The sequence below is a fragment of the Hylobates moloch genome, unplaced genomic scaffold, assembly GCF_009828535.3.
Source record: "Hylobates moloch isolate HMO894 unplaced genomic scaffold, HMol_V3 SCAFFOLD_1, whole genome shotgun sequence".
NCBI lineage: Eukaryota > Metazoa > Chordata > Mammalia > Primates > Hylobatidae > Hylobates > Hylobates moloch.
This window is the reverse complement of record NW_026652276.1, coordinates 133,643-202,377: the sequence shown is the minus strand read 5'-3', so window position 1 is coordinate 202,377 and position 68,735 is coordinate 133,643. Positions and strand designations below refer to the sequence as shown.

Below are 68,735 nucleotides of genomic sequence, written 5' to 3'. Positions count from 1 at the left end.
CTTAGTAACTCAGTGGCCAGTTGAAATGCTGGATGTTTCCTAGAACAAGAACCCACCAAACCCTGTTCGCACAGAAGGGCGACCTTGCGGGGACTCGCCACCGCGACGTTAGTGTGGCTTTTACAGGACTTCCCCCGAGTGTCAGCAGGGAGCCCCGGCGGACGTGGGCGGGCGCTCTGAGCTCGGGCTGCCCGGCCAGGCGTGCGGGCGGGGACGTGGTAACCTGGTCCACGGCAACCTGGTCCACGGCCGCCGCTCTGCAGCGTGCAGCGCCACCGTCGCATAGCTTTCCTGTGGTTTTCTAGGACTGTTTGGTACAGCCCGGGCTCCGCGTGCCCCAACCGCTGGAGCACACCTGCCACTGAGAGGCGCGTGTGGGGCCATTGCCGTGGCGGCCGGCTGCCCTCCTCACACTCAGCTCCGTGGCGCATCCGGCCACCATGCACTCCTGCGTGGGGCGCCTCTGACAGGCCCAGGAGGGCTGGGGGCTCTTCCCCGGAGGAAGTGGTCTCCGCCTCACTGTGCGCTGCCTTTTTAGCTTGGACTTCAGTCCTCCCTCGGGGGATTCACCTCTGGAGTAAACGGCTCTTCATTAGCTTGGAGTAGCTGTGGGTCCTGTGACCAGCGCCCACAAGACCCTGTGCAAAAGCTGGGCTGATGTTCCGTTTCTCTGGGAATTGGTGACGTTTTTACTGTGAAGATGAAATTATCGTAATAGCATGAAGATCGTGGGTCTGTGTGTCTGTGAAGTGAGTCCCGTCTGCCAGGAGCTGACGAACCACGGATGCGTCTGCCTGTGCTGTGCATTCCCAGGCCCGCGGCTCCCGTTCAAGGGGACTCCGATGTGAATTTGTTGTGAATTTATTGTGCCACAATAGCAGTTCTGGAATGAAGCTAGGAAACTCGAGTGTGCTTTTTGTTTAATTAGCGTTCACCAAGCTGAGCCGGAGCCATCCTTTCGGTGGTAGTTGGGGAAGGCCGTGCAGATTTGCTCTGCTGAGATGCATTGGTGATGGTGCCCAGCCTGCGGTTCCCGACAGCATCGCAGGCTCTCGGAAATCCTCTCCTGTGCCTTTAGAGGAAGGAGAGGATTCCTGAGGAATGCAGGGAAGCCTGTTTCTGTCCTCACACCACAGAAAGAAACCTGAGGGAAAACTGAGACGTGAGGTTCCCAATTTAAGAAAAGCCTGGTTTTCTTCATGGTGGGGGGCCATTTGGAATGACAGTCTCACTTCCTTCTGATGGCTACAGCTATATCTTTTCCTCCTGTGTTTAATGTTTCACTAGGGAGAGGAAATAAAGCGGAAGGAACGTGTGAAGCTCGGTGTCTCAGACGGGGCCCCCCCCTCGAGAAGGTAGTCAGTGAGTGAGAACGAGAACAAGAACATCCTGAACAGTCCTGGTTGGGATGGTGTCCACATTCATGTTCTGCGGTTCTTGAACACACGGATGTCTCTGGGCCGCCTGTCCTTTTCCGAGGGTGTGGGTGGGAGTGGATCCTCCGGCGCAGGTGCCAGGCAGGTGCAGGCGGGCGGTCGGCCACTGCTGCTGCTCGTCCCTGCCAGTGTCTGGGGCCTGAAGGGGCTCCCTCCAAGCGGTGCCTTCCTGCGGCTTAGAAGGGAAAGCGCCAGAGAGGGCAGGCTACAGTGCTTCACACCCTCAGCCACGGCTGTGAAACTGGAGATGGGCGGGTTTTGTATGTTAATTTTTTTTTTTTCTGAGATGGAGTTTTGCTCTGTCGCCCAGGCTGGAGTACAGTGGCATGATCTTGGCTCACTGCAAGCTCCGCCTCCCGGGTTCACGCCATTCTCCTGCCTCAGCCTCCCGAGTAGCTGGGACTACAGGCACCCGCCAACACGCCCGGCTGATTTTTTTAATATTTTTAGTAGAGATCGGGTTTCATCATGTTAGCCAGGATGGTCTCCATCTTCTAACCTCGTGATTTGCCCGCCTTGGCCTCCCAAAGTGCTGGGATTACAGGCGTGAGCCACCGCGCCCGGCCACCCAGCTAAGTTTTGTATTTTTGTTGGAGACGGGGTTTCACCATGTTGGCCAGACTGGTCTCAAACTCCTGGGGTCAAATGATCTACCTGCGTCGGCCTCCCAAAGTGCTGGGATTACAGGTGTGAGCCACTGCACTCAGCTGGGAGATGAATTTTCATTTAATGACAACTTTTTGTTAACACAGGTTTTGTGTGTGTGTGTGTCTTTTTTTGTTTGTTTTTTGTTTTGTGTTTTTGAGACGGAGTTTTACTTTTGTCACCCAGGCTGGAATGCAATGGCACCATCTTGGCTCACTGCAACCTCCGCTTCCTGGGTTCAAGTGATTCTCTTGCCTTAGCCTCCTGAGTAGCTGGGATTATAGGCGCCCACCACCACGCCCGGCTAATTTTTGTATTTTTAGTAGAAATGGGGTTTCACCATGTGTGGCCAGGCTGGTCTCGAACTCCTGACCTGAAGTGATCCACCTGCCTCGGCCTCCCAAAGTGCTGGGATGACGGGCATGAGCCACCGCACCCGGCCAACACAGATGTTTAATGATGGTGGAGGATACATTGTGGAAAACGTTTTTCTCTCTTTTACCATTTTTGGGAAGAGGGATGGGTAAGTGCAGGGAGTTCGTGCTGAAACAGTGCCTGGCAGCTTTTCAGAAATGAATTTGATATTGCGCTCCACCTTTGAGCTGTTCACGCCCGTGGCCACCCCTGGAAAGCGCTGGGGTTGTTGGTGCTTTCGGCTGCCCGGCTTCCTGAGGTCTCGCTGCTTTCTGGGGAAAGATGACTGGCTTCCATGTGGGAAGCTTTTGTCTGACACGTGGCGATGTGGGCCTGCCTGCCACTGTGCACCATCCCAGGTATTGAATTTTGACCTTTTCTTTTCAAGTTTCTGTGCTTAGGTGTTTTTAATGTTTACTTTTGCCACTTACAATAATATCACCAAAATAATATGCATAGAGTTTTGGAAGAAACACAGAAAACATGAGCAGAATGAGACAATTCCTTGGGCTGTAGTTTGGACCCAACTGAATCCTGGGTGCTCTGTGGCCGATGCTGTCTACCCGTGGGAGAGACACACTCAGGAGTGGCCATTTGGCCAGAAAAGAAGGTCATGGCCCCTGGCCTGGCCCCAGCCCTGCAGGGACACAGGAGCCACACCGTTTGCACCATCCACGCCTTGCTTCAGAAGGCCTGGCCGTCTTCTCCCTGGGGGTGATTCAGGGATTTAGTCTTGGACCAGACCCCCCTCCACAGCTGCCCGGCCCCAGACCCATCTCTTGGATTGAGGGTGTGTGGGCTGGACCCAGTGGGTCACTCTGGAGCTTCATCTGAGCCGAAGGTGTGGGTCCTCTGTGGTTGTGCGATTGGCCTCTATGGGAGGGAGCGTTCTGCCCATTTTCTTGCTTTCAGTGCTGCAGTATCAGTCAGTAATCTGAGGGAATCCTTCAGGGAAGGCAGGCTGCAGTGAAAACAGGAGCTGGTGAAACTGAGCCCTCTGCATCTGCGAATGTGCCCCAGGTGCTGCTGCTGGGGACACGGATGCCGAGCGGAGGCCTGTGTGGCCTCCTGAGCGGCAGCTGACCGCCCGTCTCACTGTTGGCCAGGGCTCTGTGGCGTGGGTGTTTTCCAGTCCACCTGGAGCAGCGAGAAGCAGCTGTGCAGACCGGTGGCGGTGGGAGGGTTTGCTGGGACGGATGGGGACACCGGCCAGCTTGTCTTCTGTCCAGCAGCCCCGTCGGACTTGGCCTCCTGTCCTGTCGTTGGGAGCCCTGGCTGGGGCTGCTTTCAGCAATGACGCTGGCCCAGAGCAGCTTCCCACGTGACCATAGAGCCGAGGGTCTGTCCTGTCCTAGGTTAGGTCTTCATGGTTTAGAATAAAACCGTGAGGGATGTTAATTATGGGCATTGAAGACTTAAGGTTTTCCTAAATTTTTAGTGAGCAGTGATTGGCCTTCAATACTTGTGCTGAGAGGAATTTTAAGCCAGGGGAAGTGTAAGAAAATGTTCCCATTCAGGAGAGATTGTATTGGAGTTTCTTTCTTCCTCTGTATGTATTTTGTGGTGTTCACCTTTAACCACATTTCATCCAAAAAGATGATGCAGCTTTAACATGAATGTTACATTTTTATTTTCAAGGAATTATTATCTGTGTTCCCTTTGTAAAGGAAAGATAATATTGTAAATCTTTTTATTAGATAATGTAAAGATGTATATCAGTATTTTTGGATCATGTTATAGATTATGGATATATTGTTTAATAAATAAAGTATTTTTTGGAACAAACAATTGAAAGTGCATCTGTATTAGCCCGTTTTCACACTGCTGATAAAGACATACCCGAGACTGGGTAATTTATAAAGAAAAAGAGGTTTTTTAAAGAAAAATTTTTCTTTTCTTTTTTTGAGACGGAGTCTTGCTCTGTCACCCAGTCTGGAGTGCAATGGCACTGCGTGATTTCGGCTCACTGTAACGTCTGCCTCCTGGGTTCAAGCGATTCTCCTGCCTCCGCCTCCTGAGTAGCTGGGATGACAGGCATGTGCCACCACGCCCTGCTAATTTTTGTATTTTTAATAGAGATGGGGTTTCGCCATGTTGGCCAGGCTGGTCTTGAACTCCAGACCTCAGGTGATCTGCCTGCGTCGGCCTCCCAAAGTGTTGGGATTACAGGCGTGAGCCACCGCGCCTGACAGAAAAAGAGGTCTAGTGGACCCTCAGTTCCACACGGCTGGGGAGGCCTCACAATCGTGGCGGGAGGCGAAAGGCACATCTTACGTGGCGGCAGACGAGAGAACGAGAGCCGAGTGAAAGGGGCTTCCCCTTATAAAACCGTTGGATCTCATGAGACTTACTACCACGAGAGAAGCATGGGGGGACCACCCCATGATTCAGCATCATTTTGGGAAACAGGTGTAAAATGTCAGTGTTGTGCCCAGAGGCAGGTGTGTGAAGTGGAATTCTGAAGGGGTATACAGTGATTGGAGCGTGGTTTGCGGCGCTTGCTGGCTGGGGGTCTGGGGAGGACCCCGTGCCTTACCTTGGGTGGTTGCTCAGGAAGCTCAGTGGCCAGTGCTGGGGCTCAAGTTGACTTCCGAGGAAGACGTGTGAGAATGCTGCAGTTGCTTTTTTTCTTTTTTCTTTTTTTTTTTTTTTTTGAGACGGAGTCTTGCTCTGTTGCCCAGGCTGGAGTGCAGTGGCACAATCTCTGCTCACTGCAAGCTCCGTCTCCCAGGTTCACGGCATTCTCCTGCCTCAGCGTCCCGAGTAGCTGGGACTACAGGCACCCGCCACCACACCCGGCTAATATTTTGTATTTTTAGTAGAGACGGGGTTTCACCATGTTAGCCAGGATGGTCTCGATCTCCTGACCTCGTGATCCGCCCACCTCAGCCTCCCAAAGTGCTGGGATTACAGGCGTGAGCCACCGCGCCCGGCCGCTGCAGTTGCTTTCTAAAGGAGTACTGTGCTTGCTCTGGAAAGGCAAGACTTACTGTGTTGCACTTGCCCTTTGGAAGCTGCTGGAGTCAGCTTGGGCTCTGTATTAGTCCATTCTTGTATTGCTATAAAGAACGACCTGAGACTGTGTAATTTATAAAGAAATGAGGTTTAATTGACTCACAGTTCTGCAGGCTGTACAGGAAGCGTGGTGCAGAGGCCTCAGGAAACTTACATCATGGCAGAAGGCGAGGGGGAAGCAAGCACGTTTTACCATGGTGGACCAGGAGAGAGAGGGAGCAAAGGGGAAAGGAGCCACACTTTTAAACAAGCAAGTCTCCTGAGAGTTCACTCACTTTCACAAGAACAGCAAGGGGGAAATCTGCCCCCATGAGCCAATCACCTCCTACTAGGCCCCTCCCCCAACACTGAGGATTATAATTCAACATAAGATTTGGGCAGGGACACAAATCCAAACCATATCAGGCTGTTATCACAATACCACAGACTGGGAGGCTTAACAAAAATGTCTCGTATTTCTGGAGATTGGAAGTCCAAGATTAAGGCGCTGGTGTTGTCTAGTGCCTGTCCAGGGCTCTTCCCTTGGGTTGCAAACGCTGCCTTCTCATGTGTGCCTACATGACTGACTGGGAGAGGGAGCTCTCTGGTGTCTTTTTTACGGATGCCTGTCCTGTCGGATCAGGACCCCACCCTTGTGACTGACTTTAACCTTAATTACTTCTTCACAAGTCCCATCTCCAAATACGGCCATATTGGGGGTTACAGCTTCCGCATACGAATTCTGGGGGACACAAACATAACAGGAGCTGATGGGTCTCAAGATGTTGCCTTGAGGAGTGCATTAACAGAACCTGGGAAGAGCTTGGTCATCACGAGGTACAGTCGGCCTCTCACCCACCGTCCAGGTGAAAACCAATCTGCAGACCGGAGTCCTTGCTGGAAGAGGAGACTGAGATGCTGGGGGAAGGGCCCCACAACGTCGAAACCAGCACATGCCGTATTTTCCTCCAAGCATTCTCCGAGGGTACATGTGGGCTTTGCTAGGGTGACTGTGCCCTGGGAAAAAGAAAAATCAGTTGTTATTATTTTTTGAGACAGTTTTTTTTTTTTTTTTTTTTTTTTTGAGACAGAGTCTCGCTCTGTCGCCAGGCTGGAGTGCAGTGGCATGATCTCAGCTCACTGCAACCTCTGCCTCCCAGGTTCAAGCCATTCTCTTCCCTCAGTCTCCCAAGTAGCTGGGATTATAGGCGCCGACCACCATGCCCAGCTAATTTTTGTATTGTTGGTAGAGACAGGGTTTCACCACGTTGGCCAGGTTGGTGTAGGGACCAGCCCCACAGGGTCGGTGGGTCCCTCCCCATGTGTGGAGACGAGAGAGTGTAGAAATAAAGACACAAGGCAAAGAAATAAAAGGCAGCTGGGCCCAGGGGACCACTACCACCAAGTTGCAGAGACTGGTAGTGGCCCCGAATGCCAAGCTGCACTGATATTTATTGGATACAAGACAAAGGGGCAGGATAAGGAGAGTGAGCCATCTCCAATGATAGGTAAGGCCACGTGGGTCACGTGTCCATTGGACGGGGGCCCTTCCCTGCCTGGCAGCCGAGGTAGAGAGAGAGGAGACAGAGAGACAGCTTACGCCATTATTTCTGCTTATTAGAGACTTTTAGTACTTTCACTAATTTTGCTACTGCTATCTAAAAGGCAGAGCCAGGTGTACAGGATGGAACATGAAGGCGGATTAGGAGGGTGACCACTGAAGCACAGCATCACAGGGAGACGGTTAGGCCTCCGGATAACTGCGGGAAAGCCTGACTGGTGTCACGCCCTCCATAAGAGGTGGAGGAGCAGAGTCTTCTCTAAACTCCCCCAGGGAAAAGGAGACTCCCTTTCCCGGTCTGCTAAGTAGCCGATGTTTTTCCTTAACACTTAACGCTGGCTGCCGCTAGACCACGTTCCGCTTGGCAACGGGCGTCTTCCCAGATGCTAGCGTCACCGCTAGACCAAGGAGCCCTCTGGTGGCCCTGTCCGGGCATAACAGAAGGCTCTCACTCCTGTCTTCTGGTCACACCTCACTATGTCCCCTCAGCTCCTATCTCTGTATGGCCTGGTTTTTCCTAGGTTATGATTATAGAGCGAGGATTATAATAATATTGGAATAAAGGGTAATTGCTACCAACTAATGATTAATGATATTCATATCTAATCATATCTAAGATCTATATCTGGTATAACTATTCTTGTTTTATATTTTATTATCTTGGAACAGCTCGTGTCCTCGGTCTCTTGCCTCGGCGCCTGGGTGGCTTGGCGCCCACAGTTGGTCTTGAACTCCTGACCTCAGGTGATCCACCTGCCTCAGCCTCCCAAAGTGCTGGGATTACGGGCATGAGCCACCGTGCCTGCCAGAAAATCAGTTATTTTAGGGGATGGTATGGGTGGTAAACTTTATGGGTTCTGAATCATTCCTAATCCCAGGGGTCCAAGATGCCACTGGCCTGCTAGTCAAAGGGAGGGCGTGTGGAGGTCAGGTGGTAAGGGGGTCCACAAACCTCATCTGTGGTCGTCTTTCCAGTTCCTGAATATGTAATTGAAACTGTTACACTTGACAATGGGCAAACTCCCACACTTATCTGCAGATCAAGGGCCAGCCAGGTAGGAAGGGCCAGGTGGACGTCTCCTTTCCAGGGTTGTAGTCCAAAGGCAAAACGCATTGCTGACTTGGAAGAGTCTTGCATGGGTGATTCACCTGGGAAGAAGGTGAGTGGCCCCTGGGGATGTGGTTAAGGAGGACAGGAATGACTCCATGCAACTGCTGCTCCAGAGCCTCATCACCAGGACACATCCAGCTCGCCGGTTTTCTGTGTGACTACCAGGACCCATCTGCTGTCACGGGCGTAGCCTCCACCTCCTGCACAGCTCCGCAGTCCTGCCTCGGGCCGAGTGTGGGTTCCTGCTCTCTGCCCTCATCTGCTCAGAGATCTGCATCGTCTGCACCCCCTAGGGTTCTATGGAATTGGGTGAGCTGAAGTAACAAGTGCTTTGGGAGGCCGAGGCGGGCGGATCGCTTGAGTCCAGGAGTTCGAGACCAGCCTGGGCAGAACATGAGACCCCCCCCATCTCTACCAAATTACAACAACAACAAAAAATTAGCCGGGCGTGGTGGCGCACGCCCGTAGTCCCAGCTACTTGGGTGGCTGAGGTGGGAGGATGGTTTGAGCTCGGGAGGCAGAGGTTGCAGTGAGCTGAGATCACCCCCGGAACTCCAGCCTGGGCAACAGAGCTAGACCCTGTCTCAAAAAACCACAAAACAAGTGCTGGCGATGCCTCAGGCAGGGGAGCCCAGGCCGGGAGGCTCCTCGGGACAGCAGTTACTGCGTCAGGAGGATAGGAGCTCCCCAGGTGTGCAAAGGGTTTGAGGGCACGGAGGGCTGAACAGGCAGAAGGGGACACGGAGGCAAGAAAACACCTGCAGGAGGCAGCTGCCCCCTAAGCTAAGGCTGGGGACCCAGGAGGGGTGGTCCGTGCAGGAGCTGGGGGAGGCCGCTGGGGAAAGGGGCGCCCCCGGGTTCGGCCTCGGAGGAGCGGGCTGGCCCCCAGGTCCCTCGGCCAAGCCCCCGTCCCGGGCCTCGTTCTGAGGAACGCTCCAGTTGCTGCTTGGGCGTCTTGGGCTGCGCTCAGCCTAGTCCCTTCTCTACCTGGAGGGATGCGCCCGACAGCCGGGGCGCCGGAGGCCCTCAGGGAACGCAGGACGAGGGAGTGGCCGTCGACCCTCCAGTGCCAGTCGGGGCGGGGCTTGGACGGCGGGGCGGGGACTGTAGGCGCGCGGGGCGGGGCTTGGACGGCGGGCGGGGACTGTAGGCGCGCGGGGCGGGGCTTCGGCCGCGGGGCGGAGCCGTCAATGCGCAGGCGCGGCGTCTCCCCGCCCACTCCTGCTCGGCGGCTCTGGGCCTGCCGCGGACGCTGCGGGTTGGAGCCCGGGACGTGGTCGTGGGTGGGTGCGCGCGGCCGCGCGGAGCGCTGGGCTGGGGGTCCCGGGCTGCGGTTCAGCCGCGGGTCGGGGTGGCGGGGCGCGATCTCGGGCGCCGTCAGCCAGTCGGTGCCTGTGGGGGGAAGGGGACGGCGCTGCAGCTCGTCACGTGACCGCGTGGAACACGCGCGCGTCCGCGGGGTCCAGTCGGGGGCGAGCGTGGCGGATCGGGGTCCTGGGCAAGGTCCCGGCGAGGCCGCCCCGAGCCTGCGCGTTGCTAGGTCCAGGCCGGCTGCGTGGGGCTTCGCGCGCTCGCGGGGTTCCGGCCCGCGCTGGGGGAGGGCCCGGGTGCTCGGAGCCTTCGCTGCCCTCCTGCCCCCTCCCTGCTTCTGCAAGCGTGTTTCAATTTGTACAACGTGCATAAAACGTGAAATTCCCTTGGCCACTTCCAGGCGCGCAGCCAGCGGCTCCCGGCCCTTCGCCTCCGGGCCCCGAGTACCAGCCCCCCCCAAGGAGGAGCCCGAGGTCTCCGTCCCGGCGGCGATGCTGCCCCGTCGGCCGCTGGCGTGGCCCGCGTGGCTGTTGCGGGGTGTCCCGGGAGCCGCGGGTTTTTGGGGTCGGCCGGTTGGCCCCCTGGCCCGCAGGGGCTGCTGCTCCGCCCCTGGGACCCCCGAGGTGCCGCTGACCCGGGAGCGCTACCCCGTGCGGCGCTTGCCGTTCTCCACGGTGTCTAAGCAGGACCTGGCCGCCTTTGAGCGCATCGTGCCCGGCGGGGTCGTCACGGACCCGGAGGCGCTGCAGGCTCCCAACGTGGACTGGCTGCGGACGCTGCGAGGTGGGTGAGGCTTGGGAAGCTGCGGCGGGGCCGCGTCCCTGCTCCCCTGCTCCCCTGCGCCTTCCCGTGGAGGCTTCAAAGCGGGCTGAGAACAAGCTGGGTGCGGGTGCCAGCCTTGCGAAGAGAGGGGCGTGGGCACCGCCACAGGCTGCTGGAATAAATGACCACGAACGAGTCGCTTAGAACAACCCAAGTTTTGTTGTTGTTTTGTTTTTTTCTTTTTTTTTGAGATGGAGTCTCACTCTGTCGCCAGGCCGGAGTGCAGTGGCGCGATGTCGGCTCACTGCAACCTCTGCCCCCAGGGTTCAAGCGATTTGCCTGCCTCAGCCTCCCTAGTAGCTGCGACTACAGGCGCCCGCCACCATGTCCCGCTAATTTTTGTATTTTTAGTAGAGACAGGGTGTCACCATGTTGGCCAGGATGGTCTCGATCTGTTGACCTCGTGATCCGTCCGCCTCGGCCTCCCAAATTGCTGGGATTACAGGCGTGAGCCACCCCGCCCTGCCAACAACCCAAGTTTGCCTGGCGCAGTGGCTCTGCCTGTAATCTCGGCTGCCCTGGAGGCTGAAGCCAGAAGTTTAAGACCAGCCTGGGCAGCATAGCCAGAACCCCCGCCCCCCTCACCTCTAAAAATAAAAATAAATAAATAAAATTAGTCGGCCCAGGATTAAAAAAACAAAAAGTAAAAAAGTTACTCCAGCCCAGGAGTTCAAGAGTGGACTGTGATCTCACCACTGCATTCCAGCCTGGGCAACAGAGCAAGACTACATCTCTAAAACAAAACAGAATTCCCCTCCCCACCAAACCCCACAAGTTCATTCTCTAAGCTCTGGAGGCCAAAAGTGTGAAATCAGGGTATCACAGGGCTGCGCTCCCTCCACTGCCTCCAAAGCCTCCAGAGGAGGCTCCTTCCTGCCTCTTCTAGCTCTAGCTCCTGGTGGCCCCAGGTACGAAATTACTCCAGTCTCTGCCTCTGTTTTTCATACAGGTTTCTCTTCTCTGTGACTCTTCTCCAGTTATATAAAGACACTTCTTATTGGATTGAGGGCCCACCCTGATCCAGGATGATCGCATCTCAGTACTGTCAACTTAATTATATCTGCAAAGACCGTTTTTCCTTTTTTTTTTTTTTTTTTTGAGTTGAAGTCTCCCTCTTGTTGCCCAAGCTGGAGTGCAATGGTGCGATCTTGGCTCACTGCAACCTTCCCCTCCTGGGTGCAAGCAATTCTCCTGCTTTAGCCTCCCAAGTAACTGGGATTACAGGTGCCCGCCACCATGCCTGGCTAATTTTTATATTTTTAGTAGAGACAGAGTTTCACCATGTTGACCAGGCTGGTCTCGAACTCCTGACCAGGTGATCAGGTGATCCACTCACACTGGCCTCCCAAAGTGCTGAGATGACAGGCATGAGCCACTGCACTTAGCTGGACCGTTTTTTCTTTTTGTTTTTTTGAGATGGAGTCTTGCTCTGTCGCCCAGGCTGGAGTGCAATGGCGTGATCTCGGCTTACTGCAAGCTCTGCCTCCTGGCTTCACGCCTTTCTCCTGCCTCCGCCTCCCGAGTAGCTGGGACTACAGGCGCCCACCACCTTGCCCGGCTAATTGTTTTTGTATGTTTAGTAGAGACAGGGTTTCACCGTGTTAGCCAGAGTGGTCTCAATCTCCTGACCTTGTGATCCACCTGCCTCGGCCTCCCAAAGTGCTGGGATTACAGGCATGAGCCACCGTGCCCAGCAGCCCCGTTTTTTCAAATAAGGTCCCATTCACAGGTCTTGGGGCATTGGGAAGCGGACGTATCTTTTTGGAGCCCATCAGATAAGATGCAGGGCTCCTGGCCAGCCATGCCTGCTCCTCTCCTCCCACTGCACTCCTGCCCACTGGCATACAAGTCTGTGCACGAATGAAGGACTTCTCAGCCTCTGGGGCTGGCACTTCCTTTTGGTAACAGTGCCCAGTTTTCTCTTATTTTATTTATTTATTTTTTTGAGACAGAGTCTTGCCCTGTCACTCAGGGTGGAGTGCAGTGGCACCATCTCCCCTTACTGCAACCTCCACCTCCTGGGGTCAAGCGATTTTCCTGTCTCAGCCTCCTGAGTAGCTGGGACTACAGCTGGGTTACACGCCTGTAACCCAGTTCTGTGGGAGATCGCTTGAGCCCAGGAGTTCAAGACCAGCCTGGGCAACGTGGAGAAACTCTATCTCTACCAAAAATTAAAAATTAGCCGGGTGTGGTGGCATGTGTCTGTGGTCTCAGCTACTTGGGAGGCTGAGGTGGGAGGACAGCTTGAGCCTGGGAGGTTGAGGCTGCGGTAACTGTGATAGTGCCACAGCTCTCTAGCCTGGGTGACAGAAAAAGAAAATGATTTCTGAGATAACCTACGTGCTTACACAACTTGAAAAAATCCACCTGGTGTTCTTGCTAAAATAGTAAAGTGAGGTAGAAGAGAATCGGTTGACTCTGAATTTACAACAAAATGATGTATTTAAACCTGTAGCACTGGCACCAGGTCCTGGGGCTAAATGTAGGGTGTGCTGTCATTGGGAAGATCTGGAATTGTTTTTATCTTTTTTGTTGGCCCTTGTAGAAGATTGAAATTATTAAGAACACTCAGAAGGTTTCCAGACCGTGTAATCTGGGAGTGCAGTGTATGTTAAAACAGTTCAGAAAGTTAGCAAGTTGAACTGGGGTCTAGGCTCAGCTAATGGAAGCAGCTCTTTCTCTGCAGAAAGCCTGGGAGTCACTGGAAATCGCTGGACCAATGGTCACTGTGTAGGAGCTGTCTTGAGTGGAAGGGCCCCCACCCTCACCCTGCCCCTAAGTAAGGGCCCCTCTGGGGCGATCTCAAGCTGCCGCCTTGAGCGCCCACCATGGCCCAGGGCCTGCGGGCTCACGAATGTTGTCCCCGGAGGCAGGTGAGGATGGACGCCCACCCTGGGCTTGGCTAAGTCGGGCCCCAGTCCTGGCTCAGCACTGCTGTCTGGGTGGCCCTAGGCAGATGACCCTCAGTGCATGCCCTACAAAATGGGACTTGGAGTCACTGCCTCAGGAACGCCGTGTGGGTAAGTGGGGCAGGAACCTAGCATGAGCTCTGAGCACAAGGCTTGGGTTCCCGTGCTCCCGTCCTGCTCGGAGGCCGGTACCCTGGGCTATGCCGCTGCTGCCCTAGTGGGCAAGGGGGCCCCCCCGGGGCTTGCAGGAGCAGGGAGGAAGCTGTAACTGAGATTGAGGGGTGACCATACTCTTCCTCTCCTCTGCCTTGCCTGAGCCTGACTGGGCAAGAACTGGCTGTCCCCCTGGGTCCCCTCTCTCTGGTCAGCACCTTTCTGGGAATCCGTGGACATGGACACCCTGTCCTGCTGCAGGGCCGCCCCTTGGTGTCTCTGTGCGCCTGTGGGAGGGCGCCTTCCTCTGCGTCCTGCTGCCCTGAGTTTGGTGAGGGCAAGGCCGAATTTCACTCATCTTTTGAGTCCACAGGTTTGGTCCTGAATGTCTGCTCAGTAGGTGTTTGCTGATGTGAGGCTTAGTTGTTGAATTTTAGATGAATTATCCCTTCATGTGGCTTGCTTTTGGAGAGAGAGCTTGTCTAGACTTTTGAAAACTCATTAAGCATCATATTAAAAAATCTAGACCATTGCTCAGGATGGATACTGCAGACGTTTAGTGAGCACGCCTGCACTGGCGGGAAGGTGGGAGCTTCGCGGTGTGAAAACAGGCTGGGCCCTTGCGTCACCTCTGGCGGCTCTGCCCCCACGGCCCCCTCTCTCTTTGTGGGGCTCCCATCGTTAACACTGGACAACCGGGAGGGAGCCCTCCTTTTCATCTTTCCCGTTAGAAGGTAAACATCACAGGAGTGGGAAATTCTGTCCTCATTCTGTGTCTGGAACGCGGCCTGGCCTGCATTCTTGGGGGGTACTCATGTTTGTGTTGAGAACCCTGCCACAGGCGCGTCACAAGTGTGCCCGAGTCGAAAGCTTTGCCATGAGTCCTGGGGCCCCTGAGCCCACTCGGGGACAGGGACACCGTGAGCTCAGGTGCCAGAGTTCCCTCAGGTGCCGTGCTGAAGTGTTGGGCCGAGGCCCAGGCGCCCAGCAGGCCCCTCTGCAAAAATTGCTCGTTTGATGAAAGAGAGATAAGTGGCTTTCCAATCAGAAAAGTTAGGTGGACACCACAGCCTGGTTCTCAGAGCTCCATGAAGAGGTGACAGGTACCTGTGACTGCACCTGCTGCCTCTCTGCAGCCCCCATCACCTGGGAAAGTCGTCTCAAGGAAACCCAAAGGCAGAAAGACGCCTGCTCACTTGGGGCAGCAGTGGTTAGCAGCACCGGCCAACTAACTTAGACGGCTCTTGCTGGTCACATCCAGGCATTCAGCAAATAAGGCAGCCAAGACTTATAGTCCAGTAAATAAAATGAGAAGCCGAGAGCCCACATCACTGTGAATAAGCAGCTACATAAACACGTCAGTGGGAGTGAGGGGAAAGCCCTCCCTCGTGGCAGAGTCAGCTAAGAGGCTGGGCGCGGCGACTCATGCGTGTAACCCCAGCCCTTAGGGAGGCTAAGTTGGGTGGATTGCTTGAGGCCATGAGTTCAAGACCAGCCTGGGGAACATGGCGAAACCCTGTTTCTACTAAAAATATCAAAATTAGCCGGGCATGGTGGCAGCCACCTGTAGTCCCGGCTGCTTGGGAGGCTGAAGCGGGAGGATCTCTTGAGCCCAGGAGGTTGAGGCTGCAGTGAGTTGTGATTGTGTCACTGTACTCCAGCCTGGGTGACAGAGTGAGACCCTGTCTCAAAAGAAAAGGAAATGTAGGTGGACGGATGGAGTTAGGAAAATCACCATTTGGCAACCACCCTAGTAACTGATTTGGTCTAGGATAATCAAAGATGTCAATGGGTGAAGCTTGAGGAGCAGCAGGTTGTCCATGTAGTCTCAAGCGTCTCCTTGTGAGGTGCACACACATCACAAAAGGAAGTGTGGTGGCGTGGCAGGAGGGAAGCCTGCAGACACCCTGTTACCATGGGACCGAGCCGACCTCACCACAAGTGGGTGGGCAACCTCGGAGCTGCCAATGCCTGGCCTGTGGGAGTCTCCTCCATGGGCCCAGCCTCACCCACCTCTGCGCACTGCCCAGTGCCTGGCCCGCCACCTCCCACGTGGGACCTAGTTTTGGTTTTTTTGAGATGGGTTCTCGCTCTGTCACCCAGGCTGGAGTGCAGTGTTGCGATCATAGCTCATTGCAGCCTCGACCTCCTGGGCTCAGATGATTCTCCCTCCTCAGCTTCCCAAATAAGATCACTCTCTGGGGGCCGGGCAAGGTGGCTCACGCCTGTAATCCCAACACTTTGGGAGGCTGCGGCAGGTGGATCACGAGGTCAGGAGTTCGAGACCAGCCTGGCCAACGTGGTGAAACCCTCTCTCTACTAAAAATACAAAAATTAGCCAGGTGTGGTGGTGGGTGCCTATAATCCCAGCTACTCGGGAGGCTGAGGCAGGAGAATCGCTTGAACCTGGGAGGGAGAGGTTGCAGTGAGTCAGGATCGTGGCACTTCAGCCTGGGTAACAGAGTGAGAGTCCGTCTCCAAAAAAAAAAAAAAGCTCGCTCTTTGGGGCGAGCGACCACTGGCCTCATCTGCAGCTCCCCCCACGCTGTCTCACAGGGTCTCCTTCCTGTCACAGGCTGTAGCAAGGTGCTGCTGAGGCCACGGACGTCGGAGGAGGTGTCCCACATCCTCAGGTGAGGTGGTGGCGCCCGGCTCCCCGAGCCGTTCTATGTTGTCTGTGGGTCATTTCCTTATGGACCCTGCGGGCAGCTGGGGTGACGTGGTGCGAAGCCAGCTGATGACATCTTGGTTTGTGTGTCAGTGTTCTGTGGTTTTTCGGTGCTGTCTCAATGCATCTGTGTTGTGTAATCATTTCCCCCCATTTGGCAATGCCCATACCCATTTCTTGGCACCGTCTGTAACAGCAAAGCTCCTCCCCCATGAACACACTACAGGGCGGCGCTGGTCTCCAGGTTTCCATGGTTGTAGACAGTGCTTTAGACCATCCTCAGCAGGTGCTTTGGGGCAATGTGCACTTACTCTGTTAAACTCCATCCCTGGGGCTTGCTGCCTCCAGGGTTGATTTCATGTACGTGGGCAGATTCCTCTCCCCAGGGCACGGAACTTTGGTTTCTCCAAACCCCTACCCACTGGGTGTGCTCAAGGCTTTGGGGCTTTGCAAAGGTGCAGACTGGTTGGGAGGGAGGTATCCTTGGGCACACATCTGGGGGATGATGGGCCAAGGGTCGGGAGATGCAGGCGGAGGGTGGAAGGGAGTGGGGGCAGTGCGGTCAAGGAGCCCTGAGCTGGACCCTCTGTGAGCACGGTGTGAATGGGAAGGATGAGAGCCGGGCGTGTAGGACGTTCTGTCCCTTGAGGGAAGCCTTGTAGGACATTAGAATCGGGGCCTCCACTTCCGTCTCCCTGTGCACAGCTTTTGGATTGGCAGATGCGTGGGGTGGGGAGGAGTCCCCGCTGAGGCTGCAGGCAGGGCAGGGTAATCAGGGTTTGGGGTCAGGCACTGGTCCTGCAGCGTGTCATTGGGGATGGTGGCGTGGGGGGTGGGGACAGAGCCCCGATGTCCCTCCTGTCCTCATCCCAGGCACTGCCATGAGAGGAACCTGGCCGTGAACCCACAGGGGGGCAACACAGGCATGGTGGGTGGCAGCGTCCCCGTCTTTGACGAGATCATCCTCTCCACTGTCCGCATGAACCAGGTCCTCAGCTTCCACAGCGTGTCTGGTAAGCCTGTGCCTCCCGTCGGGGCCCAGGAATCCCTCCTGGTGCTGGTGGAGTTCTTCCTTGCCAGCGTCTGCGACTGTGGGGTGCTTGGGTGGGTGTGGCGCTGGGGAGAGAACCAGCGTCTGTAGTCTGGCTGCCTGGCCCCACCTCGCCTGGCCCCTCCAGACGTGCCTGCTGGTGAGGGCTTGTCACTCTGGTCCCTTCCGACTCCATCCTGCTCTGGAGGTGTGTGAGGTGCAGAGAGTGGCAGGTGTGAGGGGATCCTGACCCAGGGTGTCAGGGCGTGGCAGGTGTGAGGGGATCCTGACCCAGGGTGTCAGGGCGTGGCAGGCGTGAGTGGATCCTCTCCCCACAAGGCCGGGCTCCAGGCCCCGGTCACTCTGTGGTCGGGCGCCTGCACTGTAGGGTGTTGAACAGCATCCCTGGCCTCCGCCTACAAGGTGCCCGTGGCGCCCCCAACCCAGAATGTCTCCAGACATTGTCCCACGTGCCCAGGGGCAGGATCAGCCCCAGCTGAGAATCTTCCCTCTTCTACTCCGTTCCACGAGCGTGTGTGGGGGTGGGAAGTTTTTTCCCCTCTTTTCATGTCACCCATTTTTCTTCTGTGTCACTATAATCATAAAGGTCCCGTTAGGCCCGGACGTTTTCATCCTTGGGCCAGCGATGTGGGGGCGCCTCTTCTCCTCGGCCCTGGCGCTGAGGCTGATGTTCCTTCTGGGTGGCTTGCCTGTGCAGGACGGGGGGTGGGACCCACCAGCCCGGGGGCCCACTGGGAGCCGAGTGCTGCGGCAGCCTGGTCACTCTCTGCAGGAATTCTGGTTTGCCAGGCGGGCTGCGTCCTGGAGGAGCTGAGCCGGTACGTGGAGGAACGGGACTTCATCATGCCGCTGGACTTAGGAGCCAAGGGCAGCTGCCATATCGGGGGAAACGTGGCAACCAATGCCGGAGGCCTGCGGTTTCTTCGCTACGGCTCACTGCACGGGACTGTCCTGGGCCTGGAAGTGGTGAGCTGGGGCAGCTGCTTGGTGCAGAGGTCGCCACGGGGTGTCCTCTCACGGCTCTCGTGGGCCCACGTGGTGGCGCAGGTGCATGGGGCCCCTCAAGGACATGCAGGCTACTTACACCCCCATCCTGAGGGAGGCCTGGCCCTGCCCTGTCTTCCCACGAGAGGGTGATTTTGTGTCCACTGCCTCGGGGCCACACAGAGAGGATGCAGTTACAGGGGACACCGCCCCGGCAGCGGCGGGCTTCCGGGAGCCGGGTGTGAAGGAAAGCTCATCCAGGGTCAGCTTTGTGACCTTCTGCCGCCCACTGTTCCTCCAGGGCCCCTCTGTTTACCTGCACCCTCGCCAGCCGAGTGTCACAGGCAGAGCTGTCTGTCCTGTTTACCCAAGTGGACAAAGCAAACACAAAACCATGCTTTGCTGCCATCCAGTAAATTGTGACGCTCCAGTAGCTTTTTTTTCTGGCCAGCCACTGATTATCTTTATCGTAAATTACTTTTTTGCACTCACGAGCTGTATAAGCCTCCCACTGACAGTCCCAGCACACAGGACTCGGAGAGGCCCGCAGCTCGGGAGCTTTGATGCCTTATGGCTGGTGGGTCCGGAGGTGGCTGGGTCCTGGGCTGGGCTCACTGGCCCATGCCCCACTCCCAGGGAGCCTCCCCACTGCCCCCGACCCCGGGCATGCCCCCCGGGCAGTGAGGTGCTGTGTGTGCCCACCCCGGGCATGCCCCCCGGGCAGTGAGGTACCGTGTGTGGAGGGGTGTCACTCGTACGGGAGGAAAGTCCATCCTTCAGCCTCTTGGCATGACCTCAGGCTGTTGCAGAAGTGACACCTGGCCCCGGAGGTGACTGACGTCTTGTCAGGAGGCTGGCAGGTGGGTGAACGTGCTTCTCTTCGCCCCCAGGTGCTGGCCGACGGCACTGTCCTGGACTGCCTGACCTCCCTGAGGAAGGACAACACGGGCTATGACCTGAAGCAGCTGTTCATTGGGTCGGAGGGCACTTTGGGGGTCATCACCGCGGTGTCCATCTTGTGTCCACCCAAGCCCAGGGCTGTGAACGTGGCTTTCCTCGGTGGGTTTTCTCGACTGGTGTCTTGAGATGGGCGGTTGGGCTCGAGCGTCTGCTCTGATGGTGCCGCTGTGGGTGTGAGGAAGGGGACGGAGGGACCCCCCCAGGACAGTTGGCTCCTGTGTCTCCTGACATCTCTGCTTCCAAAGGAATCAGGAATCCAGGACCTGGCCTTCCTGGTGGTCACGGGTAAAGGTGTGGAGTGAGGCCTCTCTCTGTCTCTGGTCAGAGGACACTTCATTTCATAACAAAACCGAGGCTTGTGTTGCCTCCTTCACCCCATCGTGTTGGTTAAGTAGCTTGTGGCGTAAGATTGAGGGGCATGCTGTCATTTGGCATCAGTTCAGGACACCACTCTTAGTTACAGCGGGGATAAAGAATTCCCTCCTGCATGGGGGGCTTCCCCAGTCAGCCCAGACTGGGGGTCTCCGCAGACCTGCCTGCTGCCCCGTCTCCACAGGCCTGCTTCCCTCACAGCCACTTCTTTGGTTCTCCCGGGACCTGCCTTCGGCTCCTTTCTTGCTCCATTTGAATCGGGCGGGTTTATCCAGCATTTTCTCCTCAGGAGTTCAGAAGTCGCACAGCCCAGCAGTCTTCACACAGGAGGTGGCGGGTCTAGCTCACCAACTCCCAGTTCAGTGTCTTGAGCTGCCGGAAGGTTGGGCAGCCCTGGAGGAGGCCGAGACTCTGCGTGCCTGTTCCCTCGGCCGTCTACGTCTTCTTCTTGTGATGTGTGTTCCGTGTTTTAAACAGCCTCACCAGGATTATTATTTTATGGCCACTTTCTCTGCCCTCCACTCTCTCGCGTCCGATCTTCCGTTTGGGATATGTTGCGGACGTATCCTCGTTCATTTCCTGCGGTAAAGTCTCCTGGTGACCACTTCCTCACTTCTGCTGTGTCTGAAAATACCTTTATTTCACCCTCATTCTTGAAGGCTGTTTTCCGCAGGCGCATGGCTTCCGGCTGGCGTTTGTTTTCTTTCATGCGGGTGGAATGCTGGCCCGCCGTCCTCTGCCCTCCTCGCTGTTGGGAACTTTCGCTGTCGGTAGCCGCTGCCGTGAAGGGATTCTGCCTCTCTCCCGGCCCGCCTTGGGCCACTTAAAGATCATTCTTTCTGATCTTCTAAAGTTTTCAGTGTGTGGTATGTGTGTATATATGTTCTTTTTCATCTCTTTGGAATTACTGAATTTCTTAAACCTGTGGCTTGATATCTTTTACCAGTTCTAGAAATTCTTGGCCATTATTGCTTCAGATATTGCCTGTGTTTCCTCTCCTTTTGGGACTGTGATTCAGCATAGAGTGTCTCAGTCCGTCTTCTGTGTCTCTTAATCTGCCCTCCATATTGTCATCATCGTGTCTCTCTGCTGCATTCCGTGCAGTTTCTTCTCACCTGTCTTCCAGTTCACGAATGCCCTCTTCTGCTGTGTTTTATATGCTGCTGAACCCCTCCGTGGGTGGTTCCCTCCGTCCATTGAGTTTTACATTTTGATTATGAAAGTTTTCATTTCTGAAAGTTTTATTTTTTTTTTAAATCTGCAATGTTACTTTTTATAGTTTTCTATTCTAGGTATTCTCAAGCTCACCACTTGTGTCTTTAAACATAGTTTGATGTCTGTAATCCCAGCACTTTGGGAGGCCAAGGCGGGTGGGTCATTTGAGGTCAGGAGTTGGAGACCAGTCTGGCCAACATGATGAAACCCCATCTCTACTAAAAGTACAAAAATTAGGCTGGGCACAGTGGCTCACGCCTGTAATCCCAGCACTTTGGGAGGCTGAGGCAGGTGGATCACGAGGTCAGGAGTTCGAGACCAGCCTGGTCAACGGGGTGAAACCCCATCTCTACTAAAAATACAAAAACTAGCCAGGCATGGTGGCGGACGCCTGTAATCCCAGCTACTTGGGAGGCTGAGGCAGGAGAATCGCTTGAAACTGGAAGGCAGAGGTTGCAGTGAGCCGAGATCACGCCACTGCACTCCAGCCTAGGTGACAGAGCAAGACTCCGTCTCAAAAAAAAAAAACTTTGAATAATTTTTTATGATGTTTTATAATCAGGCAATTCCATTTTTTCAAGTCTGTGTAGTCTGTAAAAGTTTTTTTTAGAGACAAGGTCTCACTCTGTTGCCCAAGCTGGAGTGCAATGGTGTGGTCATAGCCCCTGGGCTCAAGCCATCCTCTTGAGTAGCTGGGATTACAGGTGCACACCACCACGCCTAGGTAATTACAAAAACTTCTGTGTGTGGAAACAGGGTCTTATTATGTTGCCTAGGCTGCTCTTGAACTCCTGGGCTCAAACGGTCCTCCCACCGTGGCCTCCTAAAGCGTGGGGGTTATAGGTGTGAGCCTGAGCCGCTGCACCCAGCCTGTGTGGTCTGCTTTTAGTGTCTGTTGTTTCTGCTGGTTCATGCTCCTGGCTCCTTAGTTTCTTGTGTGCTTGGCTATCTGGCAGTGTGCAGCTCATTATGTGTGAAAAATTATTTGTAGGGGTTCCTAGATGCCAAAGACGAGGTACCTTCCTCCAGAGAGGGTTTGCTTTTGCTTTTGCTAGGGGGCTTTGTGTCTGTTCAGCCTGGGAGTGACCAAGTTCACAGGATGAAATTCTGTGAATCTCCCCGGCAGCAGGTCAGTGTAGGGCTGCGAAGGGCTGATCCATGGTCATGATTTATCAGGAGAGGTTTTTTTTTATTACATTATTCTTCTGTATTTTTTTTGAGAGACAAGGTCTCGCTCTGTCACCCAGGCTGGAGTGCAGTGGTGCAATGGTGGCTCACTGCAGCCTTGACCTCCTGTGCTGAAGGGATCCTCCTGCCTCAGCCTCCCACGTAGCTGGGACCAGGTGTGTACCACCATGCCTGGCTAAATTTTTTAAATTGTGTTATAGAGACAGGGTCTCCCGTGATGCCCAGGCTGGTCTTGAACTCCTGAGCTCAAACAGTTCTCGTGCCTTGGCCTCCCAAAGTGCTGGGGCTACAGGCATGAGCGCCTGCGCTGGCTCCATTCTGCCTTTTTCTCATTGTGTTCAGCCACTTCCCCTGCAGTCTTCAGGGCAAGTTGGTTGGGACAGGCTTGCTTCTGGCCCTGACTCCTAAGATGTGGCCCTGTGGGGGTCTCCTGGATTCCTCACTCTGGGTAGGCTGGGAAGCTTGAGGCCAAACCAGCTGGCGGGGCAAGGGCTGTCGGCCGAGAGCGTTGGCTTGGTGCTGTTCAGCCCCCAGGTCAGGCTCTTCCCTCGCTCTTGATGCTCTTCAGCGTTTTTTTGTTTTTGTTTTTGTTTTTGAGACACAGTCTCACTCTTGTCCCCCAGGCTGGAGTGCAGTGGCATGATCTCGGCTCACTGAAACCTTCGCCTCCTGGTTCAAGTGATTCTCCTGCCTCAGCCTCCCAAGTAGCTGGGATTACAGGCGCCTGCCACCACGCCCAGCTAATTTTTGTATTTTTAGTAGAGACAGGGTTTCACCATGTTGGCCAGGCTGGCCTCCAACTCCTGACCTCAAGTGATCTGCCCGCCTCGGCCTCCCAAAGTGCTGGGATCACAGGCGTGAGCCACCGCGCCAGCCTCTTCAGCGTTTTTCTTTGGTGTTTTTGGTCCAGCGTTTGTGGTGTTTTCACTGGGCACTGGGTCACGTGGCCTAGCCCATTGCTGCTGGGTGGAGGCCCCTTCTTCTGGATCTGCCCTAATCAGGCCTTGCCCACTTCCCCGGTGCCCCTCCCACCATGGCTGCCACTGTCCTCCCACAGCCAACCCAGCCGTCAGTTCTCATTGCCCCTCTCGCCCATTGCCTGTGGCACAAGCCTGGCCTGTGATGCTGCCCCCACACCCCCTCCTTGCCCACCCTCCACCTTCAGCCCCTGGTGCAGCTCCTCACCCCCGGACCCCGGAACGGCTGGGGCAGCCCTGACTGCTTCTGCCGACTTACTCTCTGGGTGGCAGTGCCATCTGGATCAGTGGTTCCTCTTCATCCACGTTTTCTGTTTTCTGCTCTGATCCCACTCCGACTGCAGTCACCTGTGTGCCGCCCGCCTGTGGTCCTGGGAGCCCGAGGCCAGCCCGGCTGCCGCATCCTGCTCTTCCCACCTCCAGCGCTCAGATAGGAGTCACCCGCCTCTTTGTGCCACACCCACGTTCAAACCGTGTAGAACAGGCCCCTGTGAGGTTGGCCCTGGTGTCCCTCATGCTCGCGGGCTCGGTCTGGCTCTCCAGGGCCCCGGCCAGCCCTGGCTCCTGCCCTCCTGCAGCTGGAGCGACTTCCGACGAGGCACTCTTGTCCCACTTCCTGGGGCTTCCTACCCGCTCTGAGCAAGATGCCGAGTCCTCACCGCCAGACCCTCCAACACCACCGCCACCTCCCACACCCCGGCCCTCTACGCGTCAGACCCTCCAACACCACCGCCACCTCCCACACCCCCGCCCTCTACGCATCTGCAGCCACACCCGGACGTGGTGCTCGGGTCACAGGCCTTGAGGTGTTCCTGTGCCACCCAGTGCAGGTGTCTGCCCCCAGGCTCTGCACTTGTGAGACCTTCTCTCTGGAAAATTCTTCTCTGATATCCACATGCCTTCACGTTGCCTCCCTGTCTTGCCCTGAAAGACGGGCACAGGCCCCCTCCTACTGCAGCGTCTCTGGGGCTGCCCGCCTGTAGACACCTCCACTCAGTTCCTTTCCATCTTTGCCCTTGAGGATCGGCTTCCCCAGGGCAGCGGCCTCGCTGGTAGCCCCCCCAACCCTGGAGCACCAACACGCCTGTTGGATGAGGTCCCAAGTGCAGGGAAGACCTGAGTGCTGATTGTGTTAAGAGAAATGCAGCCATTCCCAAAGGCTGCCTGTTGCTGGCTCTGTGTTTGCAGAAATCCCAGGATATGCCCCCTCTGAGTCCCACTGCCGTCTCAGGTGCTGTGTGGTTCTTTGGCGCCTTCCCCTCCTGATCTGATGCTGGTGGTGACACCAGGCGTGCACCTGCCCCTCCTGATCAGATGCTGGTGGTGACACCAGGCATGCACCTGCCTCTCCTGATCAGATGCTAGTGGTGACACCAGGCGTGCACCTGCCAGGCAAACCCTGGGCTGTTTGTTGCAGTGCCAGTCCTCGCACTCCTCATGGCTGCCCAGCTCACCCACCCACATGAGTCAGGCTGATATTGCTGCTTTGAAGGGGGACTTGGGTGGGCTGGGTTTGGCTCTGTGCGGTGCTTGACGTGCTGTGACCTGTTTCAGGCTGCCCAGGCTTTGCTGAGGTTCTGCAGACCTTCAGCACCTGCAAAGGGATGCTGGGCGAGATCCTGTCTGCATTCGAGTTCATGGATGCTGTGTGCATGCAGCTGGTCGGGCGCCATCTCCATCTGGCCAGCCCGGTGCAAGGTACTGACCCCTCACACAGGGGGCAGCTGGTCCTGCAGCTGCTTCTGCACGTCTGGACACATGGGACGGCTCAGAGACCCCGGGTGGGCGGGGAGTCCCCGGGCGGGTGGAGGGTCCCCGGGCGGAGCATGGAGTGGCCGGTGGGCTCATGTGTAAGAAAGCTGCTCTTAACATATTTAGGACAAAGAATAGGCTGCCCTGGTCCTGTGTAAGGTTTGTAGTTACACAGATTTCCTGATCTTCTGCAGGAAGGACGGGAAGGAACTAAGTGGCTATTTTTGGTGAGCTGGGAGACTTTCCATTTCTACTTTTTTTTGTTTTCCCATGTTGCTTTCTGTAAGCATGTTTTACTTTTATGCTGGGAAAAAAGCCAATAATTTTTTTTTTGTTGGGGGATGGAGTTTCGCACTGTGGCCCAGGCTGAAGTGCAATGCCACGATCTTGGCTCACTGCAGCCTCCACCTCCCGGGTTCAAACGATTCTCCTGCCTCTGCAGCCTCCACCTCCCGGGTTCAAACAATTCTCCTGCCTCTGCAGCCTCCACCTCCCGGGTTCAAACGATTCTCCTGCCTCTGCAGCCTCCTGAGTAGCTGGGATTATGGGCACCTGCCACCACACTCGGCTAATTTTTGTATTTTTAGTACAGACAGGGTTTTGCCATGTTGTCCAGGCTGATCTCGAACTCGTGACCTCAGGTGATCCACCCACCTCAGCCTCCCAAAGTGCTGGGATTACAGGTGTGAGCCACTGTGCCCGGCCAAAGACGACTTTTTAAACCTTCTGAAAGTCAGCTTAGCCAGAGAGCTGTGTACTCCGCAGGCTGCCTGGGTCTTTCTTGACCACAAAAGATCAGTGGTTTCTATTACAGCCGTTCTGCCCGAGCAGCCCTGATTCTTGCCCTGGCAGCCGGAGCCTCTGCTCACTCTGCCTTCCTTGCTCACTTCTAGAGAGTCCGTTTTACGTCCTCATCGAGACTTCAGGCTCCAACGCAGGCCACGATGCTGAGAAGCTGGGCCACTTCCTGGAGCACGCGCTGAACTCTGGCCTGGTGACCGATGGGACCATGGCCACCGACCAGAGGAAAGTCAAGGTGCCCTGTGTTCTGCCTGCAGGTCCCCCCTCTCTGTCCGTCCAGTCCAGCCTTGTCTCGGGATGCCTGGAGGGTCATTGGTGCAGCCTAGACAGTGTGGAACGTGGCTGAAATGTGACTGGGTTTCATGGCTTTGAGGGAGTAGCCTCTCTGGATGGAAAATGTATTCCTGGTGTCTAGGCCGTTTTCATTAATATTTAAAAAGTACTTCTTCCCCACCATGTTCCTCCCCAACCCCGTGCTATGGGATGAGCAAGGGGACTGCCCCATTGCTGGTCCCCTGCAGCCTGTATTTCAGCGGCCAATCAGCAGCAGCTCCGCATAGAGTTGTGTGGAAGGAGTGGAGGCAGGAGGAGCCCCTGGGGCTGTGGAGGCTTAGCCTGGACCTCGGGAGTCCTAGGGTGGGCAGTTTTCCAGAGGAAGGGGCGTTGACTGTGTTGCCAGGTGATTTGGCCTTTTGAGGCCAAAGGAAGGAGGGGCAAGACCTGGGGCAGTGAGAGACCCAGTCACCGTCACCAGGGCCTGGGCAGGGGGATCCCTCGGTCACCGTCACCGGGGCCTGGATAGTGGTAGCCCTCGCTCAGCATTACCAGGACCTGGGCAGTGGGAGCCATCAGTCACCGTCACCAGGGCGTGGGTGGGAGGAACCCTCAGTTACCATCACCGGGGCCTGGGCAGTGGGAGGCGCCCTCGGTCACCATCACTGGGGCCTGGGCAGTGGGAGGCGCCCTCGGTCACCATCACCGGGGCCTGGGCAGTGGGAGGCGCCCTCGGTCACCATCACCGGGGCCTGGGCAGTGAGTGCAGGCCTTTACTCCTGCTTAGTTGATTCCAGGCTCGTGTTAGCCTGGGTGTTGCCCTTACCATCTTCCCCCCTCACCTTTGCCGCCTGACTGTCGTGATTCCAGTGCTTCTGGGCAAAACGGTGTCTGCTCCCAAGGGCTGGGGTGCGGTCGGCTGGGCTCACTCGTGTGTCCTGGTGCCCAGCCCAGGGGCATCCTCTGGGCGAATGGCAGCTGTGTGATGCCGTCTCTGTTGACTGAGAGGCATGATCAAGTGTGCGCCCTTCCTAGGTCTCTGCCTGCCATTCCTGCATTTTTCTAAGTGGACTGTGACAGTCAGCTTCCTTACGTTCTGCCGCAGTAACAAGCAGTCCTCAGGCCCCAGTGACCACACGAACAGAGGCTCACCCTCCCTTGCGTTCTGTGTGGGTGATCGCGGTGGCTGCATCTGCTCCTGTACCTTCCAATCCAGGGGCCTGGGCTGAAGCAGCTGTTCAGCCAGTCTGTCTGTTTTCCCAGCAGAAAGAGCAGGACGGCCGCCGGGGCTTCTCTCAGCTTCTGCTTGAGATGGGGCGGGAACGTGAGCCCAACCGCCCTTGGTGGTGCAGGCGGGGACCCTCATCCCACACTGGCTGCTTTGCTGGAGTGGCAGAGTCATGCAGCCCCCACACCACCCCCAGGAGGGCGACCCTGACACCCCGGCCTCCACACATCAGCCCCTCACCCCAAAGGAAGGCTGCCCCCAACACCCCCAACCTCTCTACCAGCCGCCACGCCACCCCCAGGGCGGGCTGTCCCCCACGCCCCCAGCCTCTGCACATCATCCCCCACGCCACCCCCAGGGCGGACTGTCCCCCACGCCCCCAGCCTCTGCACATCATCCCCCACGCCACCCCCAGGGCGGACTGTCCCCAATGCCCCCATCTGCACATCAGTCCCCAGCCCCTCCACAGCCTGGTCCAGTCCTAGACTTGTGCCTTGAACATTAATGCTCAGAGCTGGGTTCATGACCAGGACAGGGCCGGGCGGGGCTGGTCCTGTGTTTACAAAGTCACCTCCAGAAGCTTCCTGGGACAGGTTTAGGAGAGGCCTTGCGTGTCTGTCAGTACCTCGTTCTGGCTCATGCTCGACAGGTAGGTAATCTGGCCTTTGTTTTATGCAGATAGCAAAACCACCCTTTCTTAGGTGTGTGGCTCGATGGCTTGGCCCGGATATGCAGTTGTGTGCAGTTGCTCTGAGGCTTTTCTGTGCTGTTGTCCGGCGTTGGCGAGGCTCCGGGCAGGTCCTGAGGCATTCTGCTTTCCACTCTGTGGTCTTTCCCTTCTGGGAGCCCTGGGTTTTTGGACTTGTTGAGACAATGGGGCTTGCGCAGGTCCAGCCGCTGCTGCAGGGGTCCTGCGTTTAACGGGGGACTCTCAGCTCTGCCCAGGCCCCGCTGTAGCCTCAGCCCACCCGAGTGGAAGCCACACTGGTCATGCCAGATGCCCCAGGCTCCTCTGAGTAGTGACCACGGTGGGTCTCATTGGCACTGCCTGTCCACCCGTCACGTGTCATTCAGTTAGCAAACCTGTTAGGGAGATGCCTCCTGTGCCCCGTGCCTGCCGGGCGACAGCAGTGACCAGGGCAGGAGAAGCCTTGCCCCATAAAACTTATGCAGCAGAAGGAACAAACTCAGCCCATGGCCCCTCAGAGCCAGGAAGCGCTGGGGAGGAGGGCAGGGTCATGGGGTGTGCCTGGGAGTGCCGGGAGGGCTGGAAAGATGACCCTGAGGGGTCATTTCAGCAAAGACGGGGTGTGGGGAGCAGAAAGTCTGCTGCAGGAGCACCAAGGCCCTGAGGGGCACGTGCCTGCCATGTTTTAGAACCTTCCAGAGATGGTGGGTGTGGAGCCGAGTGACTGAGGCATGAGCAGACGAGGGTAGAGCCCATCTTGTGGCCACGGGGACACATGGGGCAGTCGGTCTGATGAGGAGGTGAGAAGGCCCCGCAGGCAGCTGGTGCCTGCCAGACCGTGGAGGTGAAAGCCGGCCTTGCAGCCATGCACGTGTGGTGTGACGAAGGGTCTGTAGGAGGTGCTCTTGCTCAGGGCATGGCGTGACCCAAGGGTCTGATCTGACCAAACTAGCTCTAAAAGTTTATGAGAGGGGCTGGGCACAGTGCCTCATGCCTGTAATCCCAGAGCTTTGGGAGGCCGAAGCAGGAGGGTCACTTGAGCCCAGGAGTTTGAGACCAGCCTGGGCAACGTGGTAAGACTTCAAAAAAATAAAAAATGGATGGTGGGGAAATGGGGGAATTTTGGACACTGGCTGGATTCCCAGTGGTGGTGAGGAGTTGTTATTTTTTAAGTGTCAGTGTGGCATTGTGGTTATCTCAATAAAACAGAGTCTTTTTTTTCTTTTTTTTTTTTTTTGAGACAGGGTCTCACTGTCACCCAGGCTAGAGTGCAGTGACACAGTCGCAGCTCACTGCAGCCTCGACCTCCTGGGCTCAAGCGATCCTCCTGCCTCAGCCTCCTGAGTAGCTGAGTCTACAGGTGCCCACCACCAAACCCGGCTGATTTTTATTGTTTTTAAGAGACGGGGTCTCCCTATGTGGCTTAGGCTGGTCTCAAACTCCTGGGCTCAAGTGATCCTCCTGCCTCAGCCTCCCAAAGTTCTGGGAATACAGGCGTGAGCCACTGCGCCCGGCCAAGTCTTTCTCTTAGAATTTCCTGAAATGATGGGGTCTCTGGAGGGGCAGGTGCTGGGCTTGAGCCCTGTGTGAGACCCTGCAGGGGGAGGTGGTCCTGCAGCCCAGAGAGGATGATGGCTCTGTCCTCTTCCTCGTGGTGCAGATCTCCACAATGGAAGTTCCAAGCAAGCAAAAGCCACACAAGCCACAGGCCGATCTGTCTGAGCCCCAGGATTTGGCCCCAGGTTCCGCTTCAGCCAGCACCGTCTGCTCCTCCTCAGAATCCTTCCTCCCCCTTGGCCCACCTGCCGTGTCCCTGCCTCCCACCCCGACATGCCCCTTGAGCTGCCTGGGCCCTGCTGTCGTCCCCACTCCCTGTGTGACTCTTTGCGCCCCTTCCCTACCCTGCCCCGCCCTGGTTCAGGGAGCGTCCAGGCCCATCCTCATCCTCAGGGCCTTCCCTGGCCCCTGCCACTCCGTGCCGTGACATGAGCTGAAGCTGCAGGTGGGCACCTCCCCCTTCCGTCATCGCTGTCCCCCTTCTGTGAGGTGTCCCAGCCGCCTGATTGCCAGAGTCCCAGGGTGCTCGGTGCTGTCGTGGAGCCTGGGACGTTCCCTGTCTGGGGTTGATTCCGGGGTCGGAGCCACACCTGGGGCATTCGCTGTCCTGGGTCGGAGCCACGCCTGGGGCATTCGCTGTCCGGGGTCGGAGCCACACGTGGTCTGGGGCGTTCGCTGTCCGGGGTCGGAGCCACATGTGGTCTGGGACGTTCACTGTCCGGGGTTGGAGCCACACGTGGTCTGGGGCATTCGCTGTCCTGGGTTGATTCCGGGGTCGGAGCCTCACCTGGTGAAGATACAGAACGTGCTGCTGCCCTAACCCGGTGCGGTGTGCCCCCCGTCCCCGGGTGTCGTTCCCATAGCCAGCCCTTGTCTCATCTCGTCCCATCCTCTAGATGCTGTGGGCCCTGAGGGAAAGGATCACAGAGGCGCTGAGCCGGGACGGCTACGTGTACAAGTACGACCTCTCCCTCCCCGTGGAGCGGCTCTACGACATCGTGAATGACCTGCGCGCCCGCCTCGGCCCGCACGCCAAGCATGTGGTGGGCTACGGCCACCTCGGTGAGTGGCTCCCCGGGGCCACGGTCCTGTGTGTGCTGGGTGGTGAGCGCCACGGTCACCGTCACCCCCCAGGCTGCGAGGCAGGGCAGATGGACCGTGGTCTCTGGCTTAGCATATCTCCCGTAGACACTGGCAGGACCACGGTGTCTAACGGGGAAGGGAAAATCCTAATCGTTGTCATGGCTCGTTTTGAGTATTTTGGAAAAGACTGCCATCCTGCACTTTTAATGGCAGAGTGCATGGCTCAGCCAGAACATTCTGGGATCTTCACTGGGATGCAGGGTTGGAGGGCATCAGCCTTAACCTCAGAGTCCGGGATGCGGGTCTCAGGGGCCCTCTCACAGGGCCCAGCCCCCGAGGCCTTTTCAGTGATTGGTGCGCAGCCCCCAGCTGCGGCTACCCCTTCTGATGGGAGAGTTTCAAAACCACGTTCAGATCATCTTTTTTTTGCAGAAAAATCATGGTTTAACTTGCAAGCTATTAATTCATAGGAAGAAAATGTTTCAATCCTATCAGTTCTTTTTTTTGAGACGCAGTTTCACTCTTGTCACCCAGGCTGGAGTGCAGTGGCGCAATCTCGGCTCACTGCAACCTCCACCTCCCATGTTCAAGCAATTCTGCCGCAGCCTCCCGAGTTGCTGGGATTACAGGCGCCCACCACGAGGCCTGGCTAATTTTTGTATTTTTAGAAGAGACAGGGTTTTGCCATGTTGGCCAGGCTAGTCTCGAACTCCTGACCTCTGGTGATCTGCCCACCTCGGCCTCTCAAAGTGCTGGGATTACATGAGTGAGCCACCGTGCCCAGCTGTTTTCCTGTCAGTTCTTTGGAGCCTTGGAGCGAGGTGTCTTAAAAGGTCAGCTTATAGGGCAGGGGTGGGGGCAGGGCTGGGGTGTGGAACGTGGCTTTGGGGCCTGACAGGTGCTCACTCTGGCTTTTTCCCTGGCCTGGTGGCACTGGAGTCACTGACCTGAAGCCTCCATCCACCTGCCAGTAAATGGGATTCAGGTGCCACCTCTGTGGTTACAGGAGGGTTTAGGGTTTTGTGTGTGATGATGATAACACATATCACTTACAAAGGACCCGTGCTGTCCCAGGCATCATTCTAAGCACCTGATGTGGAGAAAGTTCTCTGCACAACAGCTGTCAGGACTGGTGTTGTTGCTTCCCTTTTACACACCTGTAAACAGGTTCAGAGAATTTAAGTAACTTGCCCAAAGTTGCCCAGCCTGCGGAGGGGTACATCTGGAGGATTTGACATAGATGGATGGTAATCTTCTGTGATAGGAAGGCAGGACTCCTGAATGGGAAGGGGGTAAGGGCATGATCCAGAGAAGAGGGGTGCGGGAGCCCTAATATTTCAGAATATGACCTCAAGCCAGGAGGCTTCCTCCTGTTCAGGTAACTTCAGTCTCTCTTGGCCACAGATGAAGCAGACCATCTTGGTCAGAAATGGAAGGAGCCCTCTGTTACTTTGTAAAAGCAAGAATGGGCCGGGCGCAGTGGCTCATGCCTGTAATCCCAGCACTTTGGGAGGCTGAGGCAGGTGGATCACCTGAGGTCAGGAGTTCGAGACCAGCCTGGCCAACATGATGAAACCCCGTCTCTACTAAAAATACAAAAAATTAACTGGGCATGGTGGCGGGCACCTGTAATCCCAGCTACTCGGGAGGCTGAAGTAGGAGAATCACTTGAACCCAGGAGGCGAAGGTTGCAGTGAGCAGAGATTGCACCATTGCACTCCAGCCTGGGCAACAAGAGTGAAACTCCATCTCAAAAAAGAAAAAAAAAAAAGCAAGAATGAATGTTGAATTTTTAAACTGCTTTTCCTGCATCCACCATGGTGACCAGGTGCTTGTCTACCTGTAATCAGTGTGGTAAGTGACACTGATTGGTCCCCCTGGAGTCAGAGGAGTCTGTGTTTCTGGGGTAGGCCCAAGGTGGCCATGATCCTTTTTGTATCTTGCTAGATGAGTTTGTTTATGTTTGGTGTGGCATTTTGACGGGGGTCTTGGTGGGCGATTCTGTTCCACACTGTTCCTTTCTTCTGTCCATGCTGGATTTTGGTATCAAACTCATAATGTGAATAGCCTGGAGGTTTTTTGGGGGGAGTATTTTAAAATTATAGCTCAGTTTCTTCAATAGCTGTAGGACTTTCAAGCTTTCTTCTAGATTGGTATTGCTAATTTTTTTTCCATATTGGCATAAAGTTGTTCAAATATTCTTTTGTTGTCTTTGTATCTAGCATTTGTGGGATGCCCCCGACACCGTTTTTTTTTGTGGGGGCAGCGTCTCGCTGTCACCCAGGCTGTAGTGCAGTGGCTCACCACAGCCTCGACCTTCTGGGATCAAGCAGGCCCGCCACCTCACACACGCCAGCAGGCCTGGCTAACTAAAAAAAAATTTTTTTGTAGGCCTGGTGCAGTGGCTCATGCCTATAATCTCAGTACTTCAAGAAGCCAAGGTGGGAGGATCACTGGAGTCCAGTAGTTCTAGACCAGCCTGGGCAACACAGTGAGATCTGATCTATACTGCACCCCCCCCACACAATATATGTGTGTGTGTGTGTGTGTGTGTGTGTGTGTGTGTGTGTATGTATACATATATATGTAGAGCCAGAGTCATGTAGAGCCAGTTGTGTGGCCAGACCGGTCTTGAACTCCGGGGCCTCAAGCAATGCTCCCTCCTTGGCCTCTAAAAGCCAGAGATTACAGGCGTGAGGTACTGTGCCTGGCATTATTTGCTGCTTGCATTATCATTTCTTCTTTGACCCATGAGTTACGCAGACATGTATTTCTTAATTTCCAAACGTGGTGGTTTTCTAGTTATTTTAAAAATTATTGATTTCTTTTTTATTGCATTATACCCAGGAAACTTGGTCCTTATCAGATCAGATTTTTGAAACTTGGTCAGTGGCCAGCTTGTGATCAGCTTTCATAACTGTGGAGGGCTTGAAAAGAATGTGCTCTCTGCAGTTGGTGGAATCAGTGTTTGTGTAGATCCATCAGATAAAATGTATACGTCGGGTGTTCATTCTACATCCTGCTGACCTGTCACTCCCTGAGGGAGGTGTTAGAAATCCGCTGACAACAGACTAATCTGTTCCTCCTGTAGCTTTGCCAGTTCTGGAGACGTGTTCTTAGGGGCATAGGGCATGAGGTTCGTCTCTTTGTTCTGGGAAACTGAATCTCCTAACGCGATGGACTCACTCTTTGTCTCCAGCATTGCCCACTGCCTTGGTGTCTGCTTTGCTTATTACACAGTGATGCTAACTTTCTTTTATTTAGTGTTTGCCTGACGTGTTGTTTTTCCTCCTGTTAGTTTCAGCTTTTCCATCCTTAGTGATTGAGATGTGTTTCTTATGGATGCCCCCGGACAGGTTTCTCTCGTGCTTGTTTGCCGTCTTGAATGAGAGCGTTTGGCTGCTGAGCACGTGCTGTGGCCCACTGTTTGGATTTGTTTACTTCACCCTGCTCTTTGTCTCTCACTTCTTGTCTGTTTTTTCCTCTGTATTTTGCTCTTCTTCTGGTTTATGTTCTTTGTTATTTAGCTTTTTGCCGTTTACTAACTGTTGGTGGTCGCCCTAGCACCACAGTGGGCATTTCTAGCCCTCTGGGTTTGAGGTTAATCAGAGTCACTATCTTCCTCCCAAACAATGTGTGATGGTGAATTCTCTGTGCCCACTTGTCTGGGCCCTGGTACCCTCGTTTGGTCAAACTCCAGTCTGGATGTTTCTGTGAGGATATTTTTTATGTGTGATTAACATTTAAATCAGTAGATATTGAGTACAGGAGATCTCCCACCACAGCGTGGGTGGGCCTTACCCAATGAGTCGAAGGCCTTTGCTAGTGTGGGTGGGCCTTACCCAATCAGTCGAAGGCCACAAGAGCAAAAATCTAAGATCTCTCAAGGAAGTGAGGATTCTGACCCAGGTGGAGACTCAAGCTGCAGCACCAGCTCCTGCTGGGATCTCCAGCCTGCTGACCTGGACTTCAGATTTTAGACTTAGCTCCCTCAGTCACATGAGTCAGTTCATTAAAATCAGTGTCTGTCATCTCTCTGTGTCTCAGTGTGTCTCTCCATCTTTCTCTCTCTGTATCTTTCTCTAAAGATGTATAATCTCACTCTCTTGCTCGCTCTGTCTGTACACACACATCCTGCTGGTTCTGCCTCTCTGGGAGCCCTGATGGCTGCATAGTGAGAGGACTTCAGGGCCCCGTCACTTTAGCTGTCGTTTACCCCCCAGTTTATGGTGGCCCCTGTATTTGCGGGCTCCACATCTGCAGATTCAACCATAAAAATAACAATACAACAATAAAAAATAAACAAAAGACGATGTAGTATAACAGTGACAGACACAGCATTTCCATCGTACCAGGAATCGTAAGTAATCTAGAGATGATTTAAAGTATACAGGAGGGGCCGGGCACGGTGGCTCACGTCTGTAATCCCAGCAGTATGGGAGGCCAAAGTGGGTGGATCACCGGAGGTCAGGAATTCAAGACCAGCCTGGCCAACATGGTGAAACCCCATCTCTACTAAAAATACAAAAATTAGCCAGGTGTGGTGGCGTGTGCCTGTAATCCCAGCTGCTTGGGAGGCTGAGGCAGGAGAATTGCTTGAACCTGGGAGGCGGAGGTTGCAGTGAGCCGAGGTTGTGCCACTTCACTCCAGCCTGGGCAAAAGAGCGAAACTCCGTCTCAAGAAAAAAAGTATACAGGAGGATGTGTGTAGTTTATATGCAAATCCCATGCCATTTCATGTCAGAGACTTGAGCATCTGAGGATTTTGATATCCGAGGGGTCCTGTATCCAGTCCCCCAGGGACACTGAGGGGCACCTGCATGCTGTTCGGTGGTGTATTCTGGTTCTGCCTTGTTCAGTCACGCATAACCCTGTCACCATGTCACCGTCCTGATTCTGCGTAGCCAGTTTGCACACAGCTTCTGCTTGAATCTCAGCCTCCAGAATTTTCCCTGGCATGGAAAAATAGGTGACGGAACAGCTCAGATTTTTTCTGGAAATGTACTGATTTAGTTGATGAAAATGTCTTTTCCTCAGTGGATTTCAGTGGTTCTGGGTTGACAGTTGCTTCCCAGTGGCAGAAGGGAGCCTCTGTTCTCTCTTCTGATGTCTGCTGGTGCGGAGACAGCCTCAGTGCAGGGCTGTTCCCCTCGGGGGAATGGAGAGAATGGAGGGAAATAAATAATTTCTTTCTTTTTCATTTCCTTTTTTTTTTTTTTTTTTTTTTTGAGATGGAGTCCTGCTCTGTCACCCAGGCTGGAGTGAAGTGGTGCGATCTCGGCTCACTGCAACCTCTGCCTCCTGGGTTCAGGCGATTCTCCTGCCTCAGCCTCCCGAGCAGCTGGGATTACAGGCGTGCGCCACCACGCCCAGCTAATTTTTGTATTTTTAGTAGAGATGGGGTTTCACCATATTGGCCAGGCTGGTCTGGAGCTCCTGACCTCGTGATCCACCTGCCACGGTCTCCCAAAGTGCTGGGATTGCAGGCGTGAGCCACCGCGCCTGGCCCGCTTTTTCCTTTTGGCTGCTTTCAGCTCCTTCCGTTGTCTTTGGGGTTCCACGGTTTCACTCTGGTTCGGTCGGGTGTCGGCCGGGTGAGTGTTTGTTTACCTGCCTGGCACTTGTGGGGCCCTGGGCTCTTGCTGGCTTTAGAAATTCCTCAGCCACCAGAGTCTCTTCAAACACCGTTTCTCCCTCCCTCTGTTCTCTTCCTGGAACTCAGTCCGAGCCCCCTCGTTTCTTGTCCGCCGCTGCCAGGGTCCCGCCTCTGGCGTTGGGATGCTATTTGCAGTGTCTCCAGCTTGGCGTTCTCTGCCGTGTGTGATCGGCCGTCAGACCTGTCTGCTAAGGTCCACAGGCCAGCCATGATGCGTTTCATCTCCGGAAGATTGGCGTGGATATTTAAAAATTGCTTGGTCAGATTTTTTGGTTTTATATTTTTGTCTTATTTCTTTACACATGACACAGTTGTGTTCTGTGTCTGGAAATGACAGCCTCTGAGGTGTTTGTGGGTCTGATTCTGACCTTACCCGTGGTGGTTTGTCTTCTTGTGTGTGTGATTTTTGGCATGAGCTCATATTCGTTAGATTTTTATCTGTAGGAATTATTTGAGGCCTGCAGGGGAGGTGGTTTGCTTCTGCAGTGGGTGGGGAGGGTGAGGGCCTGGGCCCCGCCCGGAACCTCTTTAATCTGCACATTCTCAGCCTTTGGGACCCGAGGCAGTGTGAGTTCCGGGTGCAGGCTGGAGGTTGCTTGGGAATACAGTTGGGTGTTGCTGAGTGATGGGGATGCGTCCTGAGAAATGTGTCATTAGGTGGTTTCGTTTTGTGCGAACATGACGGAGGGCACTCACACCCAGATGGGACAGCCTCTTCCACCCCAAGGCTGTGTGGTGTAGCCATTGCCCCTAGGTGACAAACCACAGCTGTCATCCACTTAATTCCGGAAGCAGTTGTGACATGATGCTGAGTATGTGCCTGAACACAAAAGCTAATCCTAGAAAAGGGACCATAAAAATACGGTATAAAAGGTAAAAATGCCACACCTGCGTGGGGTGCTCATCACGAGTGGGTCTCGCGGGACTGGAGGTTGCTCTGGCGAGGCAGTCGGTGAGGGGTGAGGGATTGCGAAGGCCTAGGAGATGACCCTACTCTACTCTAGACTTTATAAACACCGCGCACTGAGGCTACACTAAACTGATATTAACAAGTAATTGTGCTACAACATGGTGACATCATCATTAAGGTGATGGCAATTTTTCAGCTCCATTTTAATGTCATGGGACCAGCATCATCTCTGTGGTCCGGTGTTGGGGGAAACGTTGTTATGAAGCGTGACTGTATTCACATACTTTGTGGACGCCAGGCACGTGGCTCACGCCTGTAATCTCAGCGCTTTGGGAAGCTGAGGTGGGAGGATTGCTTGAGGTCAGGAGTTCAAGACCAGCCTGGGCAACATGGTGAGACCGGCCCCCCCTCCCCACCACCCGCCGTTTCTACAAAAAAAATAATCAGCCAGGCATGGTGGTACATGCCTGAAGTCCCAACTACTCAGGAGGCAGAGGTAGGGGGACTGCTTGAGCTCAGGAGGTTGAAGCGTGAGCTAGGATTGCTCTATTGCCCTCTGGCCTGGGTGACAGAGGGGGACCCTGTCTCAAAAAAACAAAACAAAACGAACACATTCTGTGGATGTGGTTTTTCTTCTTTCACAACCAGTCCTTCCTGGGCAAGTCCCTGGGCAGGGGTTGTGTTCAGCCCTCTCTGGCCTGAGCACGCCGGGAATGTGGGGGGGGGGGGACTGAGAGGGGGGGCGGGAGAGGGGGGGTGAGGGCGGGACTGGGGGGGGGGGGGATGGTGTGAGGGGGGACGGTGAGAGGGGCGGGGATGGTGTGAGGGGCGGGGATGGTGAGGGGCGGGGACTGTGGGAGGGGCGGGGACTGTGGGAGGGGCGGGGACTGGGAGGGGCGGGGACTGTGGGTGGGGCGGGGACTGTGAGGGGTGAGGACTGGTAGAGGGGCGGGGACTGTGGGGGGGGCGGGGACTGGGAGGGGCGGGGACTGTGGGAGGGGCGGGGACTGTGGGAGGGGCGGGGACTGGGAGAGGGGCGGGGACTGGGAGGGGTGGGGACTGTGGGAGGGGTCCCTGCTGTGCTCCCTGCCTCGCGTTTGTTCTTGTAGAGATGGAGAAATAGTCTTCTGTCTACCCTTTCGAGTTCCCAGCTGGGATGGACCCTGCAGCTACAGGCAGATTAACAGGAGAAATACAGAGGCTCATGACGTGCGTGTTTCACATCTACTTGGGAGTGGCCAGGGAGTGAGTGATTCTCAAAGAGCTGGCTGTGAATTCAGGCCCACGTGGCGTCTTCCACAAACAGTCAAGTTTTAGGGACGTCACATGACAGGACATGGACTATGAGTCTCCAGGTGGCATCTCGGAGGAGGCAGGGAGCTGGCAGAGGACGGCAGGGCCTGAAGCTGCCTAGACCTTTGTCGGCTCTGGTGGAGGGAGGGGCCTTGCCCTTGTCAGTCATTCCTGTGCTTCTCTGAGGCAGGACCTGAGTTGGGGGAGCTTTTCTTGGATCTGCCGCTTCTCAGTTGCCTTTGTGGGAAAACAGCCCTCACCCCAACATGGCACAGTTTGGGGTGGTGCGTCCTCGTTTGCCTCTGGGGCTCCCCCTCAGTGTGCAGCTCTGCGTTAAAAGCCACTGGCCTTGTCTGGGCAGCCCTTGAGCTGGTTTCTGGCTCCCTCTCCTGCTGGCCCGGAGGTGGGCTGGGGTCCTCACTTGACTCTGACGCTGGCGCTCCCCAGCCTCTTCTCTGAGCCGTCGCCTTCTTGACCTCTGAGGTCAGAAGAGGAGGTTGTGCGTGGGGCGGGCCAGGGCCAGGGTGTGCTTGGAGAGCCACTGCCCTGGGGGCTCAGTGTGGGGTAAGTGGACCAGAGAGGAGGCGGCTGGGAGCCAGGGCTTCGTCTGCAGTGGGCACTGCCTGGGCAGCTCCAGGAGTGACGCCTGTGGGGTGAGGGCATCCAGATAGAGCTGCCCTGGGCGCCACTGTGGACCCCTCCATCTGACCAGGTCCTGGGGGTACAGACTGGGAGACGGTCTGGGCTCTTCCAGCTCGGGAGGGAGGCAGTGGTGGGCCCTGCGGTAACTCATGTGGTCACTCTCCGCCTGGGGAGATGGGGGCCCTGGGCAGAGGGAGTAGGAAGCGGGGAGAACTTGGGGAGAGAAGCAGGGAGAAGCCAAGGTAGCAGCAGCCTCAGAGGAGGGGTCAGCACGTCCGGGATGAGTGGCATGAGGGTGCGGCTCAGCCAGGGGTCTCGGGGTTGCTGGGGAGGGGATCTTGGGGAGGGGCTGTTGGGGGAGGAGTGGGGTCCTGGGGGCTACCCTGCCCAGCCTGACCCGTGTGCCTTTGTCCCTCCAGGAGATGGTAACCTGCACCTCAACGTGACAGCGGAGGCCTTCAGCCCGTCGCTCCTGGGTGCCCTGGAGCCCCACGTGTATGAGTGGACGGCCGGGCAGCAGGGCAGCGTCAGCGCGGAGCACGGTGTGGGCTTCAGGAAGAGGGATGTCCTGGGCTACAGCAAGCCCCCCGAGGTCCTGCAGCTGATGCAGCAGCTCAAGGTCCTGCTGGACCCCAAGGGCATCCTCAACCCCTACAAGACGCTGCCCAGCCAGGCCTGATGGCTGCTCCCGCTGCTGCCAAGGCCCACTGGGGGTCAGCGGATGGCTCTCGGGTGAGGGTGTTGTGGTGGCTCTGAGTGGTGAGCCAGCAGCGGGCAGGGGACCAGGCACCTGGTCGAAGGGACCGGGAGACCCCATTGGGGAACTGCTGGACGCAGGCCCTCGGGCAGGAGCGTCTGGCAGAGTGGGGAGCGCGGCAGGCTCCCTCCTTTGCAGGGCGAGGTGGGGCTTCTGCAGCCATCCTGGACAGGCCGGCGTGGTGGCAGCTTTGCCCACGTGGAAGCGGGGCTGGGTTTCACTTTCGTGGTAGTGGTCCCTGGCTCCACCTTGCCTGCTGCAGCCTGGGGAGAGGCACTGGGTGGTTATTCCACCTATTTGCTGCTCGTTCCCCGGGCATGCGTGGGCAGCGGGGGGCTGTGGGCAGGACCCCATGGGCTGTGATCGTGGGTTGCCAAGAGGACCCGAGGGCTGTGGCTCTGCTGAATGGAGCCGGGTCCCTCAGGCCGTGGACGCCCTTGGGAGGGTGACTGTGGCTTATGTCTGGGCCTGAGTGACAGGAATGTGTCATTTCCCGCCCCTTCTAGAGGGCTGCCAGCTGGGAAGACAGTTATCAGGGCAAGCTGTGCTCTGAGTCTCGGGTTCTGCTTCTACAAAGAATGTGTGGTGCTGCGGGCGAGGCCCCAGCGTGGGCCACTGTAGCGTGTGTTTCTGCTCGTCAGCCGCCCTGGGCAGCGGATGGGCTGGGCGACGCAGCTGGACGCACATCTCTTTCTGTCATGAATGTCCAGTAAAAATCTGAATTGGTTGCAGCCTTCTCTTTGCTTCTGTTACTGGAAAATCATCTTTCAGAGCCCATTGTGAAGGGGCTGTGCATCCCATTCCCACAGCCCCTGGACCACTGGGGCCATAGTGTGGCCGGGCCTGACGCTACTGTGACTGTCACTGTGCCTCCTGTCCCCATGCACTGTCCTGGTGGCAGCTGAGCTCCCACCGGCTGCACAGGGCAGGCCTGGACATGGAACGGGCACCTCGTAGCCCTTGGTGGCCCTAGAGGCCCTTGGCGGCTGGGCCTGACCGAGGTGGATCCACGGGCCCCTCCTGTCCCCGTGGGCATTGAGGACCTCGGATCCTGCTCAGAGGGGGAGACGTACCTCTGACCCGCCGCCCTGCAGAGCGCGCCTGCCTAGCCGGGGCCTCTGTGTGGACAGGCCACGTCCTCCTGGTGGAGGTCCTCGGGGGGTGGGTGGGGGCCTTGGTCCAGCATGATTTTTTTTTTTTGAGACAGGCTCTCACTCTGTCACCCAGGCTGGAGTGCAGGGGTATAGTCACAGCTCACTGCAGCCTCGACCTCCTGGGCTCAAGTGATCCTCCCACCTCAGCCTCCTGAGTAGCTGGGACTACAGGTGTGAGCCATCATGCCCAGATAATTTTTTTTTTTGAGACGGAGTCTCGTTCTGTCACCCAGGCTGGAGTGCAGTGGCGTGATCTCAGCTCACTGCAAGTTCGACCTCCTGGGTTTACGCCATTCTCCTGCCTCAGCCTCCCAAGTAGCTGGGACTACAGGCACCTGCCACCGAGCCCGGCTAATTTTTTGTATTTTTAGTAGAGACGGGGTTTCACCGTGTTAGCCAGGATGGTCTCGATCTCCTGACCTCGTGATCCGCCCGCCTCAGCCTCCCAAAGTGCTGGGATTACAGGCCCGAGCCTCTGTGTCCAGCCGATCCAGCATGCTTTGAAGGCGCAAATCAGGGGCACTTTGATGCTGGCCCAGCAGAGCCAGTGGGTCCCGCTCGATGCCTGGGCTACTTCCTGCTGTGCCTGGGGGCACCTGGGGCTGTCCTGCCTTGCTGGCCAAGGCCCGGCTCTGTCCCTGGGCTCTGGCCACTGTTCTGCCATCCCAGGCTGGGTACCCATGGGCAGCCCTACAGTATCTGTTGCACAGAGCAGACCCCAGGCCCCATGGGTGCCTGGCACGAAGCCCCACAGCGTGTGCCCGTGTCCCCCGAGGTCAGCCACCCGTGTCCTCTGAGGTCAGCTGGCGGCTCCTGCCCTTCACTCTGACCTCTGGCTGGGGCCGGCCATTTTTCTGCTTGTTCCTCTAGCTCTGCTACTGGACACATGGTCCCTGCTGGGTAGGCCACAGGCCAGGGGGAGTTGCTGACCCGCTGACCCTGGCTGTGCACCTGCCCTCCTGCCCTGGGTGGCTGCTGCTGGCCCAGGGGTGACTTGGGGGCTTTCAAGCTTCTGCCCATGCTGGCCGCACGACCCCACGTCCCACCCCGGGTAGGGACTTGTGATTCTCAGACCTGGGGTCCACTGCTCTCCTAAGGACCCCCGGCCCTGGCCATGGTCTAAATGCTAACTCCTGTTGCCGGGTGACAGCGAAAAGCCCAGAGCCCCGGGCTTGCTGTGAGGATCTGGGCTCAGCATGGGCTGTGGGGCTACAGAGGCCTGGCCTTGCCTGCTGAGGGCGGAGGAGGGATTCCTTCCTCTAGTGCCCTCTGGACCCTGGGAGAGCAGGACCTCTGCGTCCACACTGCCTGCCGCTGGGCCTCTGGGGACTGGGAAAGCAGACACAGTCCCAGGACTGTTGGAGGAGGAAGAGGCCGTGGCTGCTCTTCCCTGGGGTCTGGCTCCAGGAGGCTGCGGTGGCCATTGGGCCGGAGCAGGCCAGTGCCGGGCATGTCCTGCCAGTGCCAGCCCTGCCACCAGCCGTGGGCACTTGTTCCTGGAGCTCTGTGGCTGGGTCCCGCCGTCTCCGCTGCTGCCCTGCCCTGCCCTGCCATGTTCGCCTCCAGTTTATCCAGCAATGGGGAGAGGGGCTTCTTAGATCCCCCTCAGGCTTTTCTTTTGTTCCTTTAGATGATGTGAACTGCAACACAGCCAGGCGAAGCAGGTGCCGGTGAGACACCTGGCTGGCCCGAGCTGGCCCGAAGAACGGCCTGTCTGCTGTGAGGAAAACCCACACTGTGTGGTGGATGGGAGGCCAGTTTTCACATGCCGGAAACCTGTTAGATTTCTCTACCTGACAGCAGGAAAACCTGATGAGACCCAATCACATCCAGGCAGACTGTGTGCCTCGCAACCCGCGGAGTTAACACAGTGACCCCAATGCGGGAGAACTCGGTGGATCTGCGTGAGGCCGGCCACCGGCCTTGGTGCCCCGGAGACAGCTCCGCCAGCGGCCATGTACGGCGTTGAGCGTCCGTGGTCAGGTGTGTGTAAAAGACGCGCAGAGAATTCCACACCGCCCCAACCTCCCAGCCGGAGGCTCTGACAAGGCCTGCAGCCACGCGGAAAGAGCAATGAAGAGCAGAGGTGTGGGGAGGACCCTGTTCCTTCGTTCCTTCCGCAGCGGCTCCCGCCAGGCAGGTTCTGATGGAATTCTGCAGCGGCTCCAGCCAGGGTCGTCGGGGCGGGGTAGGTGCCGAGGGGTGGCCTTTGTGTTAGGATTAGAAACTGGTGATTGTCACATTAAGACCTCTAAGCTGCTGCAACGTGAGAAGATGTTACACAACCAGGGCCCCTGAGCTGAGGCCGAGGAGGGGGCCAGGAGAGTGGCGGGAGGGGCCCCAGGCAGGGCCAGAGCTGCCCGTGTGCAGCAGGGGAGAGGGGAGAAGGTGCGGGCCTGGTGGTCTCAGCCCCAGGGAGAGTGGAGTGTGGGGGAGAAGACTGCCCGCCCCTCCCCTCCCCCAGGACGGCTGCCCCTGGGAGAGCCCCTGGGGGAGCCAGTTTCCTGTAAGCAGAAGGGCAAGTGGTCGGGACCCAGGGGCGTCTGATGATTGTGGACTCAGCACCCAGCGGAAGGGTTTGGGGTTTGGGGCCCCTGTGACCCCGCAGGCCCCTGAGGGTTCCTGTGGAGATGAGAGATTGTAATAAATAAAGACACAAGATAAAGAGGTAAAGAGAAAGCAGCTGGGCCCCGGGGACCACTACCATCAAGACGCAGGGACCGGTAGTGGTTCCAGATGGCTGGGCCCGCTGCTATTTATTACATACAAGACAAGGGGGCAGGGTAAGGAGGGTGAATCTTCTAAGTGATTGACAAGGTGAAGTCAGGCACGTGATGACAGGACAGGGGGCCCTTCCCTCTTACGTAGCTGAAGCAGAGCGGGAAGGCAGCAAACGTCAGCATTTTCTTCTCTGTACTTATAAGAAAGATCAAAGACTTTAAGACTTTCACTATTTCTTTTACTGCTATCTGCTACGAACTTCAAAGAGGAACCAGGAGTACAGGAGGAGTATGAAATGCAACAAAGAGTAATATTAAAAGCTAATGATTAATAATGTTTATAATAATGATTGATAATTGTCCATGATCATCTCTATCTAATTTGTATTATGACTATTCTTATTCTAACTATTTTCTTTACTATACTGAAACAGTTTGTGCCTTCAGTCTCTTGTCTCAGCACCTAGGTACTTTCGCCCACATGGAGGCAGAGGTGACAGGCGTGCGGGGCAGTGGGTCTGGACCCAGATGGCAGGCACGTTAACGACCAGTGACCAGGGCTCTGCCCACCTGGCCGGGCGTGTTGGCCCCCCAGCGATGCGGCTTCACGCCAGCTGCTTTCCTGAGCACTCAGGGTTTAGGTCCTGTTCTGCTGCCTCTGAGCGCCTGTGACCTGCAAAGGCCCTACCCTCGGCCTGGGTCCCTTGGGGTACCACTGACCTTCTGGGACCCTGAAGCTGCCTGTGTGGCAGGCCTGTCCACCCCGACACCCGCCCAAACAACATAGAGGAATGAAAAATGATTCCTCAAGGAGCCGGTGCAGGGCCAGGTGCGGTGGCTCACGCCTGGAATCCCAGCACTTTGAGGGGCCGAGGTGGGAGGATTGCTTGAGCCCAGGAGTTTGAGAACAGCTTGGGCACACATGGTGAGACTCTGTCTCTGCAAAAAATAAAAAATAGCCAGGCGCGGTGGCATGCACCTAGAGTTCCAGCTGCAGGAGGCTCTTACAGGGAGGAGGGACAAGCCTGAGCTCAGGAGGTCAAGGCTGTGGGGAGCCCCACGTGACTGCACCACTGCACTCCAACCTGGGTGACAGAGCGAGACCCTCTCTGGAAAAATAAAAAGGAGCTGGACAGGGAGGCCGAGAGCAAATAGCTGCAAGAATGTGGTGCTGCCCGGGGTGGGGAGGGCTGGGGAACCTTGGGGTAGACCAGGAGCCTGAATTGAGGGTTGGGGGCAGGTAGAGGGGCCGGGAGGCCCGGGGCTGTCTTAGGAGAGCCCTCCTGACACCTAGGCCCTGGGCCGGATTCCTCCCGGTGGAACATCCAAGACCTGAGCCCTCCCGCTCACTTTTCCCTGGACCCACATGCAAGGAGCTGGGGCGGCTGTCTGCTCCCAGGCTGAGGCCCCAGGACGGGCCCTTCCTCGCTTTGGTAGCCGGTCAGACCCAGGGCAAGCGCAAGCCCTTGGCAGTGCTCCCCGACACTGCCATTTGGACCTCAGGGGTGTGGGGCGGACAGACCAGGGCAGGACCCAGGAGGCCACGAGGGCTGGTAGGGGTCATGGTCCTGGCAGTCCCACAGTCAAGGGCTCTGCCCTCCTGCACGCACCCCCAGAGGGGGATCCTCTCGAGGGAGCATGGGCCCTGTCTCCCCACCTGCCCTTCTGGGAGATCAAGAGTTGCTGTGAAGTTTCTAGAACGGTGCCCAGCCTGGCGGACGGGCATGCAGGTGCCTCCTGGGTGTGGCCTGACAGGGCTGGGGTCCTGTTGGGCTGTGGGCAGGTCCTCAGACGGCCTCCCGGCTCCTGCTTTGCCCCCTCCCCATGGGCCCTGTGCCAGCGGCTGTGCAAACAGAGGCCAGGAAGCGAGGTGATGCTCCCTTTGTTTCTGGCAAAGCGTGTGGCACCTGGAGCCACCTTCCGGGTTCCATGGCCCTGGGGCCTTGGGGCTCTGGGGACAGGGAGGGAATGGGGTGCACAGCGGCCAGGGATGTTCAGCGTCACCGGTGGAAGGGGTGAAACGTGTTCTTCCTGGTGGTGAGGGTTTGCCCCTTGACTCCGGAAAGCAGAGACTGTGGAGCAGGGCCCACTTCAAAGCACAGAGCTGGGGGCTGTGGCCTCGTCCCTCTGTGGATGTGGGCAGATGGGTGGCCCTGGACTGGTGAAGGACTGGCCGGGAGTTCTGTAGGGGCCCCCCCTCCTGCCAGCCCCCAGCCCACAGTCGACCACTGCCTGCCCCAGGGCAGGAGACTTCCTTCCTGCAGCTCTGGACCTGGGATCTGAAACCCAGAAGCTGACTCCATCCTTTGTTCTGAGTTAGGCCACCCCTGCCCCTGCCCCGAGGTGGCCCTGGGCTTGCCCGCCCACCTGCAGTGTCGGCTGAAGAGGGTAACGTGCATGCGCCCCAGCTGCTCCCGGCTGCTCCCGGCTGCTCCCGGCTGCTCCCCGGCTGCTCCCCGCCGGCCTTGGGTCTGGTGGGTGCAGCCCTCCTGGTGGGACCAGGCCACACACTGGAGCACATGGGCATGGCGATGCGGATGCCGATGGAGGCGGGTTCCTGGGCATGTGGACCTGTCCCTTACACGAAGCAGCTGAGAGGCCTCCAGCCAGCCCCGCCCCCACCCCAGGGGTTAGGGCTCTGCCATGGGGGTGTGGGCATCTGCTCTGACAAACGACGTGTGCATTTGATTGGTGTTCTTGAGTCACCGTGGACCAGGCAGGCTGCCAGAGCGGCTGATTCTTAGCGGGGAGCCGGGGCTGGGCAGACACCCTGACTCCCTGGGGCTCCCAGCAGGGCCCCACTGGCAACAGGCAGCCTCCTCCCTCTGGCCGCCGGGCCTCCGTCCCTTTCCCAGCCTGGGGCTGGGGCCACCACTCCACGCCACACCGCACTGTCCCTGTCTGCCCCAGCCGGGGGTGAAGGTGGCTGGTGGCTTAGGACCCCCTGCCCAGGCCCACACTTCTTGCGCAGGCCCCATAAGTCACTTGGGATCTGGAGAGCTGGGGACTTTGACCTGGGAGGGAGGTGCCCGGCCGTGACCCTCAGGCGTGTGTAGGGAGGTGCCCGGCCGTGACCCTCAGGCCGTGACCCTCAGGCTGTGACCCTCAGGCGTGTGTCCCTGGCAAGTTGCTCTCCACCGGCCCCACCGTTTGTAACATGCGGCTCGGCCAAGGTGATTCTGGGGTAAGGACCCATGAAGTGCCGTCTTCTTTGTTCCTAGGCTGAGCCTGTGGTGCCCTGGGCAGGGTGGGTGGAGGAAGCAGCAGGGAGGCTCCTTAATGATGGAGTGAACACCCACACGGATGTCTCTGGATAGTGGAATGTGGAGGATGCAGGGCACGCCGGTGGAGAGCTGCCCAGCCGTGCCAGCAAGGCTCCGGCGTCCCCCGGCCTGCCGTTAGCACCGGAGCTGCTCTGCTGGCCCCTCCCACGGACTCGGGCTCTGGAGGTCTACGGAGCAGCTGGGAGGGTGATGCCTAAGGTGGGGGCGGAGATGCCAGGCCCCTGGGCTGCAGGTGGAGGTAAATGGGGAAGGGAGGCCGGGTGTCTCTGGGCATCTCGCCAGCAGCCGCCCAGCCCAGGGTCTCTGATGCCAGGGAGTCCATGTCTGCTCGGCCGCTCCTCTGAGCCCCTCAGCCCACCCTCGTTTCTGCCTCCATGGCTGTGGGGCCTGCACCCATCCGAGCCAGGCACTGGCTGGGGCAAGGAGGCCGCCTTGGACTGGGGCCAATCCCAGAATCCAGGCTCAGTTGGCACCGACAGGGAGGGGTTGTGGGAAGGTGGCCAGCCGTGTGGAGAGCTTGGCGTCGGAGGGCATGGCCGGCACCAGGGCTGGTGGGATGCGGCGAGGGTGGTGGTGACTCGTGGCCCGTGGCCCGTGGCCCGTGGCTCTGAGGAGCGTTTGCGTTTTCCTGTGGATTTGCTGTAGTGCCTGGTCACAATGTTGCAGCATTTCTGTGGCTGCTTGTCTCGGAATTAATATCTATTTCCTGAAAAGAGAAATGAACTTTCATGCAGTAAAATCTAAACAAATATTTATATTTATTTTCCACCTCCGTGTCCTGTTTCAAACTTATTGTCCAGCCCGAGATTTTAAAAAGTCGGATTTTCTTTTGGTATGAAGCAGGTTCAGGACGAGGAGGGGGAGGAAGAAGAGGAGGAGGGGGAGGAAGAAGAGGAGGATGAGGAGGGGGAGGAGGGGGAGGAAGCTGGGAATTGGGCTGCGCTTTCCTTGCTCACCCTCCCAATGGCCACAGGGCCCTCTGCCCTCTCGTCTGTGTCAGGTCCTGAGTTCTGAGTCCAGAAGCCCTTGCTGTGCTGTTGGAGCCCACCAAGCCCGTCCCTGGTGGGGACAGCTCCCTCCAAGCCCCCCGGGGGGGGTGGACGCTGAGGGTGGGGCAGGGGGGCAGGGGTAGGCCCCAGGCAGGTCCTCCCGGGGCCTGGGGAACACAGGGGCCCATCGAGGGCTCCCCAGACTCCCTCAGCCAGTTCTTCCCAAGAGCAGAACAGTTAAAACCGAGCCCTCCGATGGAGGTGCGGGGAGAGGGCGTGGCTGCCATCCCAGGAGGCAGGTGAGCTTCTGAGGATTCCAGTTCACCTGCCCCACAGCCGCACCCTGCCTGTGCCTGCACCCCGGGGAGCCCAGAGCCGGCAGGGGCCGAGGTGGCGGGACCTCGGGGGAGCTGAAGCCTCGACTGCTCCTCGCTGGAGGCCAGAGGCCATGATGATGCCCATGCTGGGCGGCTTGCAGAGGTAAGGGGGGGCACCTGGACCCTCCCGGGTGGACAAAGTGTTTCATCTGTGGCTATTCTGAGAGACTGACAGGAGTGGGGTTTTGTGTTTGTCTTTCGAAGGAAGTGTCTTGGATTTGGAGGCTGTTCCTACTCAGGCTTCCCTGAATTCACCTGCCTTGGCTTCGTTTCGGAAGTAGGGGGCCCCTCCTGCCCAGGCCTGGGGCTGCTTCTGGGTATTTGGGGGTTCTGGGATGTGGGGCGCAGTGAGAAAGCTGCCCCCAACACTGTGGTATGGAGACGCTCGAGTGTCCGCGTGACAGCCGGGGAGGGCGAGACCTGCCGGGCTTGGGACCTCCCGGCCTGGGTCTGCGGCTCAGGCCCGTGGCTGGGCCGTGTTGGTGGGAGTGCCGGGCGCTTGCTGGAGCGTTGGTCGTGCGTGCACTATAGGATGCTCCCGGGGCTGTGGGTGGTGAGGGGGAGGCTGGGCTCTGCTGTGCTGTCTCCCTTCTGTAAACAGAGGGGAGGTGGATTTCTTCCCAGTTAGGTTTGGAGGGGTGGTGGGTGTGGCTAGGAATGCCTTGCGTTTTCCTTCTGCTCGCCATCCTGTCTGGGGGGATTCCAGAGCAGTTTGAAGCCGTCCCTGCGCTGGCAGGTCCCTGCCTCCCCGGGGCGTGTGCCGCCATGAATTCAGTTACCTTCCTTTAAGGGGTGACTTAAGACCAGCTGCTGGGACACTGGCCCAGGACACCCCGTCACAGGGCTGAGAGGTGTGGGGCCGGCTGCCTGGCCTGGACCATCCCAGGTGCCCCCTCCTGTGGACGTTGTGACCATATTGTGAAGAAGAGGCCCAGGGGCTGGGGAATCAGGCTCACCTGATTAGCTGGGGGCCCCCCGAGGTCGGCCAGGGCGGATGTGCCTGACCCCAGCGGAGACTCTGTGGGTGACATGAGAGGCATTGCAGCCGAAGGCCCTCGGGGAGCCCAGGGCACAGGCTCCTCGGCTGCTGGTCTCACTGCCTGGCAGGATGGGCTCTTGCAGGCTGCACGTCCCACACTAAGGCCAGGGAGCTTTGGCTCCGGGTGTCCCAGGCTTCACTGAGCACGGCCCCCAGGAGGGAAGCCCCGAGTCACTTCCCCACAGCCCTGGACAGCAGCCTTCCTGAGCCTCACATTTATGTTCCTGGGATTGGGCAAGTGTGGGAGGCTCACCTCGCTTGTCCCAGCTTGCTTGGCCTGTGGATGGAACAAATCAACAGCCCTGGGGACAAAGGGGACGGTAGTGTGTGGTGCCGCCGGCACCCACCTGGGTGGTTCAAGGAGCCGCCCAGAACAGAGGAGAGACTTTGCCTGCGCTAATGAGGCCTCGTCTTGACCACCGGCCACGGGAAATCCAGGCCGCCGGGCAACGTGCTCACTTGGATGCTTGCTGATCTTTTGTTTTGCTGGTGATGATTCAGGCACAAAACTCTGAGCTATGGCACTTGGGGGTGTTGCCTCCCTGGGGTGTGGCCAGGTATCTGTGGCGAGGAAGGGACTCATGATCAGAGAAGATGTGGTACAGAGCCCATGGGGGTCACCATGCCGGTGTGAACCCCCAAAATTTGAGACAGGTCTTGGTTAATTTAGAAAGTTTATTTTGCCAAGAGTGAGGACGTGCGCCTGTGACCCAGGCTCAGGAGGTCCTGATGACGTGTGCCCAAGGTGGTCAGAGCACAGTTTGGCTTTATACATTGTGGGGAGACATGAGACATCAGTCAGCATGTGCAGGACGAACATTGGTTCGGTCTGGAGAGGTGGGACAACTCGAAGCAAAGGCAGGAAGACTCCAAGTGGGGAGGGGACTTCCAGGTCATAGGCAGGTAAGAGACAAATGGTTGCATTCTTTTGAGTTTCTGATGAGCCTCTCCAAAGGAGGCAGTCAGATAGGCATTTATCTCAGTGAGCAGAGGGGAGACTTTGAATACAATGGGGGCAGGTTTGCCCTGAGCAGTTCCCACTTTGGCTTTTCCTTTTAGCTTAGTGATCTGGGGGCCCCAAGATTTATTTTCCTTCCACATTTCCCCTCATTTCTTATTAAAAATCATTTAGAGAAAGTATTTTAGAAGAAAATGAGTCTCTGGTCCCAGGTTTTGTCTGATCTCTCACGGCTAGGATAGTGTATTTCTAGACGGGCAGGTCCTGAGTTACTAGGAAAGCTCATTTTTTTTTTTTGTTTTTTTTTGTTTTTTTTTGTTTGAGATGGAGTCTTGCTCTGTCTCCCAAGCTGGAGTGCAGTGGCCTGATCTCGGCTCACTGCAAGCTCCGCCTCCCAGGTTCACACCATTCTCCTGCCTTAGCCTCCCGAGTAGCTGGGAATACAGGCGCCCGCCACCATGCCCGGCTAATTTTTTGTATTTTTAGTAGAGACGAGGTTTCACCTTGTTAGCCAGGATGCTCTCCATCTCCTGACCTTGTGATCCGCCCACCTTGGCCTCCCAAAGTGCTGGGATTACAGGCGTGAGCCACTGTGCCCGGCCCTAGGGAGTTCATTTTTTAGCAGGTTGTGAAGTGTCAAGTCCTAGGAAGACAAAATAGGAGAAGGAAGGGAGAAAAACAACAACAAAGAAAAGCGCAATCCTGGAAAATTGATACAGGCCACACTACTCCGAAGTCCAAACATCAGTAGGCAAACATGAAAGTGGCTTATGTGGCCGGGCGCGGTGGCTCACACCTGTAATCCCAGCACTTTGTGAGGCCGAGGCAGGTGGATCACCTGAGATTGGGAGTTTGAGACCAGCCTGACCAACATGGAGAAACCCTGTCTCTACTAAAAAATACAAAACTAGCCAGGCATGGGGGTGCATGCCTGTAATCCCAGTTACTCAGGAGGCTGAGGCAGGAGAATTGCTTGAACCTGGGAAGTGGAGGTTGCGGTGAGCCGAGATGGCGCCATTGCACTCCAGCCTGGGCAACAAGAGCAAAATCCTGTCTCAAAAAAAAAAAAAAAAAGTGGATTATGTATGTAAATAGATTGCTGTTATTTTCTTCTGAAGTTTAAGTTGTCTAGCTTATTCCAAATTAGGAAAAATGGGAAAAAAAGAAAAAAATTGCAAACATTATTTTGAAGACTTATAGCCAAGAAAAATTAGAATTCGGTCCAAACTGCAGAAAATAGTAAAAATTGAAAAACATTAGGCAAGACTAGAATCTAACAACAGGTGTACTATAGTTTTTGAAACATAATTTTTTGGCTGGGCGAGGTGGCTCACATCTGTAATCCCAGCACTTTGGGAGGCTGAGGTGGATGGATCATGAGGTCAGGAGTTTGAGACCAGCCTGGCCAACATGGTGAAACCCCGTCTCTACTGAAAATACAAAAATTAGCTGGGCATGATGGTGGACGCTTGTAATTCCAGCTACTCGGGAGGCTGAGGCAGAACCCGGGAGGTGGAGGATGCAGTGAGCTGAGATTGCACCACTGGACTCCAGCCTGGGTGACAGAGCAAGACTCTGTCTCAAAAAAACAAAACAACAAAAAAGAAACATAATGTTTCTTTCCGTAGTTTCCCATTTTTACTAAAGACACATCGTGGTAGGACTGGTTTGCTTTATTGTGCTTGGCTGTGCAGCAAGAATAATTATTTTTACGTAGGCTTTCTTTCTTTCTTTTTTTTTTTTTTTTGCTGTCACCCAGGCTGCAGTGCAATGGTCTTGGCTCACTGCAGCCTCCTCAGCCTCCCGAGTAGCTGGGACTACAGGTGAGTGCTACCATGCCCAGCTAATTTTATTTTTTGGTATTTTTAATAGAAATGAGGTTTTGCCATGTTGGCCAGGCTGGTCTTGAATTCCTGACCTCAAGTCATCTGCCTACCTTGGCCTCCTAAAGTACTGGGATTACAGGTGTCAGCCACCATGCCCAGCCTACTTAGGTATTTAAATTGGCTCTGTGACTTGTTCCAGAGAAGGAATCTCAGATAAGACTTTTTTAAAGCTGAGCCCAGCCACGAATTTGTGCCATTAAATATCTATGAGTTGGGTGATCCTCCCCTCTTGAGGATCCAAGATAAACTTGGGGCTCCTGGACATGTCAGAAAGTGATATTCTTTACTTGCCACAGGTCAGGAACCCTGTTTGGGGACTCTGTAGACAAAGGTATGAGGCCAGTTTTTCCAAGGGGCTTTTATTGGGTCCGTAAGTCGGGTTTGATTCCTTAAAGGAAAGCTCACCATTCCGGTCAGTCTTGGTAAAATAACCAGTTTCTCCAACTGTGTCATGTTACAAATGAAAACAGATTCTTATTGCACTTATGCAAATAACTGCATTGTCATAAATTAAGAATGCTCACAGATAGTTCCAAATTCTGGATAAATCAGGTAGAGAGAAACATGCTTGAATGAAGAAGTATGCTTGAAATTTTGTTCATAGGAATATACTTTACTCAAGTCTTAAAAGCTGTAATAACTTAAAAGTTTTCTTAACTCTAAAAAACAAAACAAAGGATCAGCAATGTTTTAAGAAAAACATTAAAAAGATTACTTTAGTCTTCTGTCAGTTCAGTTTACACAGTTCACTCCTGTTCTGCTTGATATTCATGAACATTTCAGCTCTCCGTGAGAGTCCTGACAGTTTTTTCCTCTGTTCTGATGACACAGTCTCCAACATTGTCAGAACCCTGTATTTAAGAACACCTGTTAGAGTTCTATAGCTGATTATAAAACCAACGTAAAGAGGACCAAAGCAAGACAACAATTGTCCATGGATGATAAAAAGTTTTAGGACAGCCGTAGTCAAAGACACAATTGACAAGGAAATTGGTTACCTTTGTGGCACAGTATAATTTAACATAAGAATTATAAATATTCTTGATAACATACATTAAATTATATCCAAATTATAGGAGTTTCCCATAATTTTGGTACACATACCAATAACATATTTATACAAATACAGCCTAAAGAAAACTAAATACCATTTCATACTTGACAACGCTTCCTTTATAACTTTTATACCAAATAAGCCAAACTATGTCATTTTTGGACTTTAGCAAACCTAATGTCTTAAGGGATTAATTAGGTCGGAAAAAGACATAATTTATAATTTGATTTTGGAAAGTTTGTCAAGTATCAAAGGTTTAAAACACTTTATATCACAAAACAGGATCATTCATTTAAGCAAGGTGATAACTCAAGGATTTCAAAACAGGCAAAAGCCTTCATTCTTTGAGAGAGGCAACTTAGTGTTCCAAACAATAAGCCCTAATAAAAACAGCATGAAGCCAACGTAATTTGCTTTTCAAAATTTTACAAATGATCTATAACATTTTAATCTTGATCATAAGATACAACTTCCATAAGCCTTTATAACCTTTATTTAGGAGTCGGTTAATGCTTCAAGAAAACCTTGTTAATCTGACACAGGCCCATATGCTGGTCTTGCATCAGTGTGTCTTTGACATTAATGATTAATTTATAGAGAAACAACTTATTTTATCTCTCAAAATCAGCCCTTATAATCTCACACACCTGGCTGGGCACGGTGGCTCACGCTCGTAATCCCAGTACTTTGGGAGGCTGAGGCGGGCGGATCACAAGGTCGGGAGATCGAGACCACGGTGAAACCCCGTCTCTACTCAAAATACAAAAAAATTAGCCGGGCGTGGTGGCGGGTGCCTGTAGTCCCAGCTACTCGGAGAGGCTGAGGCAGGAGAATGGCATGAACCCGGGAGGCGGAGCTTGCAGTGAGCCGAGATTGTGCCACTGCACTCCAGCCTGGGCGACAGAGCGAGACTCCATCTCAAAAAAAAAAAAAAAAAAAAAAAATCTCACACACCTACCTCTTCTGTGATGAGATAAGTATGAAATTGCTTGATTAATAAATGCAAACAGAAATGGATGCTGGCAAATTCTTAAGACATTTCTAGTATTATTTTACCAATGATTTAAAATCCAACCTATTAAAGATTTGACTTAAGTCGTGTGAACTTGAAAGGCATTTGACTAGTCTTTTTTCTTTAGTATCTAAGTACTTTTATTTTTTAAGCCAATTAATTGAGCTCTTTTATATGTTTTTACTAGTGAACACTGTGTACACAACACATAAATACATAGACATATTAGGCATGCTGATAGAAGTACATCTTACTGATTTGTAAAGACTTTTTCTTTCTTTATCTCAGACTTTCAGATTCTCAATGACCTGTTTCAGAACCCTAGGCAGTTGTTAGCTAGTCTTAAATTTGCATATTAAAGGAAACAACTCTGGTGAAAATCAAATAGCAAAATTTACAACATATGATATGGAGAGAACAAGTCTGGTGTGCTAGAGGGAGGTTAAAGATGGATGCCAAGTCAAACATAAAATTATAAAAATCTACCATTGGATTATATAAGGAGACCAGTTTTATTTAGACAGGGACTACCTGTGTTGTAACTGGACCTCTGAGCTCTGGGGCAGAGCCCACACTGAATCCTGGGTTTCCAAAAAGGGAGAATTATTATGAGGCTAGATCACGTGATGCTTTTACAGTGCACTTAATTTTTTTTTAAACAAAGACCTTTTTTTTTTTTTTTTTTTTTTTTTTTTTTTGAGATGGAGTCTCTCTCTGTCGCCCAGGCTGGAGTGCAGTGGCGCAATCTCGGCTCACTGCAAGCTCCGCCTCCCGGGTTCACGCCCTTCTCCTGCCTCAGCCTCTCCGAGTAGCTGGGACTACAGGCGCCCGCCACCACGCCCGGCTAATTTTTTTTGTATTTTGAGTAGAGATGGGGTTTCACCATGGTCTCGATCTCCTGACATTGTGATCTGCCCACCTCGGCCTCCCAAAGTGCTGGGATTACAAGCGTGAGCCACTGCGCCCGGCCTAAAACAAAGACATTTCTAAGTGTCTAAACTACACTCTTCTGTAAAAACCCAAGAGTAGCCTCTGTTTCAAATAACTATTTTAGTCAATAAATCAGGTAACACAATACAAAAGCAAGCAGTTTAAAAGCTAAGACAGCCCGGGTGCGGTGGCTCACACCTGTAATCCCAGCATTTTGGGAGGCTGAGGTGGGTGGATCACCTGAGGTCAGGAGTTCAAGACCAGCCTGGCCAACATGATGAAACCTTGTCTCTACTAAAACTACAAAAAATTAGCCAGGCGTGGTCTGGCTAGCAAAAAGGGGTCTTGTTATGTAAATAAAGTCCCTTTAGTAGTAAAAATAAAAAATATTTCCCCTTTTTTTTCTTTTGGCTGGCATCTTTCTCCCCCACCACACACCTTTTGTGTGTGTGTGTGGCGTGGGGGGGGGACTTAACCATTTGACAGGTCTTGTTCCCAATAATTTGGAACTTTTCTTCAGATTTGATAAAGTCAGATAGAGTTGGTCAAACCCAATGGGAAAAAGACTGAAAAAACAACAAAAACAGAGACAAACAACAACAACAACAAACAATTCAGTAAAACAATCACACAACTTATATGCTTACTGAGTGCTCTAATGGTAAGGAGAAATTAAGACCAGCTGGTTGATAACTTTAGCCAAGACAGAACCCCAGTTCGGCTACTTACCCTAGGGATGGGCCTCAGGCTGATAACTCTCTACCATCTTAGAAGCAGGAACAAAAGAAAAACCTCATCTTCCCTGTTGGAAACAAGCTCCAACTCCACAAAGGAGTTACCTGCCTTCCATCGTCATGGAAGCAGGAGAACTGGCCCTCCTTGTTGGAAGCAAGTAAAACTCCAAAAAAAATAGGGAGTTGTACAGCAAAATAAACTTTAGATCTTGACCAAATTTTGGGAGATCAGGGATTTTTTGGAGGGGTGCTCCCAGACCTCAGCAAATTGTCCTATTGGTTTGAGCCATAAAGTTAGCTCATGTCAGTACCAAGCTCCGATAGGAGGTTTGCCAAAGGTCAGGGGCATCTCCACCCAGAATCCCTCCGTGGTTACTGAAATGCAAACCCTGAAAATTTGAGATAGATCTACAAAAGGAAAATATCTTGGGCCCCTGAAATCACTACGCTAAAGCAAAATGTCAAACTGGGAACTGCTTAGGGCCAACCTGCCTCCCATTCTCTTCAGAGTCTCCCCTCTGCTCACTGAGACAAATGCATCTCTGATTGCATCCTTTGGAGAGGCTCATCAGAAACTCAGAAGAATGCAACTGTTTGTCTCTTATCTACCTATGACCTGGAAGCCCTTCCCTGCTTCGAGTTGTCCTGCTTTTGCTTCCAGTTGTCACACCTTCCCAGACCAAACCAATGTTCATCTTGCATATGTTGATTGATGTCTCATGTTGCCCTACAATGTATGGAAAAAAAAAAGCCAAGCTGTGCTCTGACTACCTTGGGCACATGTGTTCAGGACTCCCTGAGGCTGGCAAACAAACATCAACCTTGGCACAGTAAACTTTCTAAGTTAACTGAGACGTGTCTCACATTTTTAGGTTCACATTTTGGTAACCACAGAGGGATTCTGACCTTTGACAAATCTATTGGTGCTTGGTACTGACATGAACTAACTTTATGGCTCAAATCAATAGGGTAATTTCCTGACCTCTGGGAGCATCCCCTCCAGAGAATCCCTGATCTCCCCACATTGGTCAAGATCTAAAGTTTATTTTGCTGTACAACTCCTCCTCCTCCTTTTTTTTTTGGAGTTTTACTTGCTTCCAACAAGGAGGGCCAGTTCTCCTGCTTCCATGACAATGGAAGGCAGGTAACTCCTTTGTGGAGTTGGAGCTTGTTTCCAACAGGGAAGATGAGGTTTTTCTTTTGTTCCTGCTTCTAAGATGGTAGAGAGTTATCAGCCTGAGGCCCATCCCTAGGTAAGTAACTGAACCAGGCTTCTGTCTTGGCTAACGAGACAACCAGCTGGTCTTAATTTCGCCTTTTTCCGTCAGAGCACCCAGTGATGTATTGCTGGGGGATTTTGTTGTTGTTGTTCTTGTCTTTCTCTCATTGGATTTGACCAACTCAGCCTGACTTGGTCAAATCCGAGTGAGAATTCCAAATTGTGGGTAACAAGACCTCTCTAATTGGGCTAAAATTCCTTGCAACTGCAAAGGGGGAAAAAGATCAAACATAAAAGCATGTGTTTGGTTTCTGTCTTAAAAAAACAGTTGTTCCTTCATTTACTTTTCTTCCATCCTATACCTCCTTCCCCCTTTGCCATCTGCAGTACCAAGGACTCTAGAGAAGGCTTCTAGTGACTTGAACCCCTTTAAATAATTCAGAACAAGGGCACCACTCACCCCTTTTGGGGTGTTCTGTCTTCATTGTGGAGTTTCAAGAGTCATGGGCAGGTTCTTCTTAGGTCCAAAGCTCTGTTTCCCTGTATTGCATGACCTGACCTCTTTGGCTTTGGGGGTACCATAGATGACCTTGCACTGTGAGAGGATTTGACCTTGGTGTGTATAATGGCAGATGAGAGCTACAAAGTTATGGGTGGCTGAATACAGTTCACAGGAAGTGGCCTTGGCTGTATTTTTTTTTCTTTTCTCTCCTAGGATGTTGTTGTTTAAGGATCCCAATTCTAGTTCAGAGATGCATTCTAAAGGGTCTTCTTTATTGCTTTTCTCCCAACATTAATCTCAGTTTGGTTTGTCTGTGTGCATTTGTGTGAGGAACTGAACTGTTGTTTTCATAGGTAAATGAGAGACTGAGTTTTTCAGCTCCAAAGAGAAAGGGTATTGCTTCTCCCAGCCAAAGGTGCCCCTGGGTGACTGGGGGGCCTCATGGGAGTGTCTAGGGGGTTGACCTCCCTGCAACATGCAGCAGCCCTTCAGGGAAATCCCCCCAAAAGTTAATTTAAAAATAGTTCATCCAGGAAACGCATGTAGAGGCTGATCACCCAGCGTTTTGAGCCCTCTCTGAGGTCATAGATCTCTGGAGAGAGAAACCGAGACTCGTAAGAGGGCAGAAATGACTCAGTGGTGGCACGCTGTGGAGTCCTGTCCACAAGCAGCACACATCAGTCCACCACACAAAAACCTAGGCCACAGCTCAGTTCCGCCTTTTAAGAAAAAAAAAAGCGGGAAACAAATAATCCAAGAATGAGGAGAAAACACAGAGAATGATCCCCTTTTGAGCACTCTGTAGGTTTTAAGGCACATCTACTTGCCAGAGTAAAATGGAAGTAATACAGTCTTTGTGCACATTTACATTAAGGAAAAAAGAGCCCTAACGTCAACCCCAAACCAATAGAGTTCTTACGTCCCCTTTTCCCCCATTTTCTTTTCTGCCTGCTTTAAATCTGCTGTTACCTTTCTAGTGAGATAAAAACCACTGTTTCGATCTAGCAGGTCTTTTTTTGCAAGCCAGTGAACTTATATTTATCTCATGGCTAAAGTACTGAAGTAAAAGCTATAGAATCTTTGTGTGTGTGTATGTGTGATATATATGTCTGTGTGTGTGTGTATAGTTGAAGGCCTTTATAATAGACTTATATAACTTTATGTTCAATTGGCAATTAAATCTGCTTTAGTTTCCCTCTAGCTCACCAGACTTTCTCTTTGTACCTTACTATGTGAATTTTGCTATTTGACTTTCACCTGAGTTGTTTCCTTTAATATGCAAATTTAAGACTATTTAGCTGACAACTGCCTTAGGGTTGTGAAACAGGTTATCAAGAATTTGAAAGTCTAAGATAGGGAAAAAAATGGCCTTTATGAATCTATAACATGTACTTCTGGCTGGGTGTGGTGGCTTACGCCTATAATCCCAGCACTTTGGGAGGCCAAGGAGGGTGGATCACATGAGGTCAGGAGTTCAAGACCAGCCTGGCCAACGTGGTAAAACCCCATCCCTACTAAAAATACAAAAATTAGTGGGGCATGGTGGTGTAATCTCAGCTGTAATCTCAGCTGCTCGTGAGGCTGAGGCAGGAAAATTGTTGGAACCCAGGAGGCAGAGGTTGCAGTGTGCTGAGATTGTGCCACTGCACTCCAGCCTGGGCCGATAACAGCGAGACTCCGTCTCAAAAAAAACAGAAAGAAAAAATGTACTTCTATCAGCTTGCCTAATATGTCTATGTATTTATGTGTTGTGTGCACAATGTTCCACTAATCTAAGTAAATGAGTAAAATAAGATAATTAGGGAAATGTAATAGGATAAATACTTGTAGACAAACTTGTAATAATTTAGAATCTTAAGTTATATTAAATTAAAAAATAGATATTTCATTATTTATTTTCCAACAAAAATATATTGTAGGAAAACATTCTTACTGGAAAAAAGGTGTCCTTTTAAAAAGGTGAATAATTTTGGTCTAATTCAAAGCTTATTTAAAAGTTATATATGAAACAAGATAGAAAGTTATACAAATAATGAGGTTTTTTTTGGTAAGAAAGCTTAAAGGGAAATAATTTCATATTAGAATCTTGTATGATAAATTTAGTCCTAAAGTAAAATGACTGGCTAAGAAGGAGGGAAGTTCAGGACAAACCAGAAAATCCAAGCATGTCATGAATGGTCTGTGTAAGTCACAATAAGAGGATTTATATAAAAAGAAACCAAAAACTTTTATGTGATCAAGTTGTCACATTATTATTAAATTTTGGTTTGCTTAGAAAAAAAACTGGGATTAAAATTTTTTTTAAACTAAGGTTATTACTTCTGTGTATCTCTCTATATGTGCTTTTAAAGTACTTCTGACATGAGTTACAGGACTTTGACTCCTGAGTGTGAAAAGGACACCAAGTCCTGCTACATTTTCAACACAGTAATTAAAGCCCCATCTTCTGGCCCAGTAGAAGATGCTAATCAAAATAAACTGCATTCTTGAAACACAGAGTCAGAAATTAAAGCTATTAAACTCCCTGGAGCCAGGCGTGGTAGCTCACGCTTGTAATCTGGGCACTTTAGGAGGCTGAGGCAGGTGGATCACCTGAGGTCAGGAGTTCAAGACCAGCCTGGTCAACATGGCAAAACCCCAACTCTACTAAAAATACAAAAAATAGCTGGATGTGGTGGCAGGCACCTGTAATCCCAGCTACTTGGGAGGCTGAGGCAGGGGAATTGCTTGAACCTGGGAGCTGCAGGTTGTAGTGAGCCGAGATCACGCCATTGCACTGCAGCCTGGGCAACAAGAGTGAAACTCTGTCTCAAAAATAAATAAATAAATAACAAATTTAATTGACTTCTTGCTGTTTTTATTAGGGCTTATTGTTTGGAACATTAAATCTCCTCTCTCAAAAAGAGAAGGCTTTTGCCTTTTTTGAAATCCTTGAGTTACCACTTTGGTTAAATGAATGATCTAATTTGTGATAGCAAGTATTTTAAACCTTTGATATTTGACAAACTTCCAAAATCCAATTATAAATTATGTCTTTTTCTGACTTAATTAACCCTTTAAGACATTAGGTTTACTAAAGTCCAACAGTGACATAGTTTGGCTTATTTGGTATAAAAATTACACAGGAAGCATTGTCAAATATGAAATGGTACTTGGTTTTCTTTAGGCTGTGTTTGTATAAATACGTTATTGGTATGTCTTCCAAAATTATGGAAAACTCCTATGATTCTGATATAACTTAGTATGCTTTATCAGTAACAATTATAATTGTTACGTTAAGTTATTGTATACCACAGAGGAAACAAATTTCCTTGTCAATTGTGTCTTTGACTATGGTTGCCCTAAAACTTTTTGTCATCCATGGACATTTGTTGTCTTGTTTTGGTCCTCTTTAGAAGGTGGTTTTGTAATCAGCTATAGAACTCTAACAGGTGTTCTTAAATATAGGATTCTGATAACTTTGGAGATTGTGGCATTAGAATAGAGAAATAAACTTTCCAGACTCTCATGGAGAGTGGAAATGTTCATGAATATCAAGCAGAACAGGAGTTAACTGTGTAAACTGAACTGATAGAAGACTAAAGAATCTTTTTGAGCTTTGCTTTAAATGTTTCTGATTCTTTCGTTTGTATTTTTCAGAGCTGAGAAAATTTTTCTTTTGAGTTATTGACAGCTTTTTACAATTCAGTATACTCCTATGAACAAAATTTGGGGTATATTTGTTTCTCTTAAGGACTAAGCTCTGATTTTGTATCTTGCCCAAATTCCTATCTAAGAGGTCTGGGAGTCATGTCCTACAAACCATAAATTCTCATCAGATGGCTTTTATTTGACCCTGTATATCATGATTTACTTTCCAATCTGACTCTGGCATAACAAGGAAGAAAATAAAAATGTTTTACCCCAAAATATATTTCCTTGCCATGCCTTGAAATTGCCCTACGACGTCACTTGTGGGAAAAATCCACATTCTATAGAGAATCACCTTTCTCCTTTGTTTTTCTTTCTTCCAAGATCCAGGAGATAATCAGCTAAGAGCCAAGCACCCTTTTAGGTCTGATAAGAAACATTTTACAACCTGCTGCCTCTCTGAAGTCTGCCATCTGAGAGCTCCCTCTCTGCACAATAAAACTTGGTCTCCACAATCCTTTACCTTAACCCGAACATTCTTTACTGTTGATCCCAGGTCTTCAGATAAACTCAAACAATTGTCATCCAGAAAATGTTTAAATTTCCCTGTAGTCTGGAGGCCCCTGCTTTGATTTGTCCCACCTTTCTCAATCAAACCAATGTATTTCTTAAATGTATTTGATTGATGTCTCATGTCTCCCTAAAAATGTTTTAAACCAAGCTGTACCCCTACCAACTTGGGCACATGTTCTCAGGACCTCCCGAGGGCTGTGTCATGGGCCATGTCACTCATTTTGGCTCAGAATAGATCTCTGCAATTATTTTACAGTTTGACTCTTTTTGTCAACACTCTCTACCTGGTTTCCCCAGAATTTGGAAACTATTTGTGAGTATTTTTAATTTATGGGAGTACAGTTATTTGTATAAGTGCAATAAGATTTTGTTTTCATTTTGCAACAGGACACAATTGGAGAAACTGGTTACTCCAATGTACTAAGGCTTTGACTGGAATGGTGAGCTTTCATTTAAGGAATCAAACTTGACTTACGGAGCCAATGAAAGCCCCTTGGAAAAACTGGCCTCATACCTTTGTCTACAGAGTCCCTGTACAGGGTTCCTGACCTGTGGCAAGAAAAGAATATCACTTTCTGACAGGTCCAGGAGCCCCAGGTTTATCCTGGAACCTCAAGCGATGAGGATGACTCAACTCATAGGTATTTGATGGCACAAATTCGTGGCTGGGCTCGGCTTTAAAAAAGTCTTATCTGAGATTCCGCCTGTGGAGCGAAGTTCCATCAAAGCCAATTTAAAAGCCTATGTAAAAAGTAATTATTCTTGCTGCACTGTGTGCAAATAATTAGGCCAAGTATAATAAAGCAAACTAGTCTTACCATGATTTGTCTTTAGTGAAAATGGGAAACTGGAGAGAGAAAAATTAGGTTTCAAAACTATGGTACACCTATTTTTAGATTCCAGTCTTGCCTAATGTTTTCAATTTTTATTATTTTCTACAGTTTGGACCAAATTCTAATTTTCCTTGGCTACAAGTCTTCAAAATAATGTCTGCAATTTTTTTCCTTTGTTTGCCCCACCCCCCATTTTTCTGTTTTCTTTTCTTTTCTTTCTTTTTTTTTTTCTGAGACGGAGTTTTGCTCTTGTCGCCCAGGCTGGAGTGCAGTGGCATGATCTCGGCTCACTGCAACCTCTGCCTCCGGGGTTCAAGCAATTCTCCTCCCTCAGCCTCCCTAGTAGCTGGGATTACAGGCACCTGCTACCATGCCCAGCTAATTTTTGTATTGTTATTATTATTTAGTAAAGATGGGGTTTCACTATGTTGGCCAGGCTGGTCTCAAACTCCTGAACTCAGGTGATCCACCTGCCTCAGCCTCCCAAAGTGCTGGGATTACAGACATGAACCACCGCACCCACCCGCCCCCCTCATTTTTCCTAATTTGGAGTCACTAAAACCTAAGCTGTGCTTTCTTAAAGCCCTGTGAACTGAAGCCAGACAACTTAAGCTTCAGAAGAAAATAACAGCAACCTATTTTCATACATAAGCCACTTTGATGGCCTACCAATGTATGGACTTTAAACTTATGTGGACTTATTGTGGTCTATATCGATTTTTGCACGATTATTCTTCGGTTTGTTGTTGTTTTCTTTCTTCCTCCCCCTATTTTCTCTTCCTAGGACATGAGATTTCACAAACTGCTAAAAATGAGCTTTCCTAATTAACTCAGGACCAGCCCATCTAGGAATAACCCATCTTAGCCATGAGAGATCAGATGAAACCTGGGACCAAAGACTCATTTTCTTCTAAAATGCTTTCTCCAAGATTTTAAAGAGAAAATGGGGGGAAATGTGAAAGGAAAATATCTTGAACCCCCAGATCACTGTAAGCTAAAGGGAGGAGTCAAGCTGGGAACTGCTTAGGGCCAACCTGCCCCCCATTGTATTCAAAGTCTCCCCTCTGCTCACTGAGATAAATGCCTATCTGACTGCCTCCTTTGGAGAGGCTCATCAGAAACTCAAAAGAATGCAACCATTTGTCTCTTACCTGCCTATGACCTGGAAGTCCCCTCCCCACTTGGAGTCTTCCTGCCTTTGCTTCGAGTTGTCCCACCTCTCCAGACCGAACCAATGTTCGTCCTGCACATGCTGACTGATGTCTCATGTCTCCCCACAATGTATAAAGCCAAACTGTGCTCTGACCACCTTGGGCACACGTCATTGTGTGTGTGTTTAATCCTGGAGTGTAAAAAACCATCGCCATAAGAATTTGCATGAGTCTTCCTCATAGTCAACAAGTTTTCTAAAACCAGAATTTCCCTGAGCTGGAGATGGGATGTCTTAAGGCGTTTTTGTTGTTGTTGTTGTTTATTTATTTTTTGAGACAGAGACTGGCTGTGTGACCTGGGCTGGAGTGCGGTGGTGAGAGCAAGGCTCACTGCAGCCTCCACCTCCCTGGCTCAGGTGATCCTCCTGCATCAGCCTCTCGAGCAGCTGGGACCACAGTCTGGAGCCATCACGTCTGGCTAATTTGTGTATTTTTCGTAGAGATGGGGGGTCTCACTGTACCACCTAGGCTGGTCTTGAACTCCTTGACCTCAGCCTCCCACCTCAGCCTCCCGAAGTGCTGGGATCAGAGGTGTAAGCCACCACACCTGGCCAAGACTTTATTACCCCTAATTTTAGATATTTTGTTGGTTCTGACTGAGAAGTTGCAGGATTCTCCCTGCATGCCCTGGGAACTGCTGTCCTGCAGGCACTCACAGGTCACTGGGCTGTGCTCGCAGGGCCAGGGCCTGGGCCTGGGCCTGGTGCCTCAAGCTGTCCCCTCTGTCCCCACTGGAACTGGGCCAGTGCCTCCCTGGCCTCTCTGCTCTTTCTCTTGGGGAGCCTCAGGGACTTGCTGGGGCCATTTGTCCGGGGCTGGTGCACTGTGGCCCCTGATGGCCCTGCCTGATCAAGAACCATGAGCCCCAGCAACCTGCCCAGAGCTGGAAAGCCAGACCTTCTGGGCGCTCCCAACGAGGCAGCAGGTCAGTGGCCTCCAAGCCCCGAGGCTCCAACAGCAGGAAGTTTGAGGCTCCTTGGGAACCACTGAGCTACTCTGGCAACCCCCAGCGCAAAGGCAGCAGGGCCTGGCCGCCGTCCCCACAGCTGTGAGTCCCATAAGGCAGCTTCAGCTTGAGGGGAGGGTCTCTGGGGACTTAGGAAGCCCCTAAAAGCTAAAGGCACTTGAAAGCAATGTCAAATGGTTTATAATTTTTGGCAATATTTCATTTTCCCTCCACAATCATTAGCTTTCAAGTTTTTTAGCAGCTGAACTCTTTAACATTTTTAATTGATTTTTTATTTTTTTAACAGCCTTATTGAGATGCAATTCACATGCTAAAGAATTTACCCAATTAAAGTGCACAGTTCGGTGGTTTTTAGTAAATTCACAGTAGTGCAGTCACAGGCTCTCCTTAAAGAATGTGTAACAATGTGTAACTCCTGTGTGTAAGGACAGAGACACCATCTCTCTGCTTGTAGAACACATCACCCATTTACTGCCCCACGGTGCTCTGGGTCGGTCAAGTGCACCTGTGGCTGGGCTCACCTCCTGGGTCCCCAGGTCACCCCCTTCCCAGTTGCTCCAACACTGACCACCTTACCTGACCCCCGCAGGTGTGGGACCAGCAGGTCTTTTGGCAAGGGAAGAGCCCGCCTTGAGAAAGCCGTAGCATTTCTCCGGAAACGTCATTGTTTTAATTGGGCAGTTGCAAAGAACAGAGACAGATTCATGTTGCCCCAAGGCCAAGGTGGGTATCGTTAAGTGTGAAAGCAACGTCTCAAACAGATGGCCAGTGCACCCCATAAAAGTGCAGAGGGGCTATAAAAGTGCAGAGTGAGGGGCCATAAAGGTGCAGGGTGTTTGAGGAAGGAGTTGACTATGGCGGAAGGAAGTGATGGCTAAGGGTGGCGGCTGAGAGACCCTGCTCGTGAAGTCCTGCGTGGGCCTTATCAGTGGGTTAATCTCTAACTGCGAGGAGCCGTAAAACTGCCCTTCCCACCCCCTGCAGCCACTCTCCCGGGGAGGGTCCTGGGAAGTCCGCAGAAGTGGCCCAACGGCACAGCAGGAGCTCTGCTCTCAGTGTGGGGCCTCGTTTGGGTTTGGGAAAACATGTCCTCTCTCACGAAGATGTGGGTGTCTCCAGTGGGACCCTGATCCCGCGTCGGGCGCACGGCCCTCTCTGCTCTGTGGCCCCTCCCGCTCTCCTCTCTGTGCTTGGGAATTCTAGGGTTCACTGGGCCTTGGCCGCTGGGAGCCTCTTCAAGGTGGTTCTGTTTGGACGTAAGGACGGGAGGGGTGCATTGAAGAATTGTAGAGTGGAGGCGAAGGGAGGGCCGGGAAGCTCCTGTCCCGTCTCCTAGAAGCGTGGCTGTGGTGGCGCTGGCATTGGAGTCTGAGGTGCCGTGTGTGCCATGAGGATGAAGTGTGAGAAATTATGGGAGGTCCTAGTTCTACCATCCCCAGTGTCTTCGAGACCCACACCCTTGGTGTGGAAGAAAGGAGACAAGATGTCATATGAAGAGGTTCTGTTGAAAGATGCAGTCTTGGAGCTGGAGGTTCCGGTGTGGACTCATGAGGGGTTCCGTCTTCGTATGTGTAGCTCTGAGCTCTGACTACGGAGAAGGCCCAGACATACGACCTTCTCGGGGCAGTGAGCACCCCAGCACCCCGACCGTGGTCCCTAAAGGCCACTTCCTACCAGCGGGACCCAGAGCTCCTTGGAGACGCGGCTGACTCCAGACCTGGGCCAGGAGACGTACAAAGCAGGCTGGGAGCATCCTGGTCAGCGGGAAGCCGTCGAGGACCAGAGCCCTCCCTGGGCCGGCCACGGAGCTGATGGTTCTCACGTATCAGGGCTCTGCTCAGTCATGGGAACTGAGTCGCTGCCACATTTCTGTGGTGAGCAGCTTCTGCAGAAGACAGATTTGTTTCATCCAAAGTTATTTATTCTGCTGTCATAGGTGGAGCCTGGTACACCCACGTCCCCACATCCCACTGTTCTCTCCCCGATGGCCGGGGGGAGCAGGGCCAGCTCTGGTCTTGTCTGATAGGGAGGCACAGAGCAGGGCCATCGGCTGGGGTCGGGGGAAACACAGTGGCCCTGACCAGCAGCTGAACGCCCAGGATAGATGGTTACTGGGTGGTTCCCGTGGGGGGCTGGGCTGTTGGCGGCCCTGAGCTGGCCTCATGTGGGGTCAGCTAGTGGCTGGGTGAGGCAGGCATTTGGCCAGAGCCTTGCGTGGCCAGCTCACTGCTGTGGCCACAGCCCCACGGGTGCCTTGAGGTCCCATGCAGGGTGAGGGGGACTGCGGGGGCTTGAGGCCCTGAGGGCTGCCCCGTTTGCTGTCAGAATGCACCTGGCTGCCCTGGCGCAGCCATCCTTGGAACATTCTGACAGCAATGTTTTAAGAATGTAGAGATGGGGTCTCACTATATTGCCCAGGCTGGCCTCAAACTCCTAGGCTCAAGCAATTCTCCCACTTCCGCCTCCCAAAATGTTAGGATTACAGGCGTGAGCCGCCACGCCTGGCCTGAAACATTACGCGTTTGCCGGATTTGTGTTTCTTTTCTTCATACCCTCTTGGTTTTGTGTCTTGCTTGGACGGCAGGCCTCATTCTCCTTTATCCTCCGACTTCGGTGGTTTTATTTTTTTACATTAAATCTTTGCCCCATGTGGAACTGACTCCGATCTATGGAGCAGATCTGGGAGAGCCGATGTTCGTCATCATGACTGTGTAGAATTTTTCTGGCCATCACTATATGTTTTTTGTCCATTTGAACTTTAGAAGCGACTTCTTAGTTAAAAATTCTCTTCTTGGGGATTATGCTAAAATTCAAGATTGTTTTATGCAAAAATCATCTCCTTTCCCCAAAAGGAGAGGAGTGCCGGGCCCGCGAGTGAGGACCTGCTGCTCAGGAACTCTTCCTGGGCAGGTGCCAGTGGGGCCGGGCAGAGCCAGCCCAGCCCTCCCCGCGGCTCCCATGGCAGCGCATGAATGGTCACGTGACCACTGAGCAGCGGGGCTGATACTAACCCAATTCCACGTGCCGGCGAGGGTGAAGAGTGACGTTGCATTGGGCCCGGGTCCTGCCTCCCTGCTGTTCTATAGCACCCCCAGCCCCCTGGCCCCCTTTGCCTTGGTTACAATTCCTCCTTCCCCACTGGCTTGTTGTGCTCCTACGTACCCTGTAAAGCCCCATGCAAAGGCCCCAGTCCGAGCAGGAAGCTCACCCCTTGTGTCCTCTCCAGATGCTGAGCTCGCCGAGTGCAGGTGTGGTGTCTGGTTCCCTTGTAGCCTGTGCCTGACCTGCACTGAGACGCTACGGCCCACGTGGCAACCCCCACCCCATCACGGAGGGGACACGGCCCACGTGGTAGCCCCACCCCATCACTGAGGGGCCCCTTTGCTGCTCTCTACTGATGGGGGGCTTTGCCCAGAGGATGGGGGACCCTGGCTCCCCGCCCGACTCCGCGGTCAGGCCTTATCCAGATCTGCTCTTCCCTGGTTTGGCTGCACCTGCTGGGTTCCTGGGACCCATGCCAGACCTCCTCAGGCCTCCTCATGTGGGCCCTGCCTCTCTGTTTGGAGACATCATGCTTCCTCCAGGCCCAGTCTGCCCGGGCTGCCACAGCAGACACCACAGACAGGGTGGCCCCAGCAGCAGACATGTGCTTCTCACGGTTCTGGAGGCCGGAAGGCGTGCGATCTCGAGCCAGCGTGGCGGGTCCCTGGGGAGGGCCCTCCTGGCCTGCAGACGCCACTTTCTCTCTGTGCCACCATATGGGGAGCGAGGGTGGGGAGTGGAAGCTGCACTCTGGTCTCTTCCTTGTCTTAGAAGGACACGAATCCCATTACAGGGACTCCACCTGCCCTCAAACCTCATCCAACCCTGACACCTCCCAGAGGCCCCACCTCCAGGCACCGTCACGCTGCGTGTTAGGGGTTTGGCCTGTGGATTTTGGGGGTGCACAGTCCATTGCACCAAACTCTCAGCCTCTCCAGATCCCCTGGGGGTCTGGGGGTCTCCATCCCATCACAGTCTCCCAGGGGGCCCTGCGTGGGTAGAGGTCCCTGACCTGCTCCCACCTCTGGTCCCAGGAGCGTGGCCCTGTCAGCTCCCGAACCCCAGAGAGGGGGATGGCTCACCCACTAGGCTCTTTCCGGCCCTAAGCCATTCAGGGGTGGTCGGGGTGGGGTCAGATTCAGGCCTGTCCTGGGTTGAGACTCCCTACCCCCTGGGCTGGCACCCAGTGGGTTTGAGGACAAGATGTTAC

At 53.7% G+C, this 68,735-nt stretch overlaps 3 protein-coding genes across 12 annotated transcripts in view; all 3 read left to right on the top strand.

The window, feature by feature from the left end:
* ING5 (inhibitor of growth family member 5) overlaps positions 1-893 on the top strand; it is a 23,308-nt gene extending 22,415 nt beyond the window's left edge. For all 6 annotated transcript variants that reach the window (XM_032761100.2, XM_032761119.2, XM_032761109.2 and 3 more), the window contains one exon: positions 1-893. This exon is cut by the window's left edge. The gene's annotated coding sequence lies outside the window, so the exon portion shown is untranslated.
* Positions 894-9,369: 8,476 nt separating this feature from the next.
* D2HGDH (D-2-hydroxyglutarate dehydrogenase) lies at positions 9,370-40,142 on the top strand. 5 transcript variants are annotated; one of them, XM_032761044.2, is made up of 10 exons: positions 9,370-9,444; positions 9,873-10,255; positions 15,932-15,989; positions 16,898-17,037; positions 17,848-18,041; positions 18,950-19,118; positions 24,326-24,469; positions 25,417-25,559; positions 29,967-30,132; positions 39,074-40,142. In XM_032761044.2, exons 2-10 carry the CDS (start codon positions 9,964-9,966, stop codon positions 39,331-39,333), a joined length of 1,566 nt encoding a protein of 521 aa, XP_032616935.1. In that variant the 5' UTR covers positions 9,370-9,444; positions 9,873-9,963; the 3' UTR covers positions 39,334-40,142. The 5 variants fall into 5 exon arrangements, with proteins under 5 accessions (XP_032616935.1, XP_058292294.1, XP_032616956.1 ...); XM_058436311.1 differs by lacking the exon at positions 9,873-10,255 and having other exon boundaries at positions 9,376-9,444; positions 17,865-18,041; XM_032761065.2 differs by lacking the exon at positions 9,873-10,255 and having other exon boundaries at positions 9,376-9,444.
* A 24,232-nt stretch (positions 40,143-64,374) lies between these two features.
* Positions 64,375-68,735, top strand: part of GAL3ST2 (galactose-3-O-sulfotransferase 2) — a 10,691-nt gene continuing 6,330 nt past the window's right edge. The window contains exons 1-2 of the mRNA XM_032761028.2: positions 64,375-64,441; positions 67,710-67,731. Of these exons, the coding sequence (XP_032616919.2) occupies positions 64,375-64,441; positions 67,710-67,731 (89 nt within the window). The remainder of the gene's footprint in view (positions 64,442-67,709; positions 67,732-68,735) is intronic.

Coding starts and splice junctions, on each gene's coding strand:
- D2HGDH (XM_032761044.2), top strand. CDS start 9,964: ATGCTGCCCCGTCGGCCGCTGGCGTGGCCCGCGTGGCTGTTGCGGGGT. Junction 15,990..16,897: donor GAGGTGTCCCACATCCTCAG/GTGAGGTGGTGG, acceptor TCCTCATCCCAG/GCACTGCCATGAGAGGAACC. Junction 17,038..17,847: donor CAGCTTCCACAGCGTGTCTG/GTAAGCCTGTGC, acceptor CACTCTCTGCAG/GAATTCTGGTTTGCCAGGCG.